Raw genomic sequence first — 72,089 nt, 5'->3', positions numbered from 1 at the left:
CCCTTTCAACATTTCCTACTCTTTTCAGAATTATTTTTTTGTTTTATATACATGCAGGGAATTTCTCCCAAATCAGTAGCATCTCTGTATAAAATGAAAGAAGAAAAAATCCCAGAAGCTTCACGTTTGTCTGCTGGAAGGTCATACTCATTTTTTCCTTTGTAGCAGAAGAAAATGAAATCAACCTGGTAAATATCTATAGGCAGCCATCAGAAAGAAAAGTGGCTCCTCTGTTCTAAGAGGAAAGGGAAGTAAATTTAAGTCTGACAAAATTGTCACTAGCCAGAACCTGCCAGTCCTGCTTATTTTTAAATCAAACAGCCAGTGGTAATGAGGTGATGTGAGCCTCAGGAAATAAAATCAAACAGCAGAGGTTAGCTGTTAGGAAACATTCTCAGTTAGCCTGGTGGTCTATAAGGGTGCAGAAAAGCAGACCTTTGTGTTTTCAAGACCTTGAAAAGTTTATCTCTTACCATGAGTAAAGCCCTTTGTCAGCTTCCACTGAAGTGGGTGGAAGGATTCATGCTGTTTACAGTGGGAAGCAGCCTGCCCGTGGGAAGAGCAAATATCCTGGATGGGTTTTTCAGAAACAGTCTCTAGGGACGTACCTGTTATCACATTCAAATTGATGAGTGTCCCAAAATTTGGGGGGTATTTTTTTCCTGACCTTTTTACTGAAGAAAAAAATGGTTTTAATGTCTGTAATTTTGTGCTTCCCTATTTAGAAGCTGTGTTTTTCTGGAAATGTGGACACTCATAGACTTTTTCTATCTGTGGATATATTGTAAATCTCATCAGAACTAGGTGATTTTCTCATATAAAAGTGGCCTTTTGTCGTAAATATTTATGGAATTTGTTAGTTAACAATGATGTAAAATCTCTGTCAAGAAGATGTTTCCAGGAAAAATTCTGCATAACTGTTATATTTATGACATTTTCAAAAGAAGTTGTAAAACTAATAATAACATTTAAAAAATAACTTGGAAGTGAAAAAATGTCCAGGGTCAGTCTGCTTCACTGCTGTAAATGAAAATAACTTGACATTAAATCAGTATCTGCCCAAGCCTATTGCACAAGCATGTTTTGCAAATATTGCACCCATTTATTAATCAATGGATATTTGCTTCCTCTTGCTCACTTGCTGCCTTTGTTCACTCTGAAGGGAATTTCCTGTGGGACCTGTCCCAGTGAGCAAAGGCTCACTTGGGTGTGTGTGCAGCAGAGAGGTTATGAGATCTATTTCCATAGCATGTTTGCTGTGATTGCTCTCCTGACTTGAACTGAATTGCACTAGACAGAGCAGCAAAAGCCTCCAAGGAGTTGTCTAGACACCTGAAGCAGTAACTGGAAGGCAAGGGCACATGAGCTTTTATTTACTGAAAGATACTCTTTAAAGACTTTTGAGAAAAGCAGTTTTAAAAACCCTAAGATGTAATTCCAGAAAGCTTGGAGAGAGCTTGGAGGCTTAATACTGCTCCTGCTTGCACACAGTGTAACTCTGAATTAAATGGTGTTATTCTTGTGAAAAAGAAAGGTTTAGGATCATAAGCAGGGAAAAGTCATATGAGAACAAGAGTCTTTCTTTTAAATTTCTAGGTTAATATTAAATTACACATGAATAATTTGAGAACTTCTTTCAAGATTTGAGATTGTTTAAATGCTTTTTTTATATTTTTCCTGTACAATTAATTAGTTTGTAGTTAAATAAAATGTTGTCTCATAAGCATTGAAATGTAGCCTATCTTTTCCTGATGCACAACCATATGATATAAAAGAGAAAAGAGCTTAAAAATATTAAATAAAATCAGAGTAATTGCTTCAGATTCAGGACTTTTTACTCTTGGTGAAAGGTTCTTTTTGAAGCGATTTTTCTTTGGTATTTGTGCTTAAGAAAAAAACAGCTTCTCATCAAAAAGGGTTAAAACCTTAGTGTAAAAATCTCTGTATTAAAATCACAACCATCACAAAATTAATTACAAAGGAAAGCTGAGCATTGTCTTCATACTGAGTGGTGAGTAAAGCAAAACAATTCTTCTTTTTGCTAAGCCAAAATTTCATCAAAAGGCCTTCAAGTGTTTAAATATATCCAGAAGAAATCAGTAACACAGGGATAGACCAGGTTGCACTTCTTGCCTTCCTCAGGATTTCTCTTCCTTGACAGCACCCCAAGACATAAAATACCAATCCTCAACCACTCATGCTGCCTCTAAAACATGGTTTATGTTCGGCCATATAATAAAATACAGCAAATACAGCATAAATGCTACTCCAAGTAAGAATGATTGCTTACCTTGGAAACTTTCATGCTGATCTTACACCAGATCCTTCAAAACGAGCAAACAGTTTAATAATTTTGTTAGTTTCTCACTGGAAGTTGGTGAGTTATTATGATTTAAGTACTTCAGACTTAAACTTAGCTGCTGAAGTGTAATAGGATGCTCAACCATGATTAGTAAGTAATAATAAAAATGCCATTTTTCAGTGAGTTAAAAAAAAAGGATGTGTATTAAAGAACATATCAAGCAGGAGAAAGTGAAAAGGAACAGATAATATCAGACAAAATGAAAGCTCTGCCACCACAGTTTAGTATTCATACCCTGCCAAGATGTCAGTAGCTGGAAGGAGAGAGACTGGTCATATTTCAGAATGTGTGTGAGTAAGGTTGTTCAGGCAAATAAGGCTTGATTCAAAATCTTCCAGATGACAAAGATGATTTTTGCACCCCCTGGAAATAACTACAGCTTTGTGGGAAATAGTAAGGTGCTCAAGGAATAGTGGAACTTGAGGAACAGTTCCCAGTTTTAGTTATACCATTAATAAAATGTCCAGATTTTTTTTACTTAGTGAAATTAGTTGTGTCTGACATTAATGGGGGCCAGGCTGAGACTTGCTATTACCTAAAAGAGAATAAATAATTTAGGCTGTGCAAAGTATGGTAACACAGTTGAGAATTTCAGGAGATCCCTCCAATAATAAAGTCATAATCAATGTGTGCAGCAAAGGTGGTTTCCTCCAGCTGTGCAGCCTGAAAATTTTTTGAGGATTTCAACCTACGTCCTGGCTTGACAATCTTAACAATGAATGAAAAATTTTACTTTTATGCAGAAGAACATAGGAAGTTCAAAGAAAAAACAGAATAAAGGGAGACACACTATTTCTAACACAGGTTAGAAATAATTTCTGTGTAGCCCATTGGACTTAAAGAGGCAAGGAAGATCAGATTAAAAGAAAAAGATTCTATTTTTTTTTTCTAATTGATGATGGGAACTTATAAGGAGATTGCCATTACCTTGCAATGATAACATTTACCAGAGTAAGAAACAACTGAACTGTTCATGCTTGCACACATATGCAGACCAAAATTTGTATGGGCATTGGTCTCACTCATGGGATTTTCACACCCAATCTGGGAATCAAATCTCAGTTATAACATGCCTGGAGGAAACTGAGTCCTTATAGATGAAACTGAAAAGAGGCACCTGAATGAGGTGTCCAAGCCACTCAGAAAACAGTAAAGTCAGATGAAACAAAAGTTTGGGTAATGGAATACAAAGTTTAGGCGTATAAGCAGCTGATGTTACTGCTTCCAGAAGATGAATCAGACCAAGACACCTCCCTTCCTTTGAAATCTGTGTTTGCAAACAGCCTTCCAGAACTAGATATCCAAATCATGCTAACTGCTTAAGAGATTGAACGTGTAACTCTTTTTTTTTTTCCTCTCACAATTCTCCATCATTTGCCCCTATGTTTTTCCACTCTCCTTCACCTATTTCACAGGTTTCACAAAATATCCTGAGTTGGAAGGGACCCTCAAGGATCACAAAGTCCAACTCCGACGGCCACAGATGAATCAAACTCACAACCTTGGTGTTATTGGCACAAGGCTGTAACCAGCTGAGCTAATTGCTGCTCCCCAGTTCTGTCCTCATCCTTACTTTGGGGGTAAATAATACCTATAGGGTGTGCTTTCTTCAGAACTCTCATTTGGAGGGGTGCATTCCCAATTTTAATCTAATGATCTCAACTCAGAAGATTTACATGGATTTTTACTTGAACTGGGGGCCAAAGAAGCTTGCTAGTGGGGAGAAACATCAATTCTTTAAAACTATTCATCTAAATCTTATGTTTTTATGGTTGGCATTGTACAAAAGTTGCTTTGAATTTTTGTTACATGATGGTGTTCAAGACTCTATGGATTTTTTGGTTTAAGGTCATGAGGAGAGGTCACCATCTGATATTTTCTCCTCTGTGCTACTGAAAATTTTTTCTTGTATTTGTATAGAACCTTATGGCCTTGATCCAGGAAACTTTTGTGCATAAGGAAGTATTTTATGTTTAACCCACAAAAATGCAAAACCAATTTATGTAACTCAGATTATTCCACCTCTCTCCTTTTAAAGTAATTTATTTTCTTTTACCAATTACACCTTAAAAATTACTTAAAAGTTTACATTTTAATGATTTCCCTTATCTATGGTCTTTTCTGCAGCGTTCATCAGCTACTTAGAGCCTCGTTTTTCCCCACAGCACACTTGTAAGTTGTGGTAGAGTACTTATTGTTCTGATTCTTTTTGTTATGAGCATAGTCTCAAGTGAGGGTAAGGAGGGAGCAGGTGACCTTCCCAAGGTCATATGAAGAGTTTTATATACACCAGCAAGTAAAGCATCTGAAATTCCCACTTCAGTGCTTTATCAGAACACTACCATTCGATTCCTCAGAAAGTTCTTTTGCAATTTATTAAAACTGCTATCTTGAAGAAGACAATTTGTTTAACTCATAGCTCACTTTTTCACTCCAGGCTTTATTTATGTATACCATATAGTAACAATAAAGATAATAATAATGTATGCTGTGTAATGGACAAGAACAATAAGAAATCTGATGGCAAGGCAATGCAAGGGTTAAGGGAGTTCTTCAACAGCTCCACATAAAGAATCCAGTATTTTAATGGTCCCAACCAGGATTAGAAGTTAACACATCATTAAGATGAATTGGGGATACAGTTTGCACCTTTACTGTTACTTCTATGCTGTGTGGCTTGCAGGCTCCTTCTACTGTTCCTGGAGGACAGGTTTAAAGAATGCAAGAGTGCAACATTAATTTATGCAGGAGAGTCTCTGTCAAAGAAATTACTAGTGACTGTATTTTTAATGAAGCTCTGGTTCTGCAGAAAGCCTTTTGATGGTGTGAAGACCAAAACACCAAGGGATAAATAATATTTTTGTACACAATCCTTTTCACTGTTAGGTTTCGTGTCATAAGAGAAATATTGTTCATAATACCTATTTCATCCACGTGCAGTTCTGTAAATGTGCACTCAGTGAGACCTTCCTATATAAGGAGGAAACCCAGATGTTTCCCTCATGGTGTCATATTTGCATTCAGTATTAAAATGAGTAAAGATCTAAAGGCCACCTAGAAGCAGAATCACAGTTGTGTTTTCAATAATAAAACCCAATGCAAGTGCGCTTAATTCTTTTTCCTTTATGTCCAACATTAAAAAAAAAAAAGCCATATTTTGTACAGATAAATGATTTTTCTTGGATCCAACACATGTTTGTCCAAGGAGATTGGTAACAATTAAGTTGGCTGGTTAATCCAAATTAGGCTGATGCAGGAAGGCAGGGAATGGTTTGATAATTTGCCAGTAAAAAATGATATAGTTGCAGGCACTCCTGGGTGCCAACAAAATGTGTTTGCATGATATCTCACTGCCTCTGTTTTAGCTTGCTCCAAGCTGTACAGGTTTGAGATGAAGTAGGTACAGAGAACTCCAGGTGAGTCATGGTTGTTCTAAGGGCATAAAAAGTTAAGAATAATCTGTAACTGCTTTAGCACCCATATATACAAATCTGCACACATGTATGTAGGCATATTCTGGGCCTTTCAATCACACTAGTTTCGTTTTACATATTGACATTACTGAAGTGAAATAACTCATGGAAATAGAAAAAATATTTTCTGTATTAATATTTATACTTTCCCTGTTTTGACATCCTCCTAAAATTTTAATTGCTGTTTCAGTGGAGCTATAGATGCTCACTTTAAATGCAGAGGCCTTTTAACTATCAGTGCTCTCATATTTACTGAAACAGAACTAAGTCTGAAGTAATACATTATACCAGAAACCCAGTATTTAGGAGTCCACAGCATCCTTTTTCATTCAAAAGACAAAATTCCCAAGGATGCAATAAAGTCTGTAGCAGACTCAGAGACCAATGGGATACAGTCTGCAGTGATTAATGCTAACTGCTAGACAAGGCTGTGGAAGGGATTAGCAATTTTAGAGACGAGATTGTGGAAGGGATTAACAATTTTACAGACCCAACTTTCAAAAAATATCTGCTAAAAGATTGATTTTCAGAAGATGAAAATTCTCATATTCCTTGCATGGACCCCTTTAAATCATCTCTTCTTTTTTACCTCACAATGAACAGTCTCTAAATTCCCAGTTACTTTTGGAAATCTTGGCCAGAATTTAGTAAGGCTTTTATCCATAAAATACATACTTTATTTTCTTTTCTGATTTCTTAGAAATACATTTATTTTGCTCCCTTTTTGAATATGTCACACTTTGAAACACAAATTTCTCCACAGACAAAATGTATAGGGAATATTTTAATCCAGACATAATTCCCAAGGATCTAAGAAAGACATTTTCAGTGTAAAGGGCTTGGTGCCTACCATACATTTACGTGAAAGTTCAGTAAGCACTGTACCAGACCAGTCATTTTTCAAACCAGCTGCAGGGTTGATTTGTTTCTAAGTAATTTAAGTGCACATTTTTTTTAGGTCATATAGCTGAAACATTTTGTGATTTTTTTTCAATGAGGAACCACAGAATATGCTGAGTTGGAAGGGACCCACACTTAGCCCTGTTTAGAACATACCCAGGGGTCACACCATGTACCTGAGGCTATTGTTCTGATTGGTTTAGCAGCTACATGAAAGTGATTGGATTGTTTCTAAATCATCCTAAATGTGTATTTAAGCAAAAAAGTTACATAATATTTTCATTCCATGTCATTAGGAATTTTGGAACAACTGATTATTGCTGGTATGAAAATTTATTGAAACACAATTAAATAAATTTCAGGTATATGGATAAATCTGGTAGGGAAGAGCTGTGCTTTATATCAGTTTGTACACACCATGTGTTTGCTATGAAACCTGTTTGAACAAATAAGTGATAAAAGAGTAAGTGAGTCAATGAAAAAAGGTCCCCTAAGTACCAGGCTGTGAATTGGATGCTATTCCATCTCTCCATGGGTAAACTGTTGCCTGCTCTGCTCTAACGAAGATCACTCTTAAGTAAATACCGCCTCTTTCAAAAGAACAAGTTTAATAAAGGACTAGATTTTCTTTATATCAAGGAAATATATTTTAAAGCTGCTTTTATTTTTCCACAGCAAAGCCAAAAGGAATTCAACTGTCTGGTATTTGCATACTTTTTTTTAATCTGGCAAAATACCGTATGAATGGAATAGGGAAAGCTAAAATGATTATGTCCAAGCTTGTGATTGTAAAATCTCTGCTCCCAAAGATATTTTAACTAGCTAGACTCCATTGATCTACAGCAAAGCTTTGTCAACTAAAGCTTTTTTCTTAAATTGATTCTCCATCTTGTCTTCTCATTCTTTCGACAGCACACAGCAGGAAGCTCTGTCTACATACAGAAAACAGAATCTTGCTGTAGGCATGGGTATAAAACAAAAAGACAGTGATTAAAGAAAAAAACAGACTGCTGTTAGTATTTGATCTTAAAATTATTGATCTTGTCGATCAGTTACAGACAGAGAGCGCCCATTTAAATCTGTAATAACTATTAATGCTACCACAAAACGCTGACCACTTGGAAAACAGGAGAAATATATATGATAGTGCAATGTGGTGTTTATTTGCCTGTACAGCTATTTTTAGTATGTGAGACTAAGTACAACATCTCACTTGACAAAGATCTTATCCCTAAAATTTCTTTTAAAGTTATGATCATACAAGAATATGAAGTTTATAGAAGAGACTTGCATATTAAAGACTTTTTGTGAACTAAAACCTTTTATTCTTTGATTGCCAAGAGCAACATTAGTTTTTTATCAGGCATATATTAATAACAACATTTTTTCTTTTAACTGACCCAAACTGAAGTGCTGCATTAGGACACATTTCAAAACCCAGTGAGCTAAACCAGCATCATGCTATCTTTGTCCTTCTTGTGAAATAGTGTTTATTCTGTCTCAGGAGTCTGAATTCCTATTGTAGTTGTACCAATAGTGCCTCTAAACACATTTATGTGTAAATATAATTGAATGCTAGTTTAAAAGAAAAAAAAGAAAAAGCCAAATCTTCTTTTGAAATTAAGTGAACTTCAGTTCCTGGTCATGTTAAAAGAGAAAACAATTTTATCACTTGGAACTAAACAAAACCCCAAAAATCTTGAGTCAATGTCCATGCATGCTTCAACTTAAAATCTTATGTCAATCACTACAGCTTGTCACCTTAAAGTAAAATCAGTATTTTCACGGCCACTGTTGTAACACACTAGGTCCCCCAATGAACCAACTTACAAATATTTAGCACAAATATTCAAGTAATTTATAGATTATTCTTCTTCTATCTCCATCAAGAGAGGAAAGCATTCACAATCAGTTTGATAATGTCTCTGGGACAGGAAAAAGGTAAAAATATAGACAGTTGCATCTAGTCTGCAATTAGTAAAAATATATAGGATGGTTCATTTACATAACAGGCAAGTAGGAATGAATGTATTTTTGAGCTGCCCAAAGTGCTTTTCAAAAGCCTATGCCCATCTCTAATACATCTGTAAATTAAATGTTATGAAATGCATTTAAAATATACTTCATTGATTTTTTAATTTATCATAAGCATCAAACTCATATTTTGGTGCCAGTCTAGAGGCTCATGTGGTTTTGAAACCAATAGAGGCTCCTATTGAAGCGTTTTTCTTTGCTTGAATTATTTTATTGGTTGAGTGGAAGGATTATGAACTAAGAAGTCATTACATATTACATGATGATGTAATAAAACACACATTGGTTGTTACTTCACTTTGAAATCTGTTTTTTAAGCACATTTTTCTATTAGAGGGCAATGGAATGTTAGTAGGCATCCAGAATAACTATTTGAAATATTTGTTTGCCTTTCTTTTAATCTATATAGCACTGAAATAAAAAAACAAAACAAAACAAAAACAGAAGTAAAGATTTCATACAGAAATTACTGCGAATTGCTTACATTTCCTTATTATAGATACAATAAAACCCTCTCAATTTTTTATTGACAGTTGGATAGAAAATGCAATAACTTCCTAACCCTACTTTTTATCATTACATGTGAGACTTGATTCACATTAAAAAATAAAAACCTCAAGCATGTTTTTTCATGCTTTTATATAATGTATTAATTCCTGAGTTTTCAGTGTATGAAAAGACACATGTGAAGTTCTAGAATAATAAAAAAATGCTTAAATAATATATTATTTAAAAAAAAAATAAAAGAATACACATCATATTATGCTATGGAAACTAAAAAGGCTTGTTTTCCTGCAATGGGAAAACTAAATGTGAAACCTTTTCTTCTTGCTCCCAAAGAGAGATATTTTTCACTAATCAGGAACCTTTCAATGCTGGAACCCATTTCATAGCACTACAGACAAATATATGAAAATTTCTTTCACATTCTTGTCAGTTAAATTATTTATCAAGTGCTTTCTTTGTGCTTTTCTTTTAAGGCAGTAGGACTTCACCCTTCTCTCCTGCAGTATTCTCCAAGCAATTGAAATAACTCTTCCTTTGAATTACTGGTTATTGGCATAGAAGTATTCCTCTGCTCTTCTCCAGGACTTTGAAGTGTGTCAGGAATTAACATCAGGGTTTGGCATAAAGGAGCTCTGCTGGGTGGAAGAGAAGGGCTCTGTCCCTCCTAAAAGTAGAAAAGTGTGTGTGGGTAAGAAAAGTAGAAAAGAAAGTAGAAATAAAAATTCTGGGACTTCTTCCCTGCCACCCTATTCCCAGGAGAAAGTTGCTGGTGCATATATGGTGAGATATGAGGTTATCACAAAAGTGCCCAAAGGAAGCTTGTACCTTCCTCCTGGCTGCTCTGGAACACAGAGAGGGAAGAAAAGGCTTCCCTCTGGAGCCAGGGCTGCTTCTGAGGAGGAGCCTTGGAACTCAGACTGGGCAGTCAAGGTCTTGATGGAGCTTCCTACACAAGGAAAATTGTTCTTATTTCTAGTGTTGAGACATTTATGCTTCCACTGCTCTAGAGAATTGTAGAGGTGCCTGAATGCTGGCTATGGCTCTGTCTGTGGACAGACTGCATACCAAGATCAGGAAATGCAGAATCACCTCTCCCTCCCCATTGCCACCTAGGTGAAATGCTGATTAGTTCCTGACTAACCTCACTGAAACTAAGCAGGTTTTTTTCATCCTTGTTTATATATTGATGTCAGGAGCATGAAAAACTGAGGGTTGTTTTGTACAGATACACTGAAGTAAATGTACAGTTTGAAAAGAATTAAGGAGGCCATGAGACTCTTCTCCTGGTTATGCAGGATTTTTGTTGGGTCAAGCTGCAGGAGCTGAGCACAGTCAGCTTTGGACAAGAGGAAGGCCTGGGTACTTATTTGGGTGCCAATCAGTTCCCCAGGGAGGGGCAAGATGAACTTTTGTCCTCATGCCAGATACCAGAGAGGGTGTGAGAGTTTCAGAACTAAACTTGATCACTTCTCTGTCTCATTCACCAGCTTATACCCACTTACAGTCAGCAAAAGGCACTCAGCAGCACACACAGCAAAAACACCATTCTCTATTTGTCCATTGTGTAGAAGACATAAAATGGGATTGGACTTCCAGGAATATTCTGACCACATTTGATGATCCCATTCCATCAACCTGCTCTGAAATTTCCTTCACTCAAAAATGGAGGAGGGTTTTTTGGCTCTATAGCACCATTAACGTCCAAATTTTGCTTCTTCAAGTCATTGGTAAGTCCACACTCACAAGTCTTCATATTCTGCCTTTGAAAGAGCCAGCCAACCATAATTTGATCCCCAGATAAAATCCCGGAATGCTGCTAATTACTCCTATTGAAAATTAGTACAGCTGAGACACAGCCCACTGATCCAGAATCCCGTCCTCTGTGACTCCTGTCAGAACTTGATTTCCATGGCGAGCCCTCTTGGCTCTGCAGAAGATGCTGGCTGCCCTCTAGTGACAAAGATTCCTGCTGACGCACTGCTGTGGATGCAAACATGTTAATAAAACTATCTTGTAGATCAATATGGAACAAGAGGTTTGGATCGAAGAAAGGCAAAGAATCTTAAGGTTATTAGCAAGAGCACTGGGCTTGGAGGTATTAGAAAAAGAAGAATTCCAGGTTGACAGACATGCAACCATCAGTCACAGTAATTTTTGAAGGTAGATTACTGTTTGATCAGCAGTTCCTGAATCTTTAGAATTTCTTACATTTCTGTTAGCAGCTGAGGAACCTATGATTATTATAAAAAGACCAGAATAAGAGTTCTGCATTGCAGAAAGGTTCACCCAGCTAAAAATACCTGACTTCCATGCACCCACTGATGTGCGATATATTTTTTGCAGTACTTCTTTGTATATATGTGTGTGCATATGTATGTGTGTATCTGCAAGTGGTAACAGAGATGTTCTCATCATTTACTAAGTTAAATCATAGCTTTAATTTTAGGGACACTTATGGAATTTGTTTTTGGAATAGTGAAGATGATATCAAATGCTAGAAATATTACCTGAAATCAAGAATGAAACCAAATATGTTGGGAATAAATAAAAAACTATATTGAATGCTTATATCAGAGAATTATCTCATGATATGAGACAGCACATTCAATGATTTAATTCAGAACAAATACATTATTAAAGAATATTCTATGTAAATACTCTGGAAACTAAAATTTTATCTGCTTGAATCCCAGGGGGAAAAATTACCACATTTCTACATGATGATACATCTCATAATAAGAGACTTAAAACACAGTTTTCTCTTCTGTCTGCTGTCTGTAAGAATGTAAATGTATATTTCTGAAGTGCTGTGCATCTCATTTCATCGATGATTTAATTTCTAGAATTTCTTTACTTTTTAAATTTTAATTTCAGTTGTGATCTAGGTTCTGAAACTTGTCGTCTTTAACTGATCTCTAAACTCTCTTGTACTGAGACAATACTATCACATCACCTACCTTACCCTCATTTATTCAACCTAACATTTACCTCTTTCCTGTTCAGCAATCTCATTCCTCTGTGCTGTGATGTTTGTTGTTAATCTGCTATGACAAATTACATCATAGACTTTTAAAATCTACAAAGCTTTTCATCCCAAATTTGCTCAAACCTGATACCAAACCTGGAGGCCAAATCTGCAATTCAGGTTGGCATCTCATATCACAAATGGGAAATCATATTGACTCTCACTCAGGAATAAGTGCTGTTTAGGAAAGCCATTAAGCACATGCTTAATTCACATTGTAATGTCATACTGCCAAAGAGTATAGCCTTTATAACAAAGAGAATAATCTTTCTATTTAAATTAAATAACATGACATAGTGACTCTGCCAGATTTGCTGTCCTCAGGAAAATAGGAAAATAGAGGAAAAACATTTCCTTGTTTACAAAAGCACTTACTATAGGATGAAGGGTTCCATTGGCTTCAATGGGATTTAAATATTGAAATTTTTTTCCCAAATTATAGATGCTTCCTGAAGTAGGACTCGAGGGAAGATGAACAAAAATCTTTTCCCTCTCTCCTGGTGTATGTATATGTTTCCATATTCCCAAGTCAGTTTAAGTCTAACTTCAGATATGTTGTTACTGTTTAGCTTCAGTACAAGAAAAAAATAAACAAAAAAAAAAAAAAAAAAAAAAACAAAAAAAAAAAAACAAAAAAGAGAAGTATTTACATTTGGAAAAATCATCATTTTGAATGATTTAGTTTTGTACATTGGAAGAATATAGAATCTTAGAGTCATAGAATGTCCTGATTTGGAAGGGACTCACAAGGCTCATAGAACCCTAGACTATATCTCAGGCTGGAAGGGACCCATAAGGATCATTGAGTTCAATTCCTGGCCCTGCACAGGAGAACCACACCATGTGCCTTGAGAGCACTGCTCAAATTCTCCTTGAACTCTGGCAGGCTTGGTGCCATGGGCACCACTTCCCTGGGCAGCCTGTTCCAGAGCCCAGCCACCCTCTGGGTGAAGAACCGATTTCTAGTGTCCAGCCCAAACCTTTCCTGACACAGCCTCAGGCCGTGCCTCAAGCCCTGTCACTGGTCACCACAGAGAAGAGATCAGTGCCCTTCCTAATCTTCCAAAAGGCTCCCTGCCATGCCTTTACTTTTGTCCTGGTTTCAGCTGGGATAGAGTTGATTCTCTTCCTAGCAGCTCATACAGTGCTGTAGTTTGGATTTAGGACGAGAATAATGTTGATAACACAGGGATGATTTAATCGTGGCTGAGCAGTGTTTACTAAGGACTTTTCAGCTCTTCTGACCACCCCACCAGCAAGTAGGCTGGGGGTTCTGAGAAGCTGGGGAGGGACACAAGTGACTCAGCTGACCAAAGCTATTTTCTACACCATATAACATACATAGTTTATAAATCAGGGGCAAAGCTGGCTAGAGGCCTCTGCTCAGGAGCTGTCTCGGCATGGGTTGGTAGGTGTGAAAATTGCATTGGGTGATATGTTTTGTATATTCTGTTTCAATTTCTATTATTACTGTTATTAATGTTCTACTACTTTCATTTTCTCTCCTTTTAAACCATCTTTATCTCAACCCATAAATTGTACTTTTATTCCTATGTGGTTTTTAGCTGCCTGCCATGCTAAACCACAACAAGAAATCGTGTGAGAGACCTTTATAAAGGGAAACTAAACCTAAGCCACCTCTTGTGTGCTATGGTGGGATACATCCTTTGTTTAAAATTATTCTGAGGGATGAAGGGGAACACATTCATCTGAATTTTATTCCCCTCCAGAAGTTAATGAACCTGTACATTAACTTCTCATTAAATACTTCCATAAAAAACATTTTGAGATTCAAGCATCTTCATTTTGTTTATTTTGCTGAACTTGTATATCTTTATTTTGTGTGCTCTGGATCAGAAGCAATACTACATTGTGTTACACCAGCTGCCTCTCTGTCCTTAGATCTGTCTTGTAGCTTTCCCTGATAATCTTTTCAAGTAAGAAACCATGGATCCAGGTGCTAAGATATTTAAATAGGTAAATTTTACCCTCAGAAGTTCTTACCAAGCCAAGGAAAGCATATGCACCATTAATATAATAGTTCTATGTAAAAATGCCTTGTAGAAGAATCTGCTTGTGGAAACCATAGTGACCTCAGATATGGGTCAAGCTCTGCAAGATATCCCTAATAACAGTGTCACTGAAACAGGAGTGTGCTGTGCCCCACAGTGTTCCTCTTCCACACTCCTGAATGGCATTTCCCTGACCCTTTCCTGCAGTGACTCCATTTGGATATTTGGCATTCCAGTAAAGGACAAACAGGCACATTTCCATCAAGTTAGTGACCTGCATTTCACTGAGTTTAGTGACCTCATTCTGAAGGGCCTGGTGAGCACCACACCACCACAAACCAGGGCAACTCCAAGTAGAAGACAGAAAGGGGAAAAAGGCTTTTCTCTTTTAGTGACTATAAGGTGTCTGCCATCTCATGTAACTTAATTCCAAAGGTACTTCATGGTAAGTAATTTCCATATGTTAGATTATTTTGCTGTAGTTTTGTGTTTGTATTCGTTTTTTGGGGTGGTTTTTTGCTTTTTTTTCATTTACCACTCTAATAAACTCAGTTGCAATGCTTACATTTTATACAAGTATGCCATTTCAACAATGTCAGAATGTTTAAATAAGTCAATTTTTGTGAACAGCTGCAGAAAGTGGAAAAGATGGATGGAACACCATTCTGGCAATACAAGACAATATCTAGGGTCAGATGATCATACTGGTAGGAGTACGGGAATAACCACCCCATCCAGGACCCCCACATTCCCTGCTGTAATTCCAGACATGATCAGTGGTCATTTTGCTGTAGTGCCATTCTCTTGATCCCAGTTCCCATGCATAGTGAAAACACATTATAAAATCTCAGAAACTGCTATGAAACAGCTCCTCATTTAGATCTTTGTCAAAGGGACTGTCGCTTTTTACCACAACTACAACTGTAACCCAGCTGATCTCTAGGTGCTACAGAGATATGGAGTTTTAATCATGATGATCAGCATTGAAAGCATAACATTTTGAAATATTAGGTGTTTTGTGTATAGAGTGTCTTTCTAATGGGGTGTGTAACTTTCATTCTTTGCCTTGGACCTTGGTTTTACAGAGTTGTGTGGGACATTTGTAATAAAGTAAATTTCCAGCAATTTCTTCTGATGTCATCATCATCAGTTAATATCACCTGGCTGGATGTGTAACATAACATCTCTTCCAACCAAGTAAACCCATCTACAGAACAATTTATCAATGCAGCTACCTTGAGATATGTCCCAGACATTCTATTTTAGACTAATCCTGCCCTTTCAGATGTGTTCCATAAAGTTTATGGATGGATCATATCTGCTCCTATATTGACCTGTTTATTTTAGCACTTCAGAATCAGGGAGACTTCTGCTTATATCACCATGAGCACTTATGTATTGCTGCATGCTGGGAAGACATTTTGAAGAATTAATACTGAAAAACTGTAGACGAGTCTTTGGAGAATGAACTCACAAGAACGGTGTCAGTAGTAGAGAGGAGCCAATACTGAAAATTCCTGTGGAAAAAAAAAAGTAAGGAGAGAGAAATTACAGCTTGCAGAAAGACAAAGAAGATCAATGTGTTTATTATCAATTAATCAATTTGCTAATCCAGGTAGCATTCTGCATCTGGAGGGTAAAAGGAGGTGAGTGGGTTGGTCTTCTTTTTTTAATAAGAGGAAATCAATATACTAATCAAATATCAGATGAGAGATGATAAGTAGAGAAGAGAGTCTACATAATGTATGGTTCTAAATTGGTTTCCTAAAATACCCATGTTAATGATGAAGGAACTCATTCTAAATTAGTGTATATTGGCATCATTTAATATAACTGCCATAACTTAACTTGCACCAGCTGGAAAATCGGCTTAGCATATCCAAAGATAACACTAGGGTAGAATTGCCCATTTTTCTCAGTGATGCTTGTTCCATATGGATAACTGCAAATTTATACAGGTTTTAAGTAAAATCAAATTTATAGTGAGGATGGTTGGGAATGGTATGGGAGCCTGGTGAAGCTATCCTTAGCCTGGACTACAGAACAAGGTCTGCCTCTGCTTCTGCTCAGGAACAGATTCCTCACTAGCAGGACAACAGAGCTATTGCAGATGAAGGCCACACTTTAACATGGACTAATGAATCCCCACTGCAGCACATCCTGGTGCTCCTATTGCTATATTGTCTAAAGCATCTAACCCAGACACGTCATAGATATGCTTTTGAATCATTTGAGTTTAATAAGGCTCCTCAGGCAAAACAGTTTACACCACAGCTCTTATACTTTACAGAAAACAATTTGGAACATGCCACAACAACAACCACTAAATACATGTCACATTCTTTGTGCTCTATACCTAACTCAAACATTCTTATTGGTTCATTAAAACATAATGTTTATCAAAGATTGAAGCTTATGATTAATGTAGAACTTTTTGTAGTGAGTTGAAATAATATACACAACATTTTTAAAAAAGTAAAACCTTTAAAGAATCTTTATAGAAGATTTTCATTTTTTTGTAATGAATATTCCCAGTCTCAGAGTCAAATTGGCATTGATGACATATGGGGTAGTGAAGTAAGGATGGGGGAAATGAATAGACTCCTTATTGGGTATACAGAGAATAAATAAAATTATTTCTAGATACAGGAATTAATAAAGGAAAACAGCAGATGTGAAGGACTAAATGCCTCCATTTTTCTGTTATTCTCATATCAACCACTCATTCTTATGAAAAACTTCTGAATATTCTGATATGACTGGAATTTTCCATAGTATATAGTTAAATTTTCTGTGCACTAGAAAGCCAGTTATTTATTGACTCACTGGGCAATTTAATATTGTTTACCAAATTGTTTAGCTTCATCCACATTAATTTAATTGTGTAAAATAAGTTTCTTTGTGACTAACATTTTTGGAGGTTCTCCCTCTTCAGCTGTCATCCTCCAAGTATCCACCACTATAGTATGCTCATGCAAGAATAAATTTTTAACAGGTGTATATATATCTGAAAAAATATCCTAGTTATTTTATTGCAATCAAACCTACAAGGTTTTTAAAAGAAAACAATTCCAGTAGTTTAATTACTATGTTCCAATTTTTATAACTTTCCCATTTTGAAATAAATTTATCATAGATAATGTGGAGATCATCAGTGCTGAAAAATCATTTCTATCAAGGTCCAAACTGAAATAGGATCAAGGTGCAAAAAGAAAACAAAAATAATCAGGTAGCTCATTTCCTTCATTAAGGCTAACCACTAAATAAGTGGAATAGTTTAACTGAATATCTACAATATATATGTGTATTCAGTAGTATGTCGTAAATTGAAAGCTGAGTCTAGGAATTTTTTCACTAAGTGTGTAGAAATTTCATCAAGGTTCTTGCTTTGCCTTGGACAAATATGGTTGCTTTTAACACATCTCATCATTGATTGAAATATTTGAAGGTCTGGTTTCTACATCCTATAGTTCAGCTATTTAAAACTTTTTTTAGTACCAGAATTCAATAATTTTATTTTTATTTCAAGGTGAAAGTATTAGGTATTGAAGATTTCAGACAGAAAACTACTACTTCTCACAGTAAATGTATGGCAGTCAGAACATTAGACCTTACTATGTATTTTTTTTCACAATCAGGGTAGAGAAAATACATAACTTGACTTCTCATAATTCCACAAAGCAAAAATGATTCTTTCAGCCTGGATAGTATAGATCAGATCAAGTACTCAAGAATTATCAAAAGTTGTATCTATTTGCTTTTTAGTGTCATCCTGATATTTCCCATCCAGATCTTACAAGTATTTGAACATAGTAATTTATATTAATTTGGCCTCTTCCATTGGGCTTCTTGTAGTAGCACTTTTTATTCAATTGTGGGGGAAGAACAGAAGTAGACAATTATCATAAATGCTCTCATTATAGTACATAATATTTTGGTTTTACATGCACTGGATTTTGACACTGTAGAACTTTGTTGTAACTAATGAACTATATAATGTTCAAACCCTAATGTATGTGAAACATGTTGTTTTCACTTTATTAAGTTTAGTATTTTTTTATCTGTTCCTAAACTGTGGGTTCATTTGTCTAAACTTGCAATTTAAAAGTGGTGCCCTTGGGCCAAGTTCTCAGATACTAGGAATTGTTACTGACATCAGCAAAGTTATGACAATTTATACTGACTAAGGGTCCATTTTCTTAAAATTCCTGGAAAGCAAAATAATTAAAGTTTAGACATAAAAGAAATAAGTTATCTTTGGAATCATTTGCTGCTAGATGATATGGGCAAAACCAGATAGAGAGTTTTCTCTTGTGTGCAGTCAGAATACAGAACACCAAAGGAAGTTGCCGATGGCTTGAGCAGATGAGTGATATTGCTGCTGATAGGGAACCTGAAGACTTAATTGGTTTGCTGTAAACATTACAAACACGTTTACATGCTTCCATTCACTTTGTGTGCTGTGTATTAGATAGATGGTATTCACACTGATAGCTGCAATTTAATTACAAGAAGTCTGTTCCTTATTCAATTTTAGTTGTGTCATCCTATAATGTTGGCTGTGAAGCATTGCAAGTCTCAATACAGCATGTATCCTGATGTCAGGGAGATAATGCCACACAATGGCTCAATTTTGGTTATAAGGGTTTTCATCCATATTGGAATCAATGTTGTAAATGGGTATTAAATTCATACATTCTGGCTAACTGAAACAAAGTGAAAGATCTGAGGAAGCACATTATTTTTTATTGCAAAGAACAATTGCAATGAGTAGTAAAATTGCTCGCCATTGGTGAATCCATTAATATGAATAAACATATTAAACCTCACAGGACTAAGGACCCTGCCCACAGGCTGTCTTCTGAGGCTTAATGAATTCACAGAATGAACAAATTGATTCAGTCTTTCCAGTTACTCAATTTACTACAGCTGCCAAACAAATGACTGGAGCAATACTCTGGGCTGCAAAGAGCAGGCTTGCTTCCTCCTAATCCATTGCTAGGAATTGTCCACAGACTTTGCAAATGTCATTGCACTTTCTTTTTTGTGCTTTTTTGCAGCACTAAACTCTCCAACCAACAGAGCCCACTTGAATGAGGACCACAATTAACCACTTTCCTCAGATAAGCATAAGGCATTTGGATGATGCCTTGTGAGGGTGGATTTGTCAAAAGATATTAAAGAAATAGCATGATGGGATGATATAAAGGTCTGTGAGACATGTTTAGGCATAAATCTTGTCCAAATATGTAACTGTCTATATGGTTCATTAGAGTTTCTACAATAAAGGATTTGGAAACAGAGGAGGACTTTTTTAGGCACATTCATATGAAGTTCCTTAAGGGAAACAATGCTCCTATCTGGAATCTCAGAAGGAACACATGGATTCTAGGATGGGAAACTTAACACAGCAGGTATTGGGGTGAATACTATGGGCATGAGGTAGATAAGAAACTGCCAACTTAGAGAAAATAAATCTATAATATGGCTGAGAGTTACAGGAAGCTGTAACTCTCTGGGACAAGATTATGAGTAGCATCAGCATCCTGGGGTGGGAAGGTGCTATAAGTCTTTTGTCAGGTGAAATAAAACAAAGAGGGTCAGAGCACTAAAACCTATTTAGTTTGGCCTTGATTATTCTGGATTAATATTCCTGCTGATTTGTACTGCTGATTTAATAGCTAAAAATGGATATTTATTGAGTAGCTGATTAGAAGACTGGTTTGCAACAAATGGTTCTTAATCCACCCTTCAGTTTGATAGATAGTCTTCTGTCCTTACAATATCACAGAATGAAAAAGAAAAAGAAATCTTCAACCCTGCATTTTTATAAATGTCCCCTCAAGGTCTCAAGAGTATTTACTACTCTCCATTCACCTCTCCACAGAGGAATGTATGTAAATGGTGCTTCTGACTTTCAGCATCATATTGAATTTACAAAAGAAATCTCAGTAAAATGCAGATTGATCATGCTGCGAGTTTTAGGCAACCTAATTTCAATGAAATGCTTTACAAAATGTAGATGCTAGATGAGCAAGATAAAACAACTAAGGAATCCTGCTATTTGGGAAATTACTTTTTTTATGTTAAATGGCGGAAAATGGTGAACTTAATAAAGTAAAAAGGAAGGGGACTATCAATGACTCCCTTCAAGGCAGCCTGCCAGACAGCCTTGGCCAGATTTCCACAGCACTACCTTCAGATTTTATTAAATTAAAATAAAACCTGTCATCTTGGTTTTCACTGGCACAGTCAAGTACACACTTTTTTACTTAGTTCCAACATCAGCCTGGCATTCCCAGCCAGCATTAATATTTCACTATATAAAATACATAGTTCTGTGTAATTTTTTACATATCTGGCAAACTAACTGAAAAATGTTCCACTAAAAGTTAAAAGAGCAGTGTTACTAATTATTTGATCATGTCCACTCCTTTTCACTGTTCTCCCTCAGAGACCAAAGCATTTGAAAATGTAAATCAAAGAATCAAAGCAATCACAAATGGAAAATTCCCATTAGGTCATCTAATCCAATCCTCTAGTAGCACATAATTGTTCCCCAGAATACATTTTCCCCCATTTTGTTCAGTTTGGTTCCAGATACTTGGGAACACTGCTTGCCTACATGCTTTATGAAAGCTGGATGGGTAAAATCAGACAGACCCAACACGTCCTCTGAGGTCACCTCTTGCCTCTCCTAATTCGTCCTGGCAGTCGTAGCTGTGTAGGGCCTCATACAGGGACTGGGAATTGACAAAATGGAAAGCATAAGCTGCAGCTGCGTGCTCTCCCTCATCTTCCCACTGGGATTTTCCTTATGTAGAAGGCTGAAATAATGCAAACCAGAGCTACTTCACAAGCTAATGGGAGCAGCTTTATCACCAGGCTCCTCTGCTGCTGTCAGAGGCTTCAGCCATGAGTCTGGCCTGGAGGACTCCTGTCTGGGTGCTGAAGGATGAAAGCTCCTGCTGGATAGATTCCCCCATCCGTCACGGCGCTGTCTGACACAGGTCTCAGCAGCGAGAAAGCCCAGCAGCTGCCAGTGATTTATGTTATCTCCTGCCTCCCACTCCCAGGGCCTTGGACAGCCCCTGGCAGGAGTGGCTGCACCAGGAGAACATGGTTTGCCTGGAGGAGCAGGAGCTCAGAGTGCAGCAGTGAGCTAGGGTCCTTCCCTGGGGAACATATGACACATCCCAATTTTATTCCAGTAATGCTGGACAACATAAATTACTGTGCACTATCAAAGATGGCAGAAAGCTCTTCCTTGCATTTCAGGACATGCAAAAAGTAGAGATATGCTGCTACCTGAAGGGCAGAGGGATGTATAGCCAAATTCATGAAGATATAAAGGAAGCATCTTCATTCTCTTGGATGGATCAGGGAAACAGAAAGCTGTATAAGTAGCTTGAAGGCCTGGGCTGCTACAGCTATTGCTCTCTGCTTCTTCTGAGCTTCTGCATGATCAATTGTTCTTGAGTGTCTGCTCATGAGATTTCCATGAGGTGCTTTAACCTCTGTGGCAAAAGCATAGGTTTTTCTGGTCAGGAATTTCTTGCAGTGTTCCAAAGGTTTCCACCTATTGAACCAATATGTGTACCTCCACCAGCCACAACAGATATCTCTTTCATCCAAGGTGATTTCTTATATTCTTTGAGTGCAGCCCAAAGGAGACATAATTGTTCATATACTCAAAGTCAACTAACAATAAAACTCTATAGTTTTATTAGGTCATAGAATTCAGGTTATATAGTATGAAAGTATTTTGAATATATCTAGAGAAACCATTTTAGAGTCATTACCTGACACTGACGTTTTGTGCAGTGTCCAGGAGACTCATCACAGGATCAGCTTGAATGTTTCTGGAGGGACACAAGAGCATGCTTGGATATGCTTTTCTAAAAGGTCTTAGAAACTTCTGTCATTCTTCTGCATTTGACACAAACTTGGTCTCACAGGCAAAAGAAAACAATATTTTAGTTCATATTTGCATACTTTCCATTGAAATTGAAGGTTAATCAAGTTCTGAGAATAATCCCTGACAGAAAGAATAAGCATACTTACCCTGTGTTTGTCTTTCAGTATCTTTGAAGCACCTTTTTCCCTGCAAATCATGACTTCTAGCAGCACTGTAGAATTTTGATTTTAGTTACTGACCTTGGAAAAAAAAGGCCTGTTATTTGGGCTAGTGACATATAGCTTGGGAACTTCAAAAGACTGGTTCACAGTCCCAAGGACCTTGGCTGCTGTCCCTGGAGATGCACTGTTGCAGTTGGTTTTTCATTTCAGCCTACAGCCTCTTTTATTACCATAAATTCAGAATACTACCATACAAATAAACCAAGATATGTATTATTTTCCATCAAAATAGCACAGCTATTATCCTTATTCTCTGCCTTTAGATATAGACAGATATACAGATGTTCAGTGGATAAGTATAATCAGCATGCCACCAGTCAGAAATAAATGCACTTTAAAAAAACAGATGTACCTGTGCTGCATCTGTTACAAAAGAAGTTGACTTACATATGAAAGTCACTTGCAAATACATGTATTTTCATTGTGTGGTAGAGACCCTATTTATTTCATTTCAGATTCACTACAGAAACTTGTCATGCAAATAAATAACTTAGCATTATCAGGGAGATTTTAAGATTCTATTCCTGTGGAGAGTTATTCAAATTGTTTATGGAAATGTGGAAAAGAATTTTTTACCACTCAAATCTACATATATATTTTCCTTAAAAATATGTCCCAGACTTTGTTTATTTACAGATACAAAGTGAAATCTCCATATGAAGCCTTAAATTTTGTGAACTTTGTCCTATAAACAAATTTGCACTGAGATGTCTTCCAACTACCTGTAACAGCTGACACTTTCAGAATTTCTTAAAAGTGGCTATGATTTTGATCAGAGCTCATTTTACTGTTCATGCAAGGAAAACAGAATTCACAAAGTGTAGCCAGCACAGATTCCCCCTCATGCAAGGAATTCACCTAGAATGGGAAACCTGGCTGTGAGCATAGTATGGTCCAATTACTCCCCAGTTCACTATTTTGTAATTTAGAATTCCAGTTAACTTCAGTAATAAATACTAGTTTTATTTGAGAAACAGAACTTTGAACTGTAAGAATACAAAATAGAGTTCACTCCATGGGAAGTTTATTTAAAAAAAAGCTGTTCACATGAAAGAATTTTCAAAATACTAAGCTAAATGATGAGTAGTGGTGCCAAAACAGGTTGAAATATCCTTCAATCATCTTGTATCTTTTCCAGAAGTTTTCAAGTCATACTCAAATGTCTTGCCTTTCAGCAAAATGCATATACCATGCATTTTTTCTGTGAACAACACAATTAGTGACTGCATCTTAATGAGAAAATTCAGTAAATCTCATTTATGATAGGCATTTCCAGAGAAAACTAATTTCCACAGCATTTGAGGCTGCCATGTGAGAGACAAGGCATCCCAATGTTTTCTAAGGAAACAAAATTTTTTCATCTTCTGTCAATTGTTTTAAAAATGGTGGTGTGAGTTAGTGTATCACATTATTTTTGTGGTTGGTTATTTTGTTTTGTTTTTAAAGAAATGTGGCTTGCATTTTTGGTCCTTGCACACATGGCTTCTCATTCTTATTCAATTTAATATAGCTCAGATGCAGTGCTAGTGTTCTGGGATATAATGTTTGAAGGATATTTGCTCAGATTCATGCCATAGAATGAATTCTAGGGAAAAAAAAGTTGTTTCTTTGAGACTGCTGACTTACCAAGTCTAGCAGAAAAAAAGTTAAGCGCTGTGGTGACAGAAAAGATATCCCCAGACTGAAAGAATTAGAATTTTGTTCTGAATTTGGAGCTAAATCAAATAAAAGTGAAGATAAATACAAACAGGTTAAGATGTTTACTTATTCTGTGTTAATAAATAAGCTTCTCCAGGATTAAGTCTCTTCTGTCTAGATTATATCTGCTTCCTAATGAATTCTCAGTGAAGCCAAATGGAACACAAAGAAAGTCTTGTTTATTCAGTTTTTAAAAGGCAAAAGATAGCATAGTCTGTGTAACTTTTTGGCTTTATTTTTAAAACAATGACTTTCTGACAACAAAAAGAATACATACCTAATATCCCAAAACGGTTTGAGTTTAGATGTTCTTTCATTTAATTGCTTTATTTACCTTGTTCAGAAGAAGGGATTTGGCATCAACTGTAAAAACACTAGTGTAATATACAAGCCCATAAAAGGCTGGAATAGCAATGAGAATGCACTGTTGTTTCATAGCCCTTTATGCACCATTTGATCATTTTCATTTCAAATTCGTATAGAAACCAGCATCCTACATGTTGCCTGCATCATCAGAACCAATTACAAAGTTTGGCTGAGTTTTCAGTGTCTGCAAGGATGGAACTCATTTGTCTCATGGTTCCCTGCTAACTTTAGCATATTTACGTAAGGATGTAAAACTCCATCTGTGCAGTGTTATGGTTTATACTGCTTTATACTTCTCATTCTTCTCTGCCTTTATAAGTGAACATTAAATTCTAAGGCCTGATCCTACGAAATCCACTTGTGTCAATGTGGTGACTGCAATGATTTGATTCTCTGAGCCAGGATGCTTACTGAATCATACTATTGCTTTAGAATATGCCTATTGCCTCTCTTTGGGATGACCTGAAAGAATGGCTGCCAGAGACAAAGAAGCAATTTTCCAGTTTTCTTCTTGCAAATGAATGTCTTTTTCTGTGGGTAAGCAGAAAATTTAAAATAACATCAATTTTTCTTCTAATTTACTAGTCAATCTTGTTCAGTTTGGGAAACATTCATTTAGTACATACCATTTAAGACAAAGCAAATCTGTTTGTCGTGCTCCCTTCACACTGTTACATCTTTATTGATTGCATAGTGATAATTAAATTATTGTGCTTTAAGCCACAGTAGGCACATCTATTTCCCCCTCTCCTCTTTCCTCTGCTCCTGCCTTGCTCTCACTCTCTCCCCCAACTCCTATTTGTCCCCCCTCCTTTTTCAATACTCTTCTTTGATTACTGCCAGATATAGGCATTAGGCTGTTGTAAAGCCCTGAATTTCCTGGCCTGATTGAATGCTTGGCTGTTCCCTGAAGAAAGACATTTGAAGACACTGCAGTATTTTTCTGAACTTCAAAAATGCCAGTAAACCTTGATCATTTCACCTGTCCAGGAGTAGAGTTAGAGGGCACAAAATGTCTTTAATTTATACAGAAGTTATCCTCCCAGCCCATAAACAATACCTTAATCAACATGTGACTGTGTGTGTAGGCACATGTAACTGCTCAAGGGCATAATGCAAATCTTGGTGAAGTCAATGGAAGCCTTTCAGCTGAATTTCGTGGACTTTGATGTGTCAGATTTACTGACTAAATAGCTGCAGTGGAAAAGTCATCCCTAATGTCTGCAGGTACTGTATTATTTAATGGGTAGCTATACAGTGGCAATGAATTAAACTACTGCCAAGTGAGTATGTGAATATATAAAGCAAAAGATTTTATTGTTTGAGAGATGTATTTTGAGTGCGATTTTAAGATACAAAATATGCAGAGTAAGTTAAGGGAAAACTTAAGAAAAGCCTTCAGATTTCTACTTCCATTCCCTCTACTGCTTTCTGCCCTTACAGTTTTCCTCAGCTCCTGAGGAGAGGCAGGGTGATTGTCCCCTTGCTCTGAGGCTCTGGTCCCACACAGGCTGACATTGCTGCCCCTGTTTGATGGACAAACACAGCATTGCTCTCTTCAGGGCTATCAGTCCAGCACCTTTCCAGTGATTGTGGGTTCACAGATTAAGATATCTGTGAACCCACAATCCTTTCCTTTCTGTAGTCATAAAACAATGCACCGAATAGTTCTTGAAAGTCAGAGATCTTTTCATGTTCATAATGCTGCAGGTTGTTTAAACCACTTTAAGTCCTGAGCTCAAATTCCTGTTCCAAGCCAAACATGTTCAAACCTGTCATTGGAATAAACCTTTGACCTGTTACCACCTTTCAGGGGGTGCTAACAGAGTATCATCATTTAATATTCCCAAATCCCTAAAGAAAGGTTGCAAAGATAATACTATGATTTAGGGTTTTTTTCCCCCAGAATGAAAATGGAAATGAAAATGTACCATGTAAAATAATCCTCAAGCCATTCAAATAATCCATTAAATTCTTACAGAGGTTTCTAGAAGATGGATGTAAATTAATCATCAAAATGTCCCGAAAGCTATCAAATATTCCTTTGTTTATTGCCAAGTAAAAGCAAAATGTTTCAGGTAAATATGCTGCTTCCATTTTGACTTTGAACTTAAAAAAAAGGGACATTTTGTTGCACTTTCTGTAAGGTGTCAGGGTTGCAGGGTTGTCAGTGTTAGCTTCTACCCCTTCAGAAGGAAATAAACTCTTGGAATCAGATACTGTGACTTCTAGATATTCAATGAACAAAGTACAGTATTTTTTCAAGAAGCAATCCTGTCTTTTTAAACCACATCTTTTCATTCTCCTTGCACAATAAAGGCAAAGACTGCTAATCCTATTTGCTGCTATGAGACAAGATCATTGCTGAAACAAAATGTTAAAATGCACTTGTTGTAACCACACATAAAAGATTTGTCACTGAGCCTGAATGGACCATAAGAACCCTACCATCGTGACCTTAAGTTCATTTTTCCCTTATGGAAATGAAAGATAATTATACCTAAAGAAAAATCAGTCATGGGAGCTTAATTTCTGTTAGAATTTGATGGAGGCAGGAACTCATAACTACATTGGGTTAAGTGCTTTGAGATCCTATAATAGAACTACAAACTTTCAGATCTGCAGAATTATGCTATTATCATATCAGTCACACAGTATATTATTAAATGCCTGCAAATAAACAACAATGCCAATTAAGGAATGGAGGAAAGAGCAAAGTACTGTGCCTTTTCCTTCAGTGAGAAATAAAGTGTGTGATTATTGTCCTTCTAACTGTGGTTTAGAGGCAGTGGAGGACATTTGGATCCTGCTGGGAAAGAATATAACATGACAGCTGCTATTTTTAGCTCTGTTTGAGAATATTAATTGAAATCTAAACTTGCAATAAGATCCCTAGGCTTTTACAGACTAAGACCAATATAAGATGCAGCATCAAACTATAAACACTAGTCCTGGAATAACGTGCAAGAAGGGAAAGTGACAATGTGTAATTATTATTCCCAAGAGGAAAAGACGAAAACACACTTACAAAATCTGTAGTTCTGCAATGAAGACTAAGAACAGGGCTGAAGAAACAAAAATGAAAATGAATCCTTGTTATTGATTATCTGCATGTATCTCTGGATTCACGGAAATCAGAACAGAGTGCTGTTATCTAGAAATCCCGAGCTATTTCTTGTTCTGGCACCACTGGTTTGACGTGTGAACTTCATTAAACAACTAAGTTAAAAAAATCCAAACAAAAACAAGCCTAAATACAGAAAATCATTTGAATACTGAGAAAACAGGTACCTGACCCTGAACCAGAATATAAATCAAACCCTTCCAGACAGGCACATCAGTAATACTCAGTGCAAGAAACATCCATCAGAGGAGGAAAAAAACAAAACCAGGATGCCTGAGGATGCAGCTGAGAGCAGCTGACAGAGGGGAGCTGCTGAACAAAGGTCCTGCATACCTGATATTCCTTCTTTTTAGCTCTTTAAAACACACACTAAAATATCATTGAGGTTAGCTGTCACTGTTGAAATTGCTTTGTCTTTAGAAAGACTGTGAAATGAATTGGACCAGAAAGATAGAAGAAAAATAAGTTCTGATGGACAGCATTTATCTAAGATTTCTTCCTAGTAGTCTGAATTTCCGTTTTTGAGTACATCAATTTATATACCAAAATATCAATTATCTCGTGCCTTGCAATTTCTTTGCTGGTATTTCATTCAGCACTTAGATTTTGTAGAACCTCTGTACCATGTGTTTTTTTATGCCAAGAGACTCTTTTCTGCCTCTGGCAATTAACATTGACATTCACCAGGGACAGGCTTGGGACTGGAAGGTTTATTTCCAAAGGAGGATACAGGAACACTATTAGCTGCAGACATTTAAGACTCGTGTTGACTTCTGCTGATACCAGGCTGAGCACAAGGGGACCTAGAAAAATTTTCAACCTAACCTTTGTCTTCAAAATGCTGAACATCACATCTCTCTATTTGTCATCAGCAATTCATCACATGACAGAGGAACTTAGACAGCATTTTATACTAACTGTTCTAATTCACATTGTAAGACTTTGTTGTCTTTTTTCATTAAAGCCAAAGGGATTTTTACATATATTTATATTTATATTTATATTTATATTTATATTTATATTTATATTTATATTTGTACAAATTTAATTCAGGCAATGTAATATTTTAAAAAAGAATTTACAATCTAATATTGAAAAAAAGAGCCAGAAACCTTACTTTAAGAGTATCTTCCTCAAAACCAGCTAACTATCTTAAGATATTTAATGCTGACCTTTGCCAGGGACACTTAGACTCCAGTCATGTGAAATCTGAAGTGAATTTGGGGTTGCAAATAGATGGGTCCACTGAGAAAAATTACTCAACAAAACTGTCATATATGAATTCCTAGTTTTTGAACTTCATTGGCATTTTCAGCTTGAGACATTTAAGATTACTAATTTTTACTGAATTATCAATGCAGGATGCTTATAAATTATGTACGTGACAGTTTTTAATATTGTCACTTCACTTAAATTGCAAAACTTAAGTGTTATCTGAATTTATAGTGTTGTCCAGAAATATCCTAGTGCAAAGCAATTACTGAAAATGGTAGGTATCTTGTTTACAAAGCTAATTTTTTTTTAACAGACAAAATACAGGTGAAATAAATGAGGATAATGTTTAGTTCTACAGATTTTATCAGACTATTTTAAGCTAGTGGGTTTGCTACATAATAATACATAGGATAGGAAATAAAACGAGTCAAATCTGGCTTCTTTCACCACAGTTTCCTGGTCCTGAAATACAAATCTGTTCTTTTTCTTTAAAATTGAAGTGTACTGCATATTCTCCTGTTTCTGCAAGGAGACAAAGAACAACACATTTGTTGCTTTGTGCTAGTCTCTTATTTCTTTTAACTCATGATGATGGATGTTATCACTAAATTCAGACATCAGGTTATCTGACTTGGTAAGTATGCAAGTATAAAAATATTTACCCACACAGATGCATCAAATATTTCAAAGTGCATAAAGAAAAATACAATAAAAATACTAACAGTACTATATAGCAAACACATGCTATTTGTATTTCATGTATACCTTTTTGCTATTTCAGAAGTTATATTCTTGAAAAAGACATTGAATTACATAATAAAGTAGTAGAACTTTCTGAATTAATGTATTTTAAAATATTATAATGGGAACTAGGTGAAAGCAACCATAATAATTGGGACCACTGAAATGCTAGTTTCTAGTGATTATTATTTGTATTATCCAGGAGTGGGTATAATTGTGCTAGTCAGTATTCATATAAATAATAAGAGACAGTCCTTTTCCTGAGAAATACACAGACAATATATAGGTTAGAAGGAAAAACAGGTAACAGAGGTAGGAAATTATTTTCCTAAGGGGATTTGAAAAAGGAAAGGGAGAAATTCCAAGGTTAACAGGCAGTAGCCTGTCCACAGTATATCATATCCTGCCCTTCAAGCAATAATTTCTCTTTTAATTATTTGGGTTTTCTTCATATACTTTTTAGCATGTCTGCCAGTGTAGATAGCATTCATGGGCAGAAGCAAGCATGAAGCCAGAGGTTATGCACATGACAAGCTGGCTAAAGAATAGAAATTTTGATTAACTCAAAATTTTAAGGGCCATACAGAGACACAAAACCTGTGTAAAATATTCAAAAAGTACACTGAAATTACCAGAAAACTCTCAGAGAGAGTACTTAAGAAAATTATGCATAATTAAAGGATGAGATGGAATAGAAGGTTCAGAGAAGTCTACCCATCTGATTTTCTAGTAGGCTGTGGCCTTTTTCTGAGAGTATAAATATTTGTTGTGGGTAAAACAAGTGCTGTAGGAGAGAACAAAAGTGATTTCTCCTGTAAGACTTTGGTACTTGTTCTAAATCAGGCAGAGCAAAATCTGGAACATAATTGTCCCATGGAAGCAGCATGTGGTTTAACAGATAGTCTGTGCTTCTATGCTATTTTAACTATAACTTCTGTTCTTCACCCAAAGAAAAAAAATCATCTTTATGAAGTATGATTATGAAAACATCAGAAGGATCTCTATTTTTCTGTTCAGAAACCCCTGGTTTTAAATCAGCCCCTCTCAATGCATCTCTATGGATGTGTATTTTCAGATATTTGGAGGTTTGTCTAATCAACCCACTGATGATTTAACCAGCACAAGATTTTTTTCTTTTATCACTTCTTCTGGGGATGTTCTTTTATTAAAGAGAAATAAAATACAGTATTTCTGATGGCTTTATGCTACAATGAGTCTCCCTTTCCCCAGTTTATGCAACTTAGTTTTAAAATTATATTGGAAAAAAATCTATTGTGTAATCAGAAAGATGCTGCTTATGATAACAGAAAGCAGAAAAATGAACAGATTCTCAAAGCAGTGGCAGAGACAGAGTAGATCCCACTTCAAACAAGGGTGAAAAGTTCAAGCATTTCCTGAAATGATGCAAAGAAAATGTGCTTCAAATGAATGAGAATTTTCTTATCCATTTGCACATTGGTTGGGTACCAGCGCTATTGTTGACGTGAAAGGAAGGTCAGGCCTGTCCCTCCTCACACTGGGGGTCATGAGAACGATTTTGTAAGTGCCAGTCACCGCTTGTTCTAAAGGCTCACTTCTCTCACAGCTCTGCTAATATAGGTTCAGAGCAATATGCAGTTAGCTACAGGATTTTACATGCCCAGTGGGCTTTGTGGGTGGTTATGAAGAAGAAAACTTTAGACTAGATACAAAATATGCTAGAAAGTATTTTCCGTTCAAAAGTCAATTTTAAGTTTTTTGGGTTTTAGTTGTGTTAGGAGAAGAGTATGAAAAAGAACCATAAAGCCTTTATTTACAAAAATTGCAAGTATTAGCAAGACATAGGTAATAAAAGGTAGGTTAATAAATTAGCATTTATTTCAGTTTCACTTACATTCTATTATTCAATCAAGCATAGGAAATAGTTTCTTTTTTGTTTTAACATCCTTGTTGCCAACATAAAAGAGTGAAATTGGTGAAATATTTTAATGTAAAACAAGTCACTAAGAAGTTCAACAAGGTCAGGAATAAGAGCCCTTTAGATTATTCAGGATACTGTTTGTTCTTTCCTTGGAAATAGTGTGATAACCCTGTACCTTTGCACTGCAGCTTCTTATCCAGTGAGGGAGTAAAAATGGATTCAAACACTGCATGAACTGACTAACATCATCAAAAATATTCAAAGAAAACCAAAATCTGGCTTAAAGGTTAAAATACTTTTATTAGTCACAATCAAACAAAGCCTTCATTTTTAAATCATTCTTACTATCACAAACCTCCAAATACTCAGACTTTTGTTGAGTTTAAATGACTGTACAGTTACTTGGAACATACCTAAGCTTATCTGGACAATCAGAAACCCTCACATTTGCAAATGGAAATATCAAATTACAAGGACAGGACACTGCTCACATGAAAACCAGGAAATGCATGAACTTAAAAATAAAGGCACAAAGGAGAAACAATCCAACTCTCTTTGCTTTGGTTTTGTTTGGTTTTTTATTTGTTTCTGTTGTTTGGGGTTCTTTAATGGGATTGGTGTGGGCCTAGGACAAGCATTCTTATTTAGTTTTCTGTTAATACAAGTAATTTACCTACTTTACTAAATGTTTTTACTAAAATCTTAAGGCTTCTATTAAAAATGTAAAGGGAAGCAAAGAAAAACTTTTTAAAAATTATTTCATTTATAACTTTATCATACTTTCCCAGATTTTTATAATGGTTTTGATGGCTATCAGTTTAACTGCTCCCTACCTAATACATTTCTTCTTTGTATCTGTGTTTGTTTCTTCATTTTCTTGCTGCATTTACTGTTCAAGAGGAAAGGTGATGCAATGTAACATTACACTCTAAGTGAAACACAGTGAACATCAGAGCTGCTGTAGCCATTTTCTGTAACTGCATACTTGCTATGATTTAAAAAATGACAACAATTTGATCTGAATTGCTTCCCATTTCTTTGCAAAACAAATATTTTGTAAAGATCGGCAGATTTGAAATATCCACAGAAACATTCTGAACATGGATATTGTAATGATTAGGAAAATCCTTTATTCTTCCTTTGTTTTTTATACTAAATAGGTTTTGAGAGCTCTGTAATACTTAAATACTGTAAACAGACAGTTAATGCAGGCAGAAATCTGAAAAACTGAGACTGGTTGGCTTTTAGTGGCTCTGTAGCATTGATAAAAGCAGAGTAAGTCCACAAAATCTGTATCTGTACACAGACATTGAAAAAAATACTGGGAGCCAATTCCCCTTTTTTTGGTCATGAATTCTTAGTCCATGTTTTCACTATTAAATGTCTGTTTTAATTGACATAATCACTGAAATTTAAAGAGCACCCAAATAGTCAGGAAGCTACCAGGTATCTCAAACATCAGACTTAAATAATTTTCATTCTTCATCAGTAGCAAAGTACAAGATTCTGTCATCTTCTTCTTATACAATTTTAGACACTTTGTTATTTGACCTAATATATGTATGTAGGCATCACCTTTTTTTTTATTCCATAATAAAATTATGGAATTTTCACATTCTCACATCCTAGAAACATTTAGAAGTTGATCATTAACTAATACCATCTGCAAACTCCCAAAAGCAGTGTGCAAAATTCCACCTGACAACTTTCTTCCTCATCCCTCCCCAGACCTTCTGTCAAGACAATAAAACAAAGATAAGATGGCACAGAATGGGTTTTATCCAGCCACAGATATTGCCAGTCTCAGGTTTGCCTAATAGGCAAAATTTTTTATTCTAAACCAAGACCTTTGAGGTTATAATTATTTAGAAGACACTAGATGGTATCACAGTTGCTGGGAATAGCACACCATTTTGGGATAAAATCCAGATTTAAACAAGTATCTACACTCCACATCTGTCACCATTATGTTGCAAAGGCTCTAGCTTGCAGTTTATTTCAGTGGTTGACATAACTGAGACATAATATAGGAGTTATCTTTTAAAATATTAATACTGGAGAAGACTGTGTGCTTTGCTCTACAAATATTCAAGAGAGAGGGGAGGAATGTATCTCTAGTCTCCAGTCTATTTCAACAGTTAGCAGTAAGCAAAGAGTACAGAGCACTCATTTCTAGAGCATTTAGTGTTTATACTCTCTCTCAGTGGCTTGTAATGGGTCAGCATAATTAGATAAATCAATGTGCAATAAAGGACATTAAAAACCACAGCACTTGCCACCCTGGCACACAGGGTCCTTTGGGTAATTTAATTCCTGGGATTTTTCCAGATCAAAAGGTAGAGAATTCATTCTCTGAAAGAGAATGTTAATGGCACAGCTTCCTTGTTAGCTCTCCTTCTTAGTAAATCCATACTTGTGATATAAGAGTGTTCTTAAAACGGATTATCAGGGGACTTAAAAAGAGATCCACTCAGGTAAATGATGGGGATACTTTTGCTATCATTTTGAAGGGCATATGAAAATCCCTTGTGGGCTTAAGAGAAGCTTAGCTTGTGAAATATGCAAGAGGGTTAAATATTTGGACTGCCTCTGTATGTCCCTCTACATGCAAAGTGAGCAGTTTTCTGCTTGGACCCATCAATACTAAAACTTTACCAGTTTCTTCAGCAATCTTTGAGCCTAGTCCCAGTGGACAGCTGAAGGGCAAGCCTGTTGAAAACTTTATCTGATGCAGCTTTAGAAAATACATTTTTAAAAAGTGTTTCTGAGTTGAGATTTCATTTGTGGTGAATGGGAAAAAACCTCCACCTGTACTAATGTCTATGCCCACAAAGGAAAATATAACTCTCCTAACATCAGTTTACAGTCTACTTCTTTCCAAGAAAACTTAGGGGTCTTCCTCTCCACCAGGAGCTGTCTAATTATGTAAAGGAAAAGTGATTAACTGATTATGATGAATAAATTAATCTCTGAGGACTTCTGTGTATTCAGACATTTCTAATTAGTATGGTTTTCATGAAGAAATTCAAGGCAGTCCTCTGTTCCTATTAGTAATGATTAACAGAACAATAAGTAATTTTTGGCAGCTCCCTGCAAAATTATTAGAACTAACATGGGATTAAGGATTTGTGAAAAATGTGTCACTGATTAATGATGTGAGACTGACAAGTACCACAGACCTCCCTGGAAAAACCAATGTCTAGCGATATCAGCAAGCAACAATGGAGAAGGGGTTTCCTATCACCTGTGCCAGAAATGTTGATTCCCTTTTCAAGTTCCCTACTTATCAGTTTTCCTGAGGATCACCAGTTAGTGCATGCAAGAACAGTATGATTCTGTTTCTGCATCTCAGGACATTTCACAATGCTTTATAAACTCATTACCTACCAAATATCTTTGCAGTTCCTTGTTTCTTTTTCCTTTGAAATGTACTTTATTAAATTTGCCAAAATTGTGCCTTCATTGATGACTGATCTTTATAAGCAGCCTTTAAAAATAAAATAATCAGTGTTTAACAACAGTAATTTGAATTTTGAATACTTGGTCATGGAGACAGGTCTGAGCAGATTAGTTAAAGTGGCTGTGAAACAAACAGACATAATTCCAGGATGATCAAGAAAGCTATTTCTATCAGACAAGTACATGCTCCGCACAGAGCACTCTTTCATGGTGTTCTGAAAGTATTCATAAGATCAGTGAATAAACATCAATTTAAACCAAAACAGGCATAAAGAATAACTGATAGCTTCCTTGGAGAAAAAGAGAACCAATGAGAAGAGACTGAGGTCAGGCCTGTCTGGAAAAATGAAGTACAGTGGAAACAGTCTCTTTCTACCTGTATCCAGGCTGATATTTTTACACATCATGATACAGTTCTCTCTAAGGGTAATAATTTGGATATAAAAGGTAGTAGAACACAAGATATTCTCTAAAGTAGGCAGCTTCATGAAAAAGCTTTATTAACTCAGAGACAGAGCGCTGTGTGGCTGCCCTGGTTCCTGTTCAGGGGCAGCTGCAAACTGTGCCTGGTCAGGGGACCCTGCTTGCAGAACCCTGTAAGCAACACAAGGACCTGGGACATCATCCCTGGCTTTGGAAAAGAATGGGAAATCAACAGTGCTGTTGCTCTGAATGAGGACACTGGAAAGGCTAAGGGTGGGAAAGGAGGGATTTCTGCTAAATGACATCAGCAACCCAGAAATCAGGAAATCAGTTTGGTTCTGTTTTCTACTAGGAGGAGTACAGGAAAAATATCTGCTGTTCAGGGGGAATTTAATCAATTTACAAATGGGATTCAGTCACATTAATACCTGAAATGGCAGGTTGTGTAGGGTGATCTGGGACTTTGCTGTCCCTTACTGCCCACTGTGTTAATAGAAGCTATTAACCACTTTGTTAGTAGAAGCCAGCTATATACAGAAATGTATAATATGTGCCTTGCTAAACCCTCAAAATAGGCCAAAATCTACAGGATATGGTAACCTTTTGCTATCAGCTGTAGTCTCATGTTTTGAGTAATATGAACATCTTGAATGGATATATGTGTTTTCAAACAGAAAAAATGTTGGTTTATGTTTCTTATAACTTTCTTCCCCCAGTTATCATGGCATTCAGTGGACAATTCATGGCAAGGACCTATTTACAAAATGTTGCAACGAATATGAAACTTTTCTGATGGTCAAAACCTCTAAATTACGGAGAGAGTAAAAGCAAAATACTAATTGGGTGTTGGTATTGCTCAATTGCCATAAAAGTGTTCATTGACTCTGCTTTAGAGAATCCTTCATGAATACTTGAGTGACATCCAGAATTACAGCAAAATTCATCATTATGCTCAATATCTGATCAGTGATCTCATTGTCAGTCTCTTTCTGTGTCATTTTGCCTTAATGAGAAATGAGCAAATTGTGTCTATATATTTATTTATTTTAATAAAACATGGGGAGACAATTGTGAGTACCTGGTTTTCTTTATACATATCTTTCTGCTCACTTCCCACCTACACAGATAAAAGCTTTTTCAGGAGGCTGAATGCAATGCATTGGAAAACATTGTTGTCAAAGCAAAAACCATGCAGAAATGCTAGCAAGTGAAAAAAGTGCATCTACTGGAAGTTAGCTCTCCATCCCCCCTACTCCCAGACTCAGCAGGACTGCATTTAATACCTCTGTTTCCTCAATAATAGCCATTTTCACTGTAATCAACAATGATGTCACAAAGCAGGAATTATGACTTCAAATAAAGAAATAAACTATGGGACTATAAAGACTCTTCAAAATCAAAGACTTATTTTCATGCAAATGTCTTTACTTATGAAGAAAACATCTTATGCAAATGGATTTTTTTCTAAAGAGATTGTTTTTCAAAGATTTCTGTGGGGAAAGAACTTCTTTACAAATTCTACTGGACTATTACAGCTCTGTAGTAGTGGGTGGCATTGTTTCAATATCTGTTGCTGTAAATCCATAGCCCAGTCAGAAATTTGACTTGCACAAATTATTGCTGCTGAATAAGTGGTCAACACAGAGGGCCTCTCTATTTGGCTGCGAAATGTTTTTGTTCAGAGCCTTTCATTTCAACAATTTATTATTTTCCAGAATAAACTATTCTTTCTGTTGAAATTGCTCATACATATTCTTACACTGAAGGTGATTGTGTGTGCTTGCGTGGGTATGTATATGTAAATGTTGGCAAAATGTGTATTCACTCATTTATAAATTTATTGAAGCAGGATGAAGCAGTGCTCTCATTTGCTGTCATTCTGCAGACACTTAATTTGCACTCAAATGCCTCAAAAATGTCTTCACTTGAAATCTGCAAAGCTGGAATGAATTCAGCTTGGAAACAATGTACTAAAAGAAAAATAAAGATCTGAGCATTTAATCATACAATGACAAAGCATCATTAGTGAGGAAATTTTAGTGTTTCCTCAGATAAGGTTTGCTGTAAGTACTTATTTATAAATAGCTTGCTTTTAAATTCTGCTATACGAGAGTGTTGCTCCTATTTAATTAAATTTAAAAACATATGTACTGCAAACTACACAACACATTTCACTGAGGAGATTCTTTTACCTTTCTCTGACCTAGCTGCAACAGTTGTAAAGCACCTTTTCCTTGTTTAAGTAGGGCATGGGGGTCCTGGGCAGAATGTAGCACACTGGTGCTCAATCTAAAGCACTGGTCCATCTCTCTTCTTCCTCACAGATTATTTTAACAAACTGAAACCAAAATCCCGTCAAGCAAACAACTTTCACTACTTCCCAGCCTCCACACTTCATTTTAACAAGAACTGGGGCTCAAAAAATGACATCCCCTTTCAGCCATTGACTCCATTGATTTCTGCAAACGTTGGATAAGACATTAAGAATGAGGAAAGATGCAAATAGACACTGAGGTGATGTCTATAGTAGCACTGACAGTACAAAACAAGACAGCCTGCTCCCTTGTGATGCCTTCAGAAAGATTACTGAGTGAGCACTGTGGGAATACTGGAGTTCTTTAGGATTCTGCAGTTGTTTTAACATTCATGTACACACAAGGCCAAAAAATGGACAGCCCTTTCTGACAAGCAGTGCAACTGGAAACCTGTCCTTTCTATCCCAAGATACCTTTTGTTCCTGGCTTGATCCACGGACTAAATAAGACAAAATAGATAATAATCCATATTTCAGTTTTTTCAAACTGATAATTTAGCAGAAATCTGAAGTTCTTAGATGAAAAGATTCAAATTTTGACTCTGATGTATGCAGACTGTATGCAGACTGCAGAGATAAATGTATCCAAGTGAAAAATCACCAAAGGATCAGCTTCCTGTCATTGATTCAGGATTTATTACTCTTTGATTTTACAATATTAAAAAGTATATTTTAAGAATTACAATCAAACTATATGTTCTTTCACTTAGATAAAACAGCTACAGTATTTAAAATTATTAATATTGTCAGGAATAAAATGTTTACTGATGAAAAAAATGGGAACTTGTTAATGTGGTATTGAAACTTGTAATGTTGTGTTCTTTCACAGGGAACCACCATTCCCATGTATAAGCTAGCCTGAAAAATAGTGCTCTGCACTTAATACCAGACTGGTGTATGTTTGTCAGCATCACTGGGGACAAGAGCAAGCAGAGTGCTGACATTCTACTTCTTATCAAGTTTTGAAAACCGACATTTTAATGGGTATGGCACTCAGCAGACCTCAAGACTTTCTTTTCATAGCTTTGAATTGCCACCCTATAATTCAGTACTATTAGCCTCCACCTCTTTCATTTTATCATCCACAGGTGAATACATTTGTTGAAAACATGATTTCTAGATGCTTTGTGCAAGTTAAAACTGTCAAAAATACAAAAGAAGTGAGAAATATATGACAGTTATGCAAGTGAAAGGACATTTATAAAAGTGATTTATACTTCCACTAAATAAAAAAGAAGTCTTACCTAAAGGGCAAATCTTGCAGTCCTTAGAAAAAGAAATGTATTAAAAATTTTGTCTAACTCCTAAAGCCCTGATTTAGGAAATTGATTAAGCATATGCCTAAATTTAAACAAAATAATAGTCTTAATCTTCCTTGGGAGAATATTAAGTGACACATACCATTAAATCCTGTATTAAAAGAAAAAAAAAAAAGGGTCTTTTTTCATTGTTGGTGGGACTTTGTTGCATGTTTAGGGAAGGTAGGTAACATGAAATCAGTGTTACCAACAATAAATAGCAGTAGATCAATAGAAGGTTGATAGCAGCAATGTCAGACCCACTAAAAGCTCTGTCTTCTCTAGTCTGCTCATGGGTTGTTATGGCTGGGATGGTTTCTACCAAAGATATGGTTTGCTGTTCATTAAAATATTACGAGAGCCCTTAAGCTGGTAGCTTATATAGCAACTATCCTCAGATCTTGAATTTGTCTCAAGCAATCAGGCACAACTGAGATACACTGAAGAGGCTTAAACAAACTTCTTTGTCATGTCAAACATTATGTGAAATTTGAACATTGCCCCATTGGGCCTCTCAATATCAGTACTGATATTTCTGAATTGTCTGCTCACAGACACTAGAAAATGCACCTCCTGCCTTGTTTTCAGTCAAAATATGAGAAAAAATCATCAAATGGTGAGAAAGAATATGGGAGGGAATCCATAAATGAGATGAAAGGCCTCCTGAGCAGGGGTTTGTTTGGTTGAACTTCTGGTTTTTAAGCTTAGAGGCCTGTTTTGTACACAGAGGCACCCATACATATTAAGCACCCATTTTCCTTTTGTTTAAAAAAATACTTATTAAAGTTAACTTTGCATCATGATCCAAGCAATTCAAATGGTTTCTATAGCTATGTTTTGCTAAGGGTTAGAAAAATAACTTTAAAAAAGCATAATAAATGCTCTCAACAGGTAGCACATTACTGAAGTGTTTGTGACTTGATACTCAACCAGTGAAGGCACAGTACAATGGGTTATTGATGGACACACATGTGGGAACCACAGGAGTGCCAAGAGAACACATTGTTATCAGCACTGAATAATATAATGCTGAATAAATTAACTGTGGTGATTGCTTAAAATGTACCTTTTTGTGTAATAGTCCTAATTATCAGCAACCCTTTACAATGAGTGGGTAATCGTTTTTAATTCCTTCAGTATCTATTGTAGTAACATTAATCATGATGAGCTCATTTGGTTTTAATGTGAATATAATATGTGATACCACAGGAAGTCAGCTGAAATTCAGCAGTATATAAAGCCCACTTACTGCACAGGGTTATCTCAAATTGCCTTCAAACACAATGCATGCTGGCTGGTATATGCAGCCCAGGGTGCTGCTCAGTTCATCTCATTTGGACACATCTACCCAACAAAGTGCCAGTCAAGCCCAAGCTGAAACATGAAGTTTCCTGGAACTCCATTTTTCAGTGGCTAAGCTGGGGCATTGATGCCCTCAGACAGATGGTGTGGGGGGAAACAGCAAGCCAGGGCAGTTGGGGCTCCATAAACCAAGTCAGCCCCATTTGCAAACAGCCTGTGCACCTCTGCATCTCTTTCCAGCTGTAATGCCTCGAGACAAAACTCTTCACTGGCAGCTGAACTAAGTCAGCAGTTTCTGGGTGAGACTTTTCTGACTGCTGATGCACTGGATACCCACAGATACACAAAATGCTCTGGATCTGGATACCCAGTGCACATAGCAGTATAAGCCAGCATATCCATGAGGAAATTGCAACTTCCTAAATGGAATTCTTTACTTGTAGTTGGTTTGATACAGTTTCTATAAATTCTTTAGTTCTCTGGATTAATAGAAACTGCTAATGAATGATTAATTGTTTTACCTGTTATCCCTTGTAAGTGGTGCCTGGATTGGTAAGTGTCTTTAAAGTATCAGAATATATGCTTCCCCATAGAATTAAAAATAAAACAAGCACCAAAAAAGTAGTGTCAAATGTTACAGTACTTGCTTTCCCCATGGGACATATTTTTCTGTGGCACAATTGACTTCTGATTTTGTATTATCTGGGACTGGGGAAGAAGTAGTCATTCATTGTTGACCTGAGCTAGTCATATTGTACACTGGGGAAGATTCAAATTTCCATTCGTACTCTTAAGGTATTACATACTCATATCTTATGGCTCTTGGAGACATAAAGTTCCCATCACAATTTATCTGTGCATAAGCATGCAAACAGGCACAAATATAGACCTCGTGTGATTATAGAAGGAGTTTGATATGATTATTTCTATGCATGGATTAAAAATAAACTTGCATGAGCATTCAAGAAATTCAATTCAATTTTAGTCAGTCCTAAGAGAACAGAAATTTAAAGCTTCATTTATGAAAGTCATAAGTTAGACTCTGCAAAATTTTCTAAAGTCACAGTGCTGGCTCAGATTTTTCTGAACTGTGTCAGTGTAAACCGCTGACATCTTTTTTTCTTTTAATTGTTTATTTTTCAAGCTGTTTCTGGTGAGTGGGCATCAAACCTGCAGTGCTGTGAAAATTTATTCTAAGAGAGGATGTGGTTCCTTATAGGTTTAGAAGCTCTATAAAAATCTATACAGCCATACTATTTACCCATTAATAAATGGCTTGTGTTAGCAGTAATGAATTTAAAGGTTTCTGCAACAGCTTTTTCATTATTAGACTATTCTGCAAAGTTTCCATGTACCTTGACACAAAAATTCAGGAAGTAATTATCTGTCTAAGCTTCCTTATCTTTTCTGTTTTATCTTTTAAAGAACTTAGGACTGGATTAACTTCATATTATACCTTGTAGAAAGCTGAAAACTTTATAGACGTTAGAGATGAAACTATCAAGGAGAAAGTAGCTGTTTAAGGACTTTGCTTTTCTCTTTCCTTCTAGTTGTGAGAGTGCAAGAAAGTTCATGCTCTTTTAGTGCCTTTTTAAGGAACCGTGTTATGTCAAGGTATGCAGCACTGCCATAATGGAATTTCAAAAGGACAATGGAGCACTATGTGTTTGCTTAGATCTGCCAGATATTCAGGATTGACCTGAAGGGTACAAGATACAAGGCATGTGTCTGTTTTAGACTACTACTCAGACCATTAAAAGTCCAAACCAGCTTGTGAATAACACATATATGATGGAGTCTCCATGTGAGAAACTGAGAAAATTTCAGGCAGATGACTATTTGATTACAATAAAATATTCACTTATAATTTTATAATTATTTTTAAAATGGAGTGCTGAAGTCGTCCTTTTTCATATAGATCAGCCCTTAAACTTCTCATATAGTTAAGCATCTTTTTGCTAACAGTATTATGAAACAAGAAGATGCTGTAAAAAATGAGCATTTTTCCACGTAACTTTGAAAATAATGTTATCAAAACACAGTATATCATTGTATCTTTCCAAATAAAGTATACATTCAATTAATTTGGAAAGGTCTTTCTATCCAATTTTCAAAAGTGTCACAAAGTCACCCTTGAATTAATTTTCTCCCTAGAAAATATACAGACATTTAGGTAAAACCATTACTGCTATCCCCATCTCCATGCCCTGGCACAGTAACACTGGTAAAAAAATAAGCAATGTCAGAGAACCAAAGTATAGAAGGGAAGTATAACCCATGCAATCATTTTAGCCCTAGATAAAGTAACTTTTTTTTTTTATTATGGAAAAATCTAGTGCTATATCAGATTGTAAAATGCAAAATCTTGCTGAAAATAGAGTCTGGGAATAGGAAAAAATATTAGAGGTGGCATATTTTTATCAGCCATGAGGTCTTCTCCAGGCTGTAAGAAGGAAAAAATCATCTATTCAGTGTTAACCATAATATCAGGCCTCTATTTTTTATGGAATTCAAAAATAATTGTCACCTTAGGGCTGCATACAGCAGGATGAATTATACTTGGCTAGATATGAACTTTGTTTTTTTGGGAGACTTACAGCTTGTACAGCTTGTTGCCTAAAAGGAAGCTTATGGTCAAACAATTCACATTAGATATTCCTGCTTTTAAGTTCAGTAAAAGATATCTTTAAAAAGATTTTTAAGAAACCTGGTGCAACTGCCACCCCTGGTAAATGAACCATGCTAGCATTCAATTATTTGAATTAGAACTCCTGCTTAACTTCGTGCACATTAAAAGCTAACCTTTTTCTTTTTCCAATTTTTGTCACCAGCTGTAATCAAATCAGGACTGCAGCTTTCAATTATGCTTGTCCAAGATTGGAGCTCTTGAGTCTTTTGTGAAGACTTACTGCTGAGTGCAAAATGTGAGATAAGTTCCAAATGTTTAGACATGATGACAACTCAGAGGTCTGATTGATTACTAAAAAAGAGTAAATAGAAGGTGTTATTAAAGGGGGTTTTTTGGATGGCAGCCGAAAGGACGTTTTAAGAATGTTTTGAGCTATTTCTTAGCGAAGAAATTAACAAGATTCTTTCAGTACTTGAAGCAGAGATGGAAAAGTCTATTTAAACAAGCCAGTTAATGTTTCATGTTTTTTCTTATGCATGATTTATACTGAAATGGCCAAGTTTAGCTCCACTGTAACTGACAGCAGCATGAGTACCACAAAGTTCTTTACTCCAAATAAAAAAGATTCACTGAGGTTAAGAGGGACCAAACACTGTTTTATCCCTTGATTATGCCTAGTTTCAAAAATTTCATTATTATTTCTCTGTATTTGGATGACATTTTATTCACTTTTCAAGAAATCTAAACTTCTTTATGAAAAGCAATTTACAATTGGTATCTCAATGAAATGACCATCAAATTTTAATTTACACTTAAATGACCAGGAACAAGTCCTCAATTTCTGATCTTTTACTCATTGAAATCAATGGTAAAATTGCTGAGGACATAAAAAGAGCAGAATCATCTATTAATAATTTGTGAGTTTTCCATCTTTAAAAGAGAAGCCAGCAGAGCTGTAAGAATTTAAGGTCAGATGATGATGATCCGAGGGGCAACTGTGACTTTGGTGCTACAGAAAATCTTTGTAAGGTACAGTAAAGATGCAGAGGGTACCCTTAACCATCAAAGCAGCAGATCAGGGTAATTTCATGTCTGAGGGGAAAAAGCAGCTCCAAGAAACCATCAGAAATTAATGTCAGGTAGGTACCTGATAAAGTCACTCTAGTAAAAGTTCATCAGTCTAGGAGTCTAAATCCAAGGAATTACATTCAGATCTGGTGCAGAAAAAAAACCCAAACCAAACAATGGAAAATCAAAAAAGTGTTGAGAAAGTTAAACATGTCTTCTTTGTAAAACTGCCATGAACCACAGAATATGTTTTTAGCACCTATGGTTCTTACAACAGGTACTGATCTTCTGCCTCCTAAGCTAAAACAGTTGGATTTGCACAGCTTCAGCTCAAACCATGTCTCTGCAGTCACAGGTAAATAATTATATTTTCATCATCCAGCATCTGAATCATTAAACACAGATTTTCAAAAATTGTGCATCTGCTTGTAACTCCACTAGAATGGATCACCCATTACTTTGCTAATATTTTTGAATGATTCCAGTGGTTCTGTTTCTATTCTATCAGACAAAATCTGCTTTTTTTGATTTTCAGTTTCATCCTTAGCTCCACATCAGGCAGGCTTTGGGCAGACACCTACAATGGCCAGCAATGGGGTTTTATTGTCTTTTCACTGGGAAATGCAGTTCTAGGCATGTAGCTGTCTTTGTTTTCACTCTGGCTCTCCACTGTCTTAGTCCCTAAAGTACAAACCATGATTGAATGACTGGCTGTTAGACTGGAATCTTCTTTCTCCTGTTGGCCAGTAACATAAACATTTCAGAAAACCAAAAAATAAAAGACCATAGTTTTGTCATACTGCTGCTCATGGTTAGATTAGTTGGATCTGTGTAAATAAGGGTAGCATTTCCATATTATATAAGGATGGTAAACGCCTTTTTAAAACTCTGATCATATGCAGAAGCAAGAGAAGGGTGGGGTTTGGGAGTCAAAAAGTTGTTTATAGAAAGGGGGAAAAGAAAGAACACTTGTTAATCATTCTTTAAACCTCACAACAAAATTGTTATTTTTTCTTTCAATTTCTCAAAGTATTTTCAGCGGTATCTATTTTTAAACAAAGAAATTACAGTACAAAGCAGGGTTGAAAAGCTCTCCTTATAAATGGAAAACTGAACTCTTTTGTTATTTCTTACCCTCATGAATATTTTATTTGACAGAAATAAACTATTCAATTCAACACAGAAATTCTGTTTTCTAGTCAATATCATAGTCAGTAAAAAAAAGTCACCTGGCTGCAAAATGTTTGACTAAAATTCAGTTGCTGTCTTGCAGGAAATACAGCCCATAACTATGATGAAAATTAGATTTCCTTTCCCCCTTCTGTCTATTATCAATCCCTTTTCTCTTATAAGCAAAATCTATTTTTTTTTATTTTTCCATTACCTCATATCATTGTGAAGTCTGAGGTCAGTACTGAGACTCCTAAATGTTATTGTAACATAAACCATAAGAAGTAACAGAAGATGATTTTTTCTAGTTTTGAAGTTGGAAGAAATGTCTTTTGTAATTGTAGATATGAGTTGCATGGTCATGAAGAGAGACATTATTAAACACTCATTTTACAAAATTTTATGAGGCCCTATGCCTAAACCAATATAAAAGGAGCAATCTCTTTCTCTCTGTACTGCTTTTCTATATGAGTAGAAATGAAATTATCTTCCAAACTATGATTTGGACAATGGACTGTAGGAAACAGTTGGCAATTTATAAATCAACAGAATGTTGTTGGGTATTTAAATTTTGCCACTTCAATAATATTTTCATAAATGTACATTTACATTTATATAGGGTTGGTGGTGGATTTGTTTTCTTTGGGTTTTTGTCTCTTTGGGTTTTTAGGTTTGTTCAAATATGGTTTTTTAAGTTAACAGTGAAGTTTATGGATCTCAGAGAAATAATTTTGAATGGGAAAATCTTCACTCACTGTTCTTGTCTTTGCACAGAGCAAGGGAAATTTAAACTGCCTGAAGAGGACACCCGAAGCTCTTTCATAGCATGGATTAGCCCTAACTGCAATGGCTGCAGCAAAGATCTTGAAGTAAAAACCATGCTGGTGTCACAAAAGAGGTCTCAGAAGTTATCAAACAATTCTCCAAACTCAGATAAATTAGAAACAAAAATTTCTGAAAGTTTTTTGCTAGTACTTTAAAGTATATTTTTGAAAAAACTGCAAAAGAAAATGAATCAGACAGAACCTAAAGACAAGTGATCTGAAATACTATGCAAATGTCCGAAACATATTTAGTTCATGATACTTATTTTTTTAGGTATTTTTTCAGGTTTTGAGAATATCTGGAACTCACTTTGTGAGTTAAAATAGAGTCATAGTCTGATAACTTTGTTAAAGAATTGACATCCACTTATCTTTTTATAAATCTACAGTATAAAATACACTCATCTTAAAATTTTAGATATACCTGACACTGACAGCATCCACTTTATAAACTCCACAATTACTTATTTTTCTCATCACTGAATTTATTATCTGACTATCATACATGACTTCACATGTAGCTGAAATATACTTGAAAGAGTAACCAATTTATTGTCACTTTCATTTGGGTACGGAAGAATAATTTCTGTAATTTCTTTGGGGAATGGTTTCTTTTTAAAAAAAGTGTATTGAGGCACAATGAATGTCAAATGCTTCAAAAAGTAAAAGACAGTGTTTAGTGAGAAACTTTCAGCCTTTCAGTTTCCAAGTGCAGCAGTCAAAGGGAGACTTTTCTTCCACACTCTATCATTACCCCTTCAGCCCCTCTGACATTTTGACATATCATCATTTCCATGATCTCAAGCATGTATACATTGATTTTTCAATCATTCTCTATTAAACCCAACAAAAGAAATTTAATGATCCAATTGAATCAATCCAGGGGAAATAACTGCTAGTTTCAATGCTATCAAAAGATTCATGCTATTCTTAAAGTTTTCTTTTTTGTTGTTTTCTCAAGTGAAATAAACAAAATGCTCCTTGTTCACTCCAAAATGGGAAATTGTATTTGAGACAGGGGTTCTTGCAGGCAGTGCAATCATCTGTAGCCATACTGACATAGGATCCCTGCCAGGGCCAGGAAGGAGTGCACAGCTGAGAGACAAGTGTCATCTCCTGAAAGGGCATTTGGGATTTCCTGATGTCTCCTCAGCTCTGCTAAGATCCAATGCTGTTCCTTTGATGAGGGCAAGTGAAGGATGGAGGCAAGACCAGGTTCACCTTCCTTTGGAGAAGTTACTTCAACACGAAGGACAAAATTCTCCATGCCTTTGAGAAGCTTGGGTGATCTTTGCACTAGGGCAAACACCAGTTAGATGGTTCTCAAGTGCTACCACAGGGAAAGTAGCTTTGTAACACAGATGTCTGCTAATGACATTTCACGCAAACACCTACTGCTAGACCAGGTTGCTCAGAGTCGCATCCAACCTGGCCTTGAACACTTCCAGAGATGGAGCATCCACAGTTTCTCTGGGCAACCTGTTCCAGTGTCTCACCAACCTCACCAAATGGCCAGTTTAAAGCCATTCCCCCTCATCCTGTAACTCCAGGCCCTTGTAAAAAGTTCCTCTCTAGGTTTCTTACAGGCTCCCTTCAGGGGTGGAAGCCCATAACTGGGTCATCCCAAAGCCTTCTCCTCTCCAGGCTGAACAATCTCAATTCCCTCAGCCTTTCCTCATAGGAGAGGTGCTCCATCCCTCTTACATTCCGGGTGGCCTCCTCTGGACGTGCCCCAAGGGTCCTTGTTCTTCCTGTGCTGGGGACCCCAGAGCTGGATGCCGTACTCAAGGTGGAGTTTAACAAGGGTGGAGCAGAGGCCCAGAATCTCCCTCTGGCACAAGTCCAAGGTATGATCTAAATCCAACCTACCTAATTTTGTATAGAGTAAGAGAATTGATTTATAAGTCAAAGACTGTATCCAAATAAAATGAAGGCTTTGCAGATTTTTGTAAATTTCAAGTAACTGGATGACTGCAGCCTCATAGTCCCATCCATCCTGAAGAAAGGTTTGGTTATCTTGGGGAGATGATTGTGCATTTCCGTGCATTCAGGATGTAGGGTAACACGTCTGCATCAGGAATCATCAAACTCTGCCCCACCTCAGCACAACTCCAGCAATGAAAGAAGGAAGGAAGAGGAATTTCAAAACCCATAAGAGAGGATGATATCTGGGGGCTTTGTAACAGAGGAAAAGATAGTTGGGCATAAAGGACTAGAAAAAAAAAAATGAAACAATAGTCTCTATTTGCAAAACCTACAGGAAAAAAATTGAGTCTCTCATGCTCTCACTTTTTTCTTAGGTATTTTCCAAGCACTGAGTAAAAATCTTGCAAAGCTGTTTGCTCTCATTCACAGATGTCTATGATGGTTGTCATGCAAATAAAAGGTCCATTTCAATGTTAATATTTCAAATAAGTTGATACAACTATTTGCTAGTCCACGAGAACTTTCCTAATCTTATTTTACATATTTTTGCAATATATTGAGTTTCTTTGGAAGCTTACTGGATACTATTTCCTTCATGGAAGCAGAAGCAGCCTTTTATTATATCAATCAATTTATTATATCAATCATAGCTCTCAATATATTCAGAATTTCTCTATGTTTCATACAAATCAGTCTAAAATAATCAGCAACCTGCAGTGCAATGATTGCAATTAGAGTTGTGAAAATCTTGTCCATTTCAGTTACAGGGTTTCATAAGAATACTTTCTTCCAGAAGTATTTTTCTTTTTAACTAGTTCACTGTTTGAGCCTGTGGGCCAATGTAAAAATAAAATTGCTCAATGACCTTTGGTAATGTAATTTAAAACTAAAATAATTTGTTAGACAAATTCATCAGTGCTCACCGAAACATCCATGAAGCACAGCTGATATTCACCATTTTTTAAATTTTATTCTTTGTATTTGCAGCAGCTTTCCCTACATGCACAAGATAATTTTTATATCATCTCAGTGATCTAAGAAACAATTTGGTCTTTTTAGCTCAGGAATTATAGTTTCCTTGATCACATTTCATAGCACATTTAAATTTTTAAAATAAAATTAATTTATGTGCTATTTCTTCACTGTTTCTTTAATCTTGTCCAGAATGTCCTTAGAACATAAACCATGATCATTTGTAAAAAAATTTTTCAAAATCATAAGGCTACAAAACTTGGTCACATCACACTCTAGCTTTAAGAAATGTCTGAATTAAACATAATGGCACCTCTGAGATGTTCATGCTGCAGCTGACAGATGCCAAGGTCTGTACATGATAATGTGTTTATATCACAAAGAAAACCAAAGCTGTATCATACAGAGATTAAGCAGCTCCACAGCTGGACGAGCCATGCCTGTCTGAAAGCAGAACAATAGACACCTCCAATCTGCCATGACATTAAGTTGACAGTCTTTATCTGCCATTGTTACTTAAAACATGGGAAAAGTGTTTCTTTGGAAGTTCCAAAAGGTACCGGATGTGCTGTAATTCCCAGCCTCCCATTTGTTTGTAAGGCAGGCCTGAAGCAAACTATAGATCTGAACTACTTAGTTATACACCAGTGACTAGAGAACTGCATCCATGTCTCCCAACCCACTGTGTTCCCTGAAGCATGTCCTTTAGACTATTATGTAGCATTTGGACAATGAATCTTTACCACCCCTAAAATAAAGGGAAATTCTGAATAGACAATGTTTCAATCTAATATTGTTCCATTCTTCACTGGCTAAAGAATGCCTTTTTTTTTTTTTTTTTTTAAGTACAGCTACAATAGGGTCATTCAACATGTGAAGGTTTTCCAGTCTTAAAGAAAATAGCAGTAACTTCTTTTCTGGGATGAAAATAAAACTGTTACTTCTCAGGATCTGTAATCTCTGAAAAAACAATTTTCTGTCCTGCGGGAATGAAAGTTTAATGCTGTAGACAGTATAGGTGTATTATTCTATATCACAATATGTTCCAGAATACTGCAGTTCTTTGTAGCATGGTTGTGTTTTAATAAGGAAGGATGGAATAAAAAAGGGGTTTTTTATGAACTCCTGCTCCTTGCAGTAAGAAAATAAGGTTTATTATTGAGACAATTCAAATTTTAAATGGGAATTCTTGGGCACTGATGTTACCTACTGGAATTTGGAAATGCGTGCACACCTGTATCAGTCCCATGCATAGAACGCCTTGGGTATTAATTTTACAGCACGACCATAATTCAAAATTAACTGGTTTTGGACTCTAGTGGACTGAAAACTAAACAAATAGGAAGACTTCAAAGAGAATTTGCAATGCCAAACATATTCTAAAATGCTTGATCACCACACAGTGAAAAAAAAATATAGGGAGGAACTTCACAATCTCTTGTCATTAATTTGTTTCTCTGAAAATACCAGCTGTATTTTTTCTCTTTTATTTTGCATAACAATACAAACGCGAGAGCAATCACAGTATTGGGGATGCAATTAAGCTTCAGGACAAAGGGGGCTGGAGTCACAAAACACAATGGAGATGCTGAAGTAGTGTTGTAGACTTCAGATTAAAGGATAATTGAGTGGACCTAGGAACACTCAAAGTTGTAAGCAAGTATTTTAGTGGCCTGTCTTTAGAACTACTGTGCAGAGTGCTTTTAAGAAAAGTGGATGCATATTTGAAATATCTTGAGACTGTGGTGGCAGAGATGTGTTACATTTTCCACAACCTCCTTATTATGCATATCCCAGTATATATTAATTTATGAAAAATGTGGTAGCAGTTCAGAGAACCAAGCTTTGTACTTAATACAATTTACTTTAAGGAATAGACACAAAGTAGCCATACTAGAATATTTTCTAAATAATTAATCAGTTAACAGAATAAATTAAACCGAGTTAGAACAATTCTTAGCAATTTATGAACAAACACCTACTTATTTAGGAGTGGAAATGCAAGGGAAATGTAAAATCATTACTGGAAGTAGATGTCCAAATGACAACTAAGGCTTAAGCTCATATCCTATAACTCAGTACTTTGCTCTAAAAACCTTGAGAACTGTCATTAACTATACTGAAAGATTTATAGGTTTTTTACAGAAACGGTATTGTTACCAGTAGTTAATGGTCTTGAATGGGTTTGTACCCCATGAAAGAGTCTTTGTTACAGCGCCACTTTTTAATCTGGGAATTTTAGCACAATTTTTCATTATTGAGAGAAACAATTTTCCCAAGGTGTCAGTCTCTATGACCAAATTTAATACATAAGGACTCTCACTTACAGGAAATGTTGGACTGGGAGCAACAAAGAATATCCATCCACGAGATTATTTGTCATCTGACTGTATGGAAACAGGACATTTTCCCATTCTGCTGAAAAACAATACTTCCTACTCATGTGATGTTGTCAGATGTCCCTGTACAACATCGTTCAATCTACAGCAAGGAGTACTCAGTCATGAATTTGGAATATGGTTCTTTTAAGGAAATGAGTTATATGTTCTACTCTCAAGAAAGCATTTAAGCTTAGATTTTAAGCACGTGGTTTTACTTTTGTCCCATTTATTTAACATTAATCACCTAGTTACTGCTTTGCTGAATGAGGATGGTATTGCACATATGCTTAAAGTTAAGCATTTGATTAAGTGTTTTGTTACAGCACTTTGCACTGTGCCCTGTAGCACATCTAAAAGACATTTTAGCAGATTCAGAAAGCTCTGGAGAGAGCCTAGTGCTGCAGTGTGGCTGTCATTTTACACTGAACAGAATTTTTTTAATTTAACACACTGCAATTGAAAGCAATATTGGACCTCAATGTGAAACAGAGAAAAAAAGGCTGCTCTGAATCATCACCATCATCATCATGATCACCACCAATTCATTGTGTGAATAATTGAGGCAGGTCACAAACCTGTTCTAGCTCCTAAATGATTCATGTCTATTGCCAGTAACTTTCTTTTTTGTTACAACACAGCAGCACTGCCAGCAGCTCCTATGAGATAATTGTAAAAGTTTTCATGAGGAACTAAATTGTTTTATATCTCACCCCAAAGGTGTTGAAAAAATAGACTTACCATGAGTACTGGTAGATACCCCTTTTTTGATCTCTGCCTTTTTTGAGATGTATAATTTAAAATGACTTGAATTTTTGTTGTTGCTATTTGTTATCAAATGAACACATGAAGTTTCAGTTCTTTAAAATTCATATTAATAATGTATCTTACCATAGCCAAATTAGTCATGGTAGGTTTGAACTCAGTGTGTTTCTTTTCCTGTCTGACAAGCACTGCCTTCCTTCCTCTCTGCTAAATTTATTCTTTTTAAATTTACTTTATTTTTCGACTGATTCAATTGTGCATTCATTATGGTTTTAATATAAAATTTGAAGACTTTTTCAGGGGAGGGAGGGGGGAATAACTCTTTCTACCACATCTCTTTGGTTGTCTTATTATCTTTCCCTAATAATCTATAGCACACATTCATTGGGATCAAATTTACTTTTCCACATATTGGAAGATAATTTCCCAGACTGACAGGAAAACCATATGCCTCATTACCTTTTCTCACTTTTTCTTTTTGCTATCCCCAGAAGATTGCTGATGTATTTCACCCTTACCGAAATCCAATCTATCCTGGAATAAACCTGCTAAAGTCTTTGCTTTTGTTCCAAAATGTCTCAGCCCAAACCACTTGCCACCAATCTAGAAAGTCTTTTTTAGCAGCCCTTTAACTCCAGGTCAGGATCTCCATCATGTTCCTTACTTGCCTCCTCTGTTTTAGCTGCCTCTTATCTTTCACTTTTTAATAATGTTATTGTTTTTAAGAGAGGGACAAAAAATATTTTTTTAGTAGTGTAAATTTCACCAAAATTATTTAAAAACCTACATCTTTTATTTTCTTTCTATTTCTCCCAATTTTCATTCACACAGATTAGGATTTGCTTCCCTGAGTAGTGACTGCAGTGAGCACAGGAGAGAAAGGCAGACCCTCGACTTAGCTGCAGAACCTGGGAGGAGAATGGGTTTGGGTTTGTGCCTCCAGCAGCTGCTCTGTTTCGGAAGGGTTTTATTTTTCTTGAGTGTGTGCTTATTTCCAACTTTGACTTCAGAGATCATTGAACTCTTGTTGCAGAAGTGTCTCGGGAAAAAGAGAAAACAGTGAGTCCCTTGGGCAGCAAGGCTTCATCTGTAGTGAGAATCATCGTGTTTGTGCTAATGTCAGGATGTCTTCTGGCTCAACATGACATTGAGAGAATTTTGTTTCTCCCTAGCTAGCACAGCACCTTACTATGAAGATACAGATAGGGGGAGAAACAGAACACTGAATAACAGCTCTCCATTCAAAATATTTTTTCCATATATTTAACCCAAACATGTATTAAAAATAACGAACCAAACAAATAAAAAACTCCACAACCAAAACTAGGAGAGGCATCAATACAAGTCACCCTTTCTGCCTTCAGTGTGAAATTATACACATCAGAAATTCACGTATGTCATTAATGGCCAGCTTAAAAGCAGCATCTGCTTATCAATTGGTTTTTGCTTTTTATGCACTATTCCAGCTGGGCTGGCTGAAGCACAAGCAGGTGAAAATGACTTTTTCAAGGTCGTTCTGCATGAACTCAGCTCATACTAACACTTAAGGCTTGCTTACTCTCAGTCATTCCCATAAGCCAGTGCATCATGTATGCACTCCTATGTGGTTAAATTTTTGAAATTATCATTATCTTCTGATGCTTTATTCCTTAAGAAATCCAGTTTTTATGAACAAAATTATATTTACTGTAAAGGCAATGATCTCATGACTTTATTTGATATGCAGGTGGTTGTTCACATTTCCATAGGAATTTCATTGTAATTCAGGATCACTTAAATACTAATTAAGTTGTCTCTTCAAGGTTATTTTATTGTAATAACCATTACTCACACAGTTCATGGTGGGTGGGGTTTTTTCTTTCCCTTCAAAGTAAAATTTAAGCTGATCTGTCAAACTCAAATTAAGGTCCTAAACCTTGGACTCTGAGGACTATATTAAAAAAAAAAACAACAATGCAAGCAACTTTATCTGCTTCAGAAATGAAAAAAGTTAGTACTTAGGCTGAAAATGTTTTCAATTACACAAGAATCTACTGAAAAGGAGAATTCAAAATAAACCCCTCCCCCAAAGAACCCAGGGTTTCATGGTCTGCTCAGAAAAATCACAAGACACAAGTTTAAGTCCAGAAGTAAGAAAAAATTTACAGAGAGAATAAGTCTCCTAAAATTGGCATAGCATCCTAAAATGAATAATGATGGCCATATTAAAATTAAGAGATTCAGGACAGAAGGGACAGCAGAGAATGAAGGATATGTTCCTTTATAGAAGTATTGCAAAGTACTGAAACTCACTTCAGGCAAGCCAGGTGGAACTCCAGAATGCATGAAATCTTCTGTGCCTTTTCCCACAACTTTTGACTTGCCACACAATGGGATTTGATGCCATTATTTAAACATTTGATTACAATTTTAATTAACTAATTTATATTTACTATAGGAAGACATATTTACTATAGGAAGACATATTTATATTTACTATAGGAAGACATAACAGGATATGATTAATATTCTCCCAAATACTAGCTGGGCACTTATGAAAGTACTTCATGCCAGGAGCTTCTTTCTCTAACCAACCTAGACTCCATATTTGTGTAATCCTTGTAATAGAATTCTCTTCCTTGAAACATTCCACCTTGTTTTATTCTTTAGAGGTAGATGGACTAAATAAAATTGAAAATTTGAATTAATTTTTTTATCCAAATACTTTTTTTTCTTCTCATAAGCAAAATATGGCAGATAGATCAAAGGAGGGAAAAACACAACCCTGCAAGCAACTTCCTTCCATTTCATTATCCACAGAATGCTTTGGTTTGTGATCAGATATTTCAGAGGTCCTAGGTTCCTCCTAGGACTTCTGAAATATCCGATTCCTCCTAGGACCTCCTAGGCCTCTCTGTTCAGCCTTCAGGCCCAGGTTTTCCATCTGATATAAACCTCTTCAAGTACTCAATTTGCCTATTGATCATGCTTGCTCTGCTTGGAGAGAGGTTCTTAAAATCTATTGTTTCATCTTCTCTGCTGATGATTTTACACTGATCAAACCTTTTACCCTGCAGACAAATGGCTTTTTGTGATCATTACGTTTCTATTCTTCCAAGGGTAAGAATTTGCTGGATAAGAGATCAAACCCCATCTTTACGAATATATTTTCCAATTCAGAATTCTGAATATTGCTTCCTGGATTTAATTAACTTATAAACCCACAGGAATACATAGATATTGGCAACACAGGCTCTACACAATGACTAGAAATAATGTCTTTCAAGTGTAGCTGATCTCCAAAAGTAGTATATAGGAAATTAATAGCAGCTCTGTTCTTTCAAATATTTTCATGTACCTTCTGCAGTCAATATAACCTTTCTTTGAGTAAAAAACCCAAAAAACATGAAAAAACTGACTTAGTTTAAAGGTTTCTTTTTTACCTCATGGGATAAGACTTTTCTACGGAAGACTATATAACTAAGTGTAGAACATGATATAAGAAAATATTTTTTTCCAAAATAAGGGTGGTCAAGTACTGGAATAGGTTGCCCTGAGAGGTTGTGAAATCTCTGTCCATGGAGATATTCAAAACTCAACTGAATATGACCTTGAGCAACCTGGTCTAACTTTGAAGCTTGCTCTAACTTCAAAGCTGGCTCTGCTTTGAGAGATTGCACCAGATGATCTCCAGAGGTCCCTTACAACTTAAATTATTCTGTTTCTGTGTCAAATGCAGCATTACCTTGTGCAGTCCAAGAAGAGCTTTGTATAACATGAAAGCACAAAATACATGATATGTCCACACCTTCTTAATAGAAAGAACATAGCTTTATAGTGAATCCCTTAGCAGATCCTTTATTCCAATGTTTAAATTTCTCTTTTCCTTATTTTTCTCTGTAAAATGGGAATATCATTGTACTTCTGTGAGTGTTTAATTTAAAACAGTAAATGAATGCAGAGAACTGATTTGTTTTTCTTCTACAAAACAGAAACATGATAAGTTTTTTTTCTTAAATTCTGTTTTATTATACCTACAATTTTATACACTGGGGTTTTTTTTAATGAATATTATTTGTACTATCTATTTGAACCTCCTAATGGCATGAAGGCAACAAATGTATTTACAAGCATGAAAGTCTCTGCATTCCACTGTTTTATCACTAACCTTATGTGTTGAGGAATGGTTGAAAAAAACTTTGAACTTTATCCAGCTGCTATAAAAATATGATCTTCAGATCACAGTTTTTCCTGTAACTATTGTTTCTGACTGCCAGAGAGCTCAATGTAACTGATGACTTCTAAGCAGACTAATGAGATTACTAGCAAACATTTTCATAATTAGAAACGGCAATTGGCACTTGATATCTGTTCCTTTACTAATATATTTTCATTTAATTTTGTTTCAAGCACACACCTGTAGTATAATAGTTATGGTTTATTTCCTTTTTATTAATGACAATTTTATTTTGGTAAGACTGCCTGAATTATTGTTTCAAGTGGTCAACAAGCATTCAATCCACGACTCTTCAAATTACCAGTGTGATTTGACATTAAAATTTTCTGCTTCCAAATTAAAAAGCTAACAGTACATAGTAACAGTAGGCAACATAAAATATCTCTGCCAAACTTGGTCAATAATTGCATAGCATTTACAGCTATAATTAAAATCTTTCACAGTCTATGTTCATACAACATTCTTTGAGGTTAATTGGGTTTAGATCACTGCAAAATCATTTTCATTTGATATATTTCACTTGTTACAAATTGTACATTAGTTCATTGAAAATGTACAGGATGTCTCTTAATTTGAAAGTATTTAGATTTGTAGGTTACAGCAAAAAAAACCTAGCTAATTCCTAGTTTCTAGTAACACTCAAAATAAAAGAAAATAATTTCCATTTTGAAGACAATAACTTTAATGAATGCTAGCATAAGACTGTGAAGGACAGGCTCTTCCAAGTATTGGCACTGCCTCATTTATCTCGGTATGAAGTTTTGGGAATTGCATGCACTGGAACAAGTCAGAGGTCCTAATTCTATGAGACATAAACGTTCAGCATCTATTTTCACACAGACCTTGTTATGAAGGCAGGATCCAGTGGACAGGAGCATAGAGATGAAAAACAGGTGCTAAAAGAAGAAACCACATTTTGTTTCCCCCAAAACCCTGGACTGACGTGTGCTGGAGTTCAGGCCTTTCCAGCCCTGAGGATTGGAAGACCAAAGACAGCAAATTGCTGGAGCCTTTTAGAAAGCTGACATTCAATCTGTGTAAAATATGGCTGCTATTATGATTTGGAAATCATAATATTGAAACTCCTGAAAATGTGTTCACACAAAATTTGAGTCATAATAGGAGTGAGCCACTCTGTCTGAAGTGCCTAATTTGGAAACTCTTCCCCATATGGTCCCGTCTGAATCATCTCAGAGACTCCAGAGGGAGGCTCTGGATTCCCAGGCCCAAGTCTGTGAGCAGCCCATGTCTTTACACTGACTGTAGAAGAATTATTATCTCAGGCCCAAAATTTCAAGAATGTCAGTTCTCATTCCTCTCAACATTCCTTAAGAGTACTGAGGAATAGACATGCAAGTGGGACTATGTGATGTAACAAATTAAATTATATTAATTATATATTGTCACATTTTCAGTATTTCTTAAAACAAATTAATTGTTTGAAAAACTTTTGTAGACACACAGGAGTAAAAATAAAAGTGGCACAAGAATATAGTGTCTATTCTTTACCCTACACTTCTTCTCTATAATTTTTGGTATAATCTGAGAAGCTGTATTAAAAGAAATCATCTAATGTACTTAGAAGAGGCTACATATTCTCCCTCATCCTCTTTTTTAACAGGTAATTATGAATTTCCAATTACTATATAAAAATAATAGCATTTTAAATGCTTGATTAACAGGGGAAAATAACATACATGGAGCAAAAGATAGTGAAATGCTCAAAAGAGGGCACTAAAAATCTTCTTGGCAAAGGTTAGAGGAAATTTTGGACTGTCCAGAAATACTCTTTGTTGACAATTGTCAGACTCAAGAAAAATAACACACAACAGTCCCCTCTCTTATTGCATCACCTCACAGTTTCAAGGTTTATTTGCTCAATTGCCATACAAATTTTATAAAGGAGAGCCTCATATTCCAATATAAATTTAAAGTACTCTGAGAATTTGTAAACAATCTTGTCATCTTTTGTGTCTGGGAGATCACAGGACACTTTTCAGTGTGAGAAGACAACCTCAGCTCCTGTAGACTCATCTGACTAAATCTTGGCCCAAAAACTGTCCCTCCTTTTCCACAGTTGTGTGTTCACTACAGTGTATGTTTGTACCTGTATGCACCTATGCACATACATGCTTTTATAGATGCACTCATTTTCAGACTTTAGTAAACCACTTTAGAGTTCAAGTCTGTGAATATTTGCAGAAAATTAGATTATTATTTAAAATCCTATCAAATAAACAATTTAGTTAAAAATGAGTGTATAAAGGAAGTTGTTTTCCTTCTTATGGTTTGGTCCTCCTACATGGTTTACACTTCTTAGTGCAGCTATCAAAGCTCAGGCAATGTTATATTTTAAGTGTAACTTTTTTTTAAGTGTGTAAACCAGGCTGAAACAGAATTGTACTTAGCAAGAAGAGCAATCCTTTCTTTCAGGACTTCATCCCAGTGTCAATAACCAAGTTCCTAGAACCACTTCCTTTTTAAAAGATATTTTCACCAAAGCATTACAAAAAATTCCCTACTGTCTTGTACTTCTCTATACTCTCTGCTGTCACACAGAACCTGGGGTTCTGAGAAAAGGCCAGTATCTTGTCTCACCAGAAACTAATAATTTTTACTTTATGCTGAATATAATACTTTGAAAGCCATACTTAAGAACAGATTTTTTATGGATATTATAAACAAAATTTTTTACCTTGAAGGCTAATTAATGATAGGATTTGTGATTATTCAATTAAGGAACAGAAAGGCAGTGCCATCTATCAAATTAAATAAGTTGTCATTGATATGAGAATATCCAGTAAAACAACTAGAGAGAGGACATTTTTTCATTTGTTTAGTTTATTAGAGGCCTCCAGTTTTCACTAGATAAAAGTATATCACATTAACCAAATTTAAATATTCCTATAGAAACACACATATAACAGCAGATTTTTCACTGGAAAGTACGAACAGCAAGTTAATATGAGAAAATTGTAAATTTTTTCACTACTGTATCAACACACGAAGGAAATACATCTCCTACAATTCACTTCTTAGATGAAATAAACATATTACTATAACAAAAAATTCTGAAGCAGTTCTGTCATAGCCCCTGCTGTTTGCCTGAAATAGGTAAGCTGCCTTCCCTGAATAATTCACTGGTGTAAATATAGAGCAATCACTTTTTCTTCTTCTTCTTCTATTTTTTTTTTAAGATTCTCTTCAATTGATTATTGGGTTTTAGTTTCTCATATGCTTATTGCTGTAATGTAAAAAAGAAACAACAGAGAAGTAGAATTTATGCAATGCAGCTATAACCACAGTGTAAAGCAAAGACTAAAGATATTATCAATACAAGATGTAGACCACTTTTTTCAGCCAGAGTCCCTCGGTGAGCTCTTGCCTGCAGAAGAGGAGTTTTCTGTCAGAGCAGACATATTCCCTTCCCGCCCTGGCTCCTGCAGCCTGGCGGAGATAAAACAAGCTGAGCCGAGAAAGGGAAGGCAAGCAATTGAAAGGGGTGTGTGGGGGGGATGTGACAATAAAGAATGTTTTCTCCCTCTGTTCTGCCAGTCCTGCAGCACCTGTGGAGTTTTAAATAGCAGGTTTGAGGGGTTATTGCGTGGGATGGTCTTGCAGATCCTGGCGGGCATTGGCTGCCCGCTCTGGGGGACAAAGGGCCAGCACCAGACCCTCACAGGAGGCCCTGTGTCCCTGGGCTCCCTGAGCTCCCTGCCCCAGGTCCCATGGGGCTCAGGCAGCCCAGAAGATGGAGCAGTCACCAAGGTCTGTCAGGTACTTGGCTGTTTGCCTCTGAATGGGCTGTAGCTGCGAGCGTGCCCTGCCTGATGAATGCTCTTTGTCATCTGAGAGTCGCTCCTCGAAGATTTTCTCGCCTCCTATGCAGTGCAGTTGGACCCATCAATGTGTGTGGCAGAGGAGATTTTTGTGTTTTCTTTTTCCCATTTCATCAGAATGGCTGCTGTGCCCTGGGAGAGCAGCCAGCCTCAAACAGCAGGCAGCTCCTTTGGCTGCTCTGTGCAGCTGTGGTGTGCCATCCTGAGAAGCTTTGGCAGCTGGTAATGAGGGACAACAGGGACTAAGATCCATGATGTACATGGCATCTTTAGAAAAAGGCTCTTCCTAGGGCAGAGGTGCTGAATGGGGTGCTGAAGATGAGGCTGAGGGTTTTATAAATATTCAGAGCCACTGGAAGTGCACAAGTGCACAGGGGATTGTTGTGAGTGCAGAGGATGTCGACACCCTCAGGCTGCAGTTATTGCTGAGCTGTGCTTCTGCATCAGCCAGCCCCTCTGATGCCCTGTGACAAGGTTGGTCTTGGGAAGGGGTGATGGATTTATCCCTGGCTTAATTATATTGATTTAATCACTATTTCATATCAAATTCTTATTGTCTCCTTTGTTGTGGCAGCTGGTATGTGTGTGATCTGATTGATTCATCACTAGATTGCTCTACTTAGCAAACTGTTGGTTGATTACTGCTGCTGGCATTAAAGAAAATATTTACTGTTAAAAATATGAACCTATATCCTTTTTAAAACAATGATGTGGGCAACTCTACACAGGTCACATGGTGACAATTCTTGCAGCTTTATTTGCCCATTTTGCAGCATTTGGCCTTGTTCGATGTGCTTTTATGTGAAACACAAATTGTTTGAGAGATTACATTAATTCAGCTTGTCAGTGGATCAGGTTCAAATGTTATTTTAAATGCTCGTATTCCATATTCCTTAAATGAAATACGAGCAAGTTGGTAAAGACTTATTTTCTTAAAGTGAAATTCCTATGTAGTACCTGTGAAGCAGTTTGATATGGATGAAGTTCCTTCCTGTCAAGGCAGTCTGTCTGAAACAGCTGGATCAGAGGAATAACAGAGTATATCTGAATGACTGCATGTGTGCTTTCTGAAAAAAAGGATACACAAGTACAATATCTATAGGCTACATAGTGATTTTATTCCATCACTGAAATCACCCAGGCTAGAAAAAAATGGAATTTATACAGAAAGAGGTTAATACCAATTATAAACTCACAGCTCATTATATACTTCTCAAACTAATACAGATACAACATGATTTAAGATCGGAAACTGTGGCTAAAGGAATTAGTTGTCTCGGCATGAAACTCGGTTTATTTAATCAATGTTGTTTCCACTAGAAAAGTGGATTAGTTTTTCTTTAAGACAGAGTTAAAAGTTTTGCAGCTAATTTATTTTAATAAGCATTCAGTCACTGACTGCTGCAGAAAAAGGCTAAACTGTAATGAAGAGCCAGGAAAGAAAGCATGACTTAATTATTTTTCTGGGGTGGATAATGAATAAATTAGCTACGCTGTAGGCTTGCTGTTTCTATAGAATTTATTACTTTTGCTTTAAGAACCATATCATGACAAAGTCAATTTTTCTCCTGACTGCAAACTGATTGATGGGGCAATGTCTGGTTGTGAAAGACTTCCTCTTCATCATTGTGTTGCCAATGTTGGTATCACAAAGTGAGTTTGAAGTTTTCTCAAGTGCATGTTCTCCTACGTAATTACAGATGACAATTACTTTAATTCCTTTTTTTAACAAGCTTTTTAATCACGTAAACTGCAGAATGAATAACGTAGATGAGACCAAAGATGCACATAGCTTGAATACTGCTTTCTTGGTCCTTAATTTCTTGCCACAGTGTCTTCTATGTGAAGAGCTAAATACTGTATTTAGAATGACAGCAGGTGTTTTCATGGGAAGATGAACATGGGTATAACAAAAAGGCTTTGCCAAGGAACAACTGAAGAATGGTCTTGCAGGTGTTCAAAGGATGATATTTTTAAGGATATATATTATGAATTTGGCATGGCATAGGGAATATAAGTTTGATTCAATTCCCACTACAGTCATTGGGACACTTGGATTTAAGTGGGAGATGGATTTGACCTGTAGGTGTATGAAAAATGGTGACTTCAAAAGGAATAAAAATGTAGAATAAATGTCAGACAGAAAAAAGATATGCTGTGTGATTTACTGCAGTGTGAATCCTCCCAGCCAAATGAAGAAGCACACAGTGTTAAGATAATGAAAATAACACTAAATAAAGCATTAGAAAAAGTATTGCACAGAACTCACTTTGATAAGCAACCTGACTTTTCTACAAGCCCTGTCCTTTTGGGACTTTTTTCTCCCTGTTGATGCATACAAATGAGATACAAAGTCTTCAGATATATTGCTTAGAATATATTTTATTCACTGCTCCTCCCCGACCCAAGATACTAAAAACCTATATTGAAGCTTTATTATTTCTCAAGTAAGGAACTTCCCACTACATAATTCCACATGCATCCTGAGAAAAAACATTTCTTTCAAATATGCTGTTTCTTAGTTTGATAGTCAAGTTAGCAATGCACCAAGTTTTAATTAAAGGAGGGAAAACATTTTATTAAGTAGACATTGCTTGTTTTGAATAACTTTATCAGAGGCCTGTCGAACGTGGGCTTTTTGAGGGAAACATTTACTTTGAACTAGCACAGCAGAAATGAATAAAGACCAAAGAAGCAGATTTCACTCTGAAAGATACATTACTAAGCTACGCCCTATTCTGCAGTCAAAGGTCCTTAGTAGTAAAGAGTCAGGAAAAAGAGTATAAGAGAAGAGGCTGAAATAGCTAATTCTGCCTTCTTTTCCAGTCCCCAGAGTACTATGCACTTTGGGGTGTTTATTCATCAGCTGCAGAGGACACTGAGTTCTTATCTGTGTTTATTTCCACAGAAAGTAATCATCCTTTACTCCTTTATGAATACAAAGCTAAAATCCTTATGACTTATTTCATCAAATGCTATGCTGTCAATGGAAAAAGCTCTGAGAAAGGTCAGTTGCTTGACTCTTAAGCTGCAGCAGTTGCAAGCAGTGCTTATAGTTTGCAATATTTTCTATAAAACAGGCTAAAAGACACATCTAGGCATTGATGGAATAATTTCTATGTGTTTGAATATCTAGTTTAATGACCATTAAAGTGATTCTAGTGAACATTCTATTGGTAAAGATACACTTTACAAGTTCAGTAAGAAAAAGCAAGCCAACAGACTCTGTATGTTACAAGCATGTTAGTTTTCTCTTCATTTAATTTGTGTCTGCTCTCAAGGCCCCCTCCAGTCCATGTATCATTTTTATTGAAATTAATGTAAAGTGACTCACAGAGTCTAAATTAATTACAGTGATACATAGTGTTATTCTGTCCTAAGCAAAAATTAAGTCTATTCATGGTTATTCATGGTTGCAGCATAACAAATCAAAATCAAAAAAGCCCCTCCCCATGCTCCCCAAAGATGGCACTGCTTACTGCTGGTTTGAAGTAACGATAAACAATTGCAGAATTCTGTCCCTGAACCACTAAAATTCAAGAAGTCAGTTGAAGGCTTTGCATCTACATTTAAGAAAATTCAAATGTATCTCTGTGATACATTTAGATTAGGAGGAAAAATCTTTTCTGAATGCAGTATACAGAGACTTATGTTTTTCTAATTTTTCAGCAAGGCAAGATGCTATTATTATTTTTCCAACCTCAAGGGCATAGCCAAAATGATGCTTTTTCATGTGCAGTGGGAAGAATGAAAACAGCACATTGCCTAAAATTCTTCAGCTATTTTCTTTCTCACTGCTGTATTCATCTACTTTGCTGTTGAAGATGCATAAACTTACAGACACTGTCTTTAACCTGAGTGTCATATGGACTGCATATAAAGGTATGGCCTGCAGACAGGTAAACAGGAAAGTTCACACCCAGACTCTTTAGCAAATGTGTGCAGGAATATCTGTGCTCCCCAGGCAACAGGCATTCCACTTCTTTACACATACCAGGTTATCAAATCCTTTAAGATGTCCCTTGTATTTATAAATTGGGACAACTGATTGGAAATGAAGTGATCGAATACATATAGGTGAACATTGAACATAGATTAATGAACCACAAAAACCTTCCAATTGTTTAACAGTAACCTTTATAAGTGCAAAGTAACCTTTATCCTTAGCAAATATTCCTTCTAGTATATAATTGAAGAAATGTATTAAGAATAAGAATTTTTTTAACTGCTTTGCAAATAAAAAAGCTTAAATATGCCAAACCCATTCTTTCCTGCACATTTTTGTCTTGCTCTACACAGCAATGTCATTACTTGCAAGAGCTCAGAGTGAGTAGAGGTAAAGAAGGCAAATGGACAGTGACAGCCATGTAATCCAGTGTCTGATTGCTTTTCCACATGTCACTGGTGAAACACACAACTCTCCCCTCAGCCTCTGTGAAGGTCTACAGGACTCAGACTCGTTCAGTCTAATGCTGTCCATGCAGACAAACAATGTCTTGAAGGAATCCTTTGCTGAGATTATGCTCTTTGGAAGTGTTTTGACACCACTATTGCTCATCATTAAAAATTCATCTGCAAGCCTGAACTATAGATATGAGCTAGGAACAGCTCATATTGAAACAAACTTTAAATTTTCACTGTGAGCTGAAAGCATTAGATATATTTTTGTCAAGTTTTTCAAAAGTATTTCCTCCAAATACTTGGTTATTTTTGATCACTTCTAGAAGCTGATCTCTATAAAATTGCAGTGAAGAATCTTCAAGAGAACTGCCACCTTTTCTGTTTGTGTTCTTTTAATTGAGCCTCATGTAATTTTCCCTTTTTTGACAAACTTTGTTTTAAATTCAAGTAATGTTAGTCTACTCTTTAAAAAAATTAAAAATCACTCAGTATAGTCTTGGTATTTGGCAACAAATTCTTTGCTGTTAGCCTTTATCATCACTTTTAAGAATCTAATGACTGGCCAGTCTCTTGCTCTTACAATTGCTCCTAAGACTCTGCAACTCTGCATCTTCTCAAAAGCAAACTATATGTAAAATGGTCCTGGTGCTTTTTGTATTACCAGCTGTAGAAAATAGTAAGTTTGGGTGTTTTTTTTTTTTAAATATGCTGAGCAGGATACATCTGGTTCTTCAAAATATTAGACCATGGCTACTATCTTTGCATCCTTTCAAGTCCACTGTGAAACTGAAGGAAGGAAATGAAAAGTTTGAATATTTCTGAGATTAATACGTATGCCTCATTTTGTAATTTAGTAAGTTACATAAGTTACATAAGCTACAGCAAAGATCAATCCTAATAAGACAAAAAAAGCAGAATAGCTTTTTTTATTAATTTGTGGAAGACTATCCATTCTTTTTCCTTTTCTGCCTTTCAACAGATACCATGGTTTACAGAATGAAATAATAAGAGCTGCAGAGAAAACTGTTGTGGCTCTTCAGTAGAATATAAGCTATGTAAAACAGATGTTTAAATACAGCATAAACCAGTTACTAATGGAGAGGATATATCTTAAAAAATATTCTTTTTTTCCTAATGATAGAAAAAAGGATCATGTTTGGCATTAGTTTTTCTTTGTTCTCTTTTTTCAATTTTTTAATTTCTCCTGCTGTGTAATACAGGAGCTGATCATTATACCAAAAATGCAATGTTAAATGTGAAAACTGCTTCTGTTGCCACAAAAAACATAAGTCTGTGAATGGTGATGGATTTTGGCAGAAAAACATGCTTTTGTGAGTCATTGCAGAATAAGGACAAACCAGTGTCTGCTAACAGGCTGAATGTTTCTGCTTTGCCTCCATCCACTGGAAGGATTTTACCTCAACCCCTGTCCAGCTGTTTGCTGGGATGAAGCCATGGCAGAGGCCACCAGAGCAGCAGAGCCCTGCCCCAGGCAGGGATGGCAGTGTGGGACCGAGAGCTGCTCTGGGCTCACATCTCCCCCCCATCCTGTGCCGGGCACCAGGGGCTGCTCTGGGCTCACATCTCCCCCCATCCTGCATCAGGCACCGGGGCCTGCTCTGGGCTCACATCTCCCCCCATCCTGCATCAGGCACCGGGGCCTGCTCTGGGCTCCCATCTCCCCCCATCCTGCATCAGGCACCGGGGCTGCTCTGGGCTCACATCTCCCCCCATCCTGTACCGGGCACCAGGGGCTGCTCTGGGCTCACATCTCCCCCCATCCTGTGCCAGGCACCGGGGGCTGCTCTGGGCTCACATCTCCCCCCATCCTGCATCAGGCACTGGGGGCTGCTCTGGGCTCACATCTCCCCCCATCCTGTGCCAGGCACCGGGGCCTGCTCTGGGCTCACATCTCCCCCCATCCTGCATCAGGCACCGGGGCCTGCTCTGGGCTCACATCTCCCCCCATCCTGCATCAGGCACCGGGGCCTGCTCTGGGCTCACATCTCCCCCCATCCTGTACCGGGCACCGGGGGCTGCTCTGGGCTCCCATCTCTCCCCATCCTGCATCAGGCACCGGGGGCTGCTCTGGGCTCACATCTCCCCCCATCCTGTACCGGGCACCAGGGGCTGCTCTGGGCTCACATCTCCCCCCATCCTGCATCAGGCACCGGGGGCTGCTCTGGGCTCACATCTCCCCCCATCCTGCATCAGGCACCGGGGCTGCTCTGGGCTCACACCTCTCCCCATCCTGCGTCAGATACCGGGGGCTGCTCTGGGCCCCCATCCTGTGCCAGGCACCAGCCCCACCCACACCTTCTGCATGCCCGTGGTGGCCCTTGGCAAACCCTCCCCTGTTCCCAGGCTGGGTCAGGGCCACCCTCCAGCAGCCCAGCCTGGCAGGGCTGCCCTGAGCTGCTCCTGCCCCTGCAGAGCCTCAGAGAAAGCCCAGAGGGAAGAAATGTGCCCTGTGTCTTTCACAGCCGAGAAACTCCCTTTAATGTCCATCTTTTATCCCTGTCCTCCCCACAGCTGCCCAAGTCTTGGAGCAGCAAGAGCCCTGAGCTCGAGAGGCTTCTTGGGTTCAGGAAAATTCCTACCCTGATATTTGATTTAGGTAATGACAGGTTCATTTCTTTGCACGTAAAGTAGTGATTTTAAAACACTTTCAAGCAGAAGTTTTTTCCTTATCTGGAAGAACTTCATCAATATTAGTATAAGTCATTTTTATAAATGTAAAATAAGCCACAGAATGTTGCTCTATCCTATTTCATTTAAAAAAAAATCTATGAACAAACCATCAGCTGTTATTATAAAGTGGTTTTTTTGCAGTATGACCTTTACCTCCTAACCTGGTGACAAGATAAAGAAGCTAAATTTTAGAATTTTAGACCTGAATTTGTGTTCATATTGCTTTTCTTTTCTTGGTAATTTAACACTCCTAACAGTAATAGTGTGTGTGATTACATTTTGAGACTCTCCATCTATTATACTGGCTTCCATTTCTATTAAAAATACATATTTTGGATGAGTTTTATAGCTTAGAATGAAACAGTCTCAAAGCAGCTTTTTGGTTTGTTTTTTTTTTTTTTTTTACAAAATGCCTTAACTTGTGAATTACACATTTCTTAACTTTTATATTTAAAATAATAAAATAATTAACAGATTTAGAGCAGCAAAAATGCCATTTTCTAAGTGCTGGAAATTTAAAACCAGTCTAAATTCAAACAACAAGTTCAATTCTCAAGTAAACAGGGCTATTGAAACATACAGATCTTATTTTTAGTGCTCCTCACATCTGACAGAGTTCAGTGTTGAGTGGTTAATACTTTACATCAATGTCCATGGTGCAAAAAATACAGAACAATTTCCTACTAGAAGTAATTCTACAAATTCTTGTCACATAACTCTAGCAAAAACATTTCCATTGAGCAAGTTTCCATAGTTTCCATTTCCATAGTTTTCTAACATAAATTTTTTCCTTGTTTATACAGAAGCAGTTCAGATTCTCAGATATCTTTTTAGTTAAAAAAAAAAAAACCCTCTCTGAAGTATTTGGTTTCAGTAAGGTCAATTCTAAAGTTTGCACAGTTTAACTGACTTCATTTTACGTTATGTAAATTGGTTAAATTCAAACAAAAATTAATAGTTTTTGAAAGGATATGGATGACCAGATTATTATGTGTGTGTGTGTATATGTATATATATATGTAGATAAATAGATTTAAATATATAAAGACATATATACCCACGCAGGATCTGGTGATTAGTAATTGGTCCTATTTCCAATTAATGTGAATATGCATTTTGAATTTGAGTATGCATTTTATGCTCTTTGTTTTTCAAGGACGGATGGTTGAAATAGTTCAATTTAATTTACAATTAAGCCAAAACCCCAAAAACATGTAAGAGTAGAAATGTGATGAATAGTTGAGCAAAACTGCCTTTCAGGTGTTCACTGGAGAGAGCTCACAGGGAGGTAGAATGAGGTTTGATCTTGTTTTATGGTATGGTGAGTACAATATTCAGGAAAACAATAATTTGCATTTAGTTAGCATCTGAGGTAAATGTAGTCATTATTGTCATTTTCTCAGATGAGCAAGTGTAGGATTTAGCTGGCTGCCCAGTCTTAGGGAAGAGAAGTCAGGCCCAGCTGGCAGCAGCCCCTGGCAGGGGCAGGGCCGGGCTGCCCGTGCCGCGCCTCCCCAGGCAGACAGGGACTGCTCTGCACAGCCTCCCTCACCACAGCAGGAGAGGCTGGCTTTGTGTCTACCAGCTACACACGGCACAAAGAGGAGCCATCCAAGGCTCTCAAGCAGGTTCCATGTGAATTCCTTCTATGTTTGCAGGTTTACAAATGCGCCCCACCCTCCAGGCCACATTTATCAGCTGTTATTCCTTTAGGATCAACCTGATCTCAGAGAAGAGCCCGGGCTAAGATCCATTTTGCTGTGCCCAGCTTTTTCTTACCACTAACTGCTCTCCCTCTCCACAGCCTTTGACACATTATGATCTTTAATCCTGAGCATCCAAGTGCCTCCATAAAATGCAGCAGGAACCTGGGCACCTTGTTCTGGGCACAGAGCAGCTACAGGGAGCAGATGCCTAACTGTTATGTGCTGTCGTTTTCACAGTTGTTGCACATAAGTGCATTGGTGGATCTAGCTGCTCATGATTAATTTAGCTTTACTCCACTGCTTATTTAATAAAGATTTTATTATGAACAGAAGAAATCAGATTTAGAAATTAAGCTGCTTCCTACGACAATCTGTGTGTGCACAGAAAAAATTCTGGAGACAAAACTGGACAAAGAAAGAAAGTAATGTCCTTACAGTTAGCATATGTACACTGTACTGCCCATTTTTCCATTTCTCTTTGACCATTAAGACATTTCAATGAATTATACATAAAGCAGTGAAATCATTTTAGCATTTCCAGTGGAACTAGCCCTCCAGCAAAGAGCAGCAATGGAGCTTCTCTGGCTTCATAGCCTTGCATACAAACAATCAAAACAGGAATGCTTAGTAATGTGGAATATACAGAGTGTAGCTCCGTACGTATTCAGTTCAGATTTTAAGAAGAGCAAAGTGGATGTGTTTGCAAATAAGCTCTGTTCAACATGAAAATAAACTAATAGCACAGATGAACTTTGAATCATTAGCGCCAAATGAGGATACCTTTAATTTGTAAGTTTCAATTCATTTGCATAGATCAAGAACAAAGGAAGTTAATTGTTGATATAAAATAAGCAGAAGCTCCCAACAGTTTTTCTCTTTGAGCTCATTAAGCCCTGAGCAGACTGCACAGCCATTAAGCAGCAGCACGATGGGCAGGCACAGTTGGCATTTTGTGTGGCACAGGGACCCTCAGGTACAGGCATGGAGCTCCTCCATCCCTGCCCTGCCCTGGGAGGCACAGAGGAGCAGGGTGGTGGGACAGGAGTCCATTTCTCTCCTGTGTTTGCTCAGGAAAGCATTCCTCCTCAAATGACACTTAAGCATGTGTTTAAGTTCTAGTAGGACATAATAAGGAGAAGGAAATGTGTGCTTAAGTGTTTTCCTGAATAGAGTCCAAAATTGAGTAGGTCATGGGTGAAATCTTTCCTTGCTATGCTGTTCTGCCTGCATCACTACTTCAGCTGCCTCCCCAAGGCAGGGAAGTGTCCTTCTATGTCTCCAATAAGATGCTCTAATTTCCAGGTTTCCTCTGAGACCTGAAGGAAGACTGAATTTCATCCAAAAAAGAGGCTGAGGGAAGTTTCAACCAAAGTAAATAAATTACAGTGTTAATTAAGGTTAATCTTTTTTCATCATTTTAGTGGTGTCCACTTGCCTAAGTGGCTATAACTTCAGCACAAAGAATGATGCAGCCAAGTGTTCACTTGCATGTTATATTGCAAAAATGAAATAAGTGGGGTAGGAATTCCACCTTATTTAGGTAGCTTTTAGTTGCAATATGTAGCACTGAATGGGATTCTCCTCGAGATAGTATTTTGCTAACAACCGTCTATTTTAGTTGAAAAGAAATAAGAGAAACTTATTTCCATTTGTAAAAATTCTTTGGGTTATTTGGGTTATTAATAGACAAGCCATTTTGGAAGACTTGATTTACAAAATCTCTTAACCTGCCTACGTGCAATTCACATAATGCACTGTGTGGCACGAGACTTGTGTGACACGGATCAGTTAGGGAGCAGCAGTCACTGCAGAAAACATTGTTCCAGTGTCACAGACCTGGCTCTTTAAAACCTTTCACTGATTTTTCAAACAAGGAATAAAAGCAAGGAATTTAAAGGGAGGAGATCTTTAAAAAATAGCAGCAGACTTCTACACTCATACCATTGTATGATGAATTGTTTTAATTAAAGGGGTCATAATTACAGTCTTGTTTGCTCATGCTGTTTTTGGAGAAAGGAATAATGAAGTATGATTTCATCTTCTGATCACCCATCTCCCAAATAATCTTAAACTCTTTCAGAGTATTTTTGGCTGCAGTTGTCATTAAATAAGCAGTACTGAAACATGGCTATTTATCACAGCATGTATCCTTCCATTTACTGCAACATTTGTACTATTTCTCATTCTCAAAAAGGAAACAATAAACACTGACATATATATACCTACTATCAACGACCTGATGTCCAGTTTTCAGTGTCCTCTGTCTGTTGACTGTGCTCTGCAATGTTTCATCACCACAATTTTTCCTGCAGTTAACATACAACACAAAGTTCAAAATGTAGTGGTGTGTTAGATCACTGTACTATAACTACCATTTGTCTTACATTGTAAGCAAGGGAGAAAATAGAAAGGATTAAACAACTATTTTCTTCAAAGACCCTGCAATGTTTTCTGTAAAAACTGGCAAAATTACCCATGCCTATAATGATCAAATGCTATACTTATTTGATCAAAATAATTATAGGAAAACATGACATTTAAAGTTGAAATTGTTTCAAGAACCACTTTCAAAAAGTATTGCATTAAAGACAAATCAATACTCTTTCTACTGTCTTCAGGCAAGATCTTCAAAACCTGAGATAATTGAGTATTTGAAGAACCACAAATCACATATTGATCTGAAGAATTTAGATACAGCACTGAAAAGAATGTGCTCCTATAACAAACTGCCATGTGTTGACACTACAGCTGCCTATTTTTATTTTTCTCAGCAATTTTAAGGCTCATCTAGTAGTTACCAGATTGTGCAGCCAGTGGCATTGATAATACTGTGAAAGTCAGAACATTCATAAACTTATTTTCCATATAGTGTTGTTCATGTACACACAGTAAAAATGAAGACTGGCTAATGCATTATCCATTGAATTAAAGCATAACAGAACAAGACATATCATAGAAATCCGTGGCAGCTTTCCTTAGAACTGTCTAAAGGTGAGAGGAGGAAAACAAAGATAAAATGAGAATTGCATTGCAGGAACAGCCTTACTTCTGTGACACAGTAGATTGTTTTTTTAATATGTGAATTTACTTCAATACATAGCTAAAATATATATACGTAGCTAAAATCCTATTGCTTCAACTTCACTTATCATTTTTCTTCTGCTTTTCATTTTTGTCAAAGCATAAATAATTTTCAAATTATTCATTATGTT

Source organism: Molothrus aeneus, chromosome 9 (assembly GCF_037042795.1).
Source record: "Molothrus aeneus isolate 106 chromosome 9, BPBGC_Maene_1.0, whole genome shotgun sequence".
Lineage (NCBI taxonomy): Eukaryota > Metazoa > Chordata > Aves > Passeriformes > Icteridae > Molothrus > Molothrus aeneus.
Note: the sequence above shows the minus strand (reverse complement) of the source record.